General features: G+C 43.5%; 6 protein-coding genes across 6 annotated transcripts; all 6 read left to right on the top strand.

The window, feature by feature from the left end:
* Positions 1-1,288: 1,288 nt before the first annotated feature.
* Positions 1,289-2,104, top strand: LOC133132433 (odorant receptor 131-2-like). Its single transcript, XM_061247878.1, has one exon. The coding sequence runs from the start codon at positions 1,289-1,291 to the stop codon at positions 2,102-2,104; it is 816 nt and encodes a 271-aa protein (XP_061103862.1).
* Positions 2,105-23,159: 21,055 nt separating this feature from the next.
* Positions 23,160-24,038, top strand: LOC133132432 (odorant receptor 131-2-like). The gene has a single exon (XM_061247877.1). The coding sequence runs from the start codon at positions 23,160-23,162 to the stop codon at positions 24,036-24,038; it is 879 nt and encodes a 292-aa protein (XP_061103861.1).
* Positions 24,039-30,037: 5,999 nt separating this feature from the next.
* LOC133132430 (odorant receptor 131-2-like) lies at positions 30,038-30,982 on the top strand. Its single transcript, XM_061247876.1, has one exon. The coding sequence runs from the start codon at positions 30,038-30,040 to the stop codon at positions 30,980-30,982; it is 945 nt and encodes a 314-aa protein (XP_061103860.1).
* Positions 30,983-37,053: 6,071 nt separating this feature from the next.
* On the top strand, positions 37,054-37,920 carry LOC133132429 (odorant receptor 131-2-like). The gene has a single exon (XM_061247875.1). It carries the CDS (start codon positions 37,054-37,056, stop codon positions 37,918-37,920), a length of 867 nt encoding a protein of 288 aa, XP_061103859.1.
* A 6,071-nt stretch (positions 37,921-43,991) lies between these two features.
* On the top strand, positions 43,992-44,936 carry LOC133132427 (odorant receptor 131-2-like). Its single transcript, XM_061247870.1, has one exon. It carries the CDS (start codon positions 43,992-43,994, stop codon positions 44,934-44,936), a length of 945 nt encoding a protein of 314 aa, XP_061103854.1.
* Positions 44,937-52,782: 7,846 nt separating this feature from the next.
* On the top strand, positions 52,783-53,661 carry LOC133132426 (odorant receptor 131-2-like). Its single transcript, XM_061247869.1, has one exon. It carries the CDS (start codon positions 52,783-52,785, stop codon positions 53,659-53,661), a length of 879 nt encoding a protein of 292 aa, XP_061103853.1.
* Positions 53,662-72,089: the final 18,428 nt, after the last annotated feature.

The following is a 72,089-nucleotide window of genomic DNA, read 5'->3' as shown; positions in this document are numbered from 1 at the left end:
TGGCAGAGCACCACCAGAAAACATACTTAGCTCCCTTGATGTCTATGGGTCACAGACTTGTATGCAAAGGATATTCAACAAAATGCTGAACATGACTACTTTAATTTACATCAAATTAAAATGTCCCAAACGTGATGGTGTCTTGAAATGGGGCGAGGTATAAAATGTGCTATAATTTCTACATTGTGAAACCGAAGTGTATTCTTCAAATGGTTCAGAAATATTTCAACTGACAGCTGTTACTTCCCCACTTAATTTAAATACTTGCACTTTTCACTCATATGATACAATAGAAATTAAAAACACAACTCTTCACTCCTGTGCATGATAAATTGTCCCATTTTAATTGTTGCCTGACTCAAAACATAATGTCTTTCCATGTTGCCCTGACCAATATTACAGGGAATTTATGGACCCGCTATAGGCCTAATATTGCCTGGAGACATGCTAAGTCTTGGAACCTTTAACTGCATTCCATGTAAATTAATTGCAATTACTCTTTAGCCATGTGTGCTTTAGAAACATGGAATATTTCAGATTCACTCCAGGCAACTTATGGGTCATCTTAACTGATTAATTGCCTGCCACATAACACTCATACACCTTTTGTTGTGTTATTGTGTTATTGCATATACTCTAGTGAGGATGGCATGACAACAGTGCATCACCCTTGTATATAAATAAATGTCACCAGCACACAGATTGTCAGATGCTGCACAGCAGCAAAAGGAGCTCAAGGATTCTTCCAATTGCACTTTTGAAAAAGATCAGTTACTTATTTATATTTGGGATATTATTCAAATATGAAATGAGGCCAGCTGTTCAGTGTGCATTATTTTTGTCTGAATTCTGGGATGAAGACACTCCTGCGTACTGTACAATACCTGTAAATAGGCATTTATTATAGTGTGGTCACAGGTCAAATATTCTTTTTCCAGGCCTGATGAAGGACACAAAGAAGCATCGTGTCTTTTTTCTAGGATTGCAAAGACCCTTGGATGATGTCTCTTTGTGTCTGTGACAGAATGTTATGTCAGGTGTGCAAACAAATGTCTTCCAATTTTATTGAATTGTACCATTTCATTGAGGCAAAAGAAATCAATTATATTTTTTGCAAACATTCAGGGTAATTTTTTCTTAGGTTAAGAAGAAGTGATCTATGGAGGAGGGCAATGTTTCATCTGGAGAGCTCACATTCATACAACAGCAAGCTGCTGTAATACAGATGACTGCAGTTGTGGTGACAGAGGTAATTGTGATATTGGCTACAGCATTGTTTTTTACCTTCATGAGTGGCCTTATGTTCTTCATTCTGTGGAGCAAACCAAAATTCAGGGAGGACTCACGTTACATCCTCTTTGCCCACATGCTCATCAATGATTCTGTTCATCTGATGGGCAGTATAGTGTTGTTCTTATGTGTCTTGGCATTCTTCCATATGTCTAAAGCCATCTGCTCTATCCTGGTACTGATTAGTGTAATCACTTATAACAACACCCCACTCAACCTGGCAGTGATTTCACTGGAGCGCTATGTGGCCATTCGCTTCCCTTTGCGTCACACAGAGATCGCCACCCAGAGAAGGACAGCGATCGCTATTGGACTAATGTGGCTCATTAGCTCTGTTAACATCCTCATTGAGATATTTTACAGCATTGCACTTGATCCCCACTTTTTCACTGCACCCGTATTTTGTATACGGGAGCAGATGTTAATTGAGGAATGGCAGCTCGCCTTGAGCAGTGGGTTGAATTTTTTTTTTCTTGTGGTTGTGGCTCTGACAATCCTCTATATTTACGTTAGTTTAACATTAGTAGCTAAATCAGCTTCCACAAACAAGGATTCAGCCAATAAGGCTCGCAAAACTGTGCTGCTCCACATGTTTCAGCTGGGACTATGTATCACCTCTTTGCTGTATACAGTGTTTGAGGCTCTGATTGTTGAGACTGCCACTGCCTTGTATGTGCCTCTGCGATTCTTGAACTTTTTTTGCCTCCTTGTTCTTCCCCGATGTCTGAGTCCCCTCATTTATGGCCTGAGAGACAGTGCCATCCGGCCACTTTTCCTCAGGTACTTCAGGTGCAACCCCACCACACTCAAGTAACACACTATGAGGGTTTAAATGTAAAATGATATTTGTCAAATCATTTATACCTTTAGATATTTACTGGAATAACTGAGGTGAAATGCATATTTCCAGAAGAGCATTTTTCTAGTGTCCCATGCAGGCTGTAAACTTACAGTATAGTAATACTACAGCTCAAGTCCAAATGTTCAGAGTTATGTTTTTTTCAAATATGTGTATTGTGTAATTCCTACATGGTTCACCCATTAGATTGCATGGCATACATCTGCATTACACATCTACAGATGAACACAGGAACAAACAAGGGCCCTAACAGCTCAGGAATGGACATTAATAATAAATTAGTGTTAATGATGGGGCAGGGGACCTACAGTCTGCAGAGGCAAAACATTGTAATGGCACCCTGGAGCTTTCTCTGTGGGGGCACCTTACTCCTCACATGACATCAGGCCATGCACAGAGCAGGGACCAGTTTACTCTGCCACCATCTTCCTGCTCCTGTTACATCACCTGGTCAAACACAACACTGAACTGACAGTGCTTTGCCTATAGGCCTTTTAACACAATAATTGTATGTACACTCAATGAGCACTTTATTAGGTATTCATGAGAGGTTTTTTTTTTACATATTAAGCTGCTCTAGCCTATCCACTTTTGACATCCAGACATGTTATGTGTTCAGAGATGCTCTTGTGAATACCACTGTTGTAATGTGTGGCTATTTGCATTACTGTCACCTTCCTGTCAGCTTCGACCAGTCTGACCTTCTCCGCTGACCTCAACTGCAACAGAACTACTGCTCACTGGATGTTTTTTAGTTTTTCCACACAATTCTCTGCAAACTCTAGAGACGGTTGTGTGTGAAAATCGCAGAGATCAGTAGTTTAACCTTTTTTCTTTTTCTTTTTTTTTTGTGGACCCATTTCCAGACTTGTTATGGTCAATGATCTTCTGAATTGGCAGTTCATATGCTGTGTTCCTCAGACAACTTTTCCCATGCTGATAGAAGACAAAGGGATTTTTCATGCTTGTTATCTATTGTGTATGCTCTAGTGAAACAAGAAGTAGTGGAATGAAACAATAGTTCCTTTCGACTGAGATTCATTGAGCCAATTTAACTTTATTTGATTTTTTTACAATAGGGGTGCCAATCATTTTGACAGCTATGCATTTTAGAAATAATTATTACTGAATAAAAAAATGTTTGTAAATTTAAGGAAACAGTTTTTCTGTCTCTTTGATTATAACATATAGATCATTATTTTTTATCATATGCAGCCTTTTTTCTTAATTTATATCAAGTGTGCCAATAACTCTGGAGCCCACTGTATATAATTGTTCTTTTGGCTCTGTACTCCAACGCATTTCATTTGAAATGAAACACTGAATAAGAGGTCAAAGTGCAGCCTTTTAGTACTTTTTCTGTTCGAAGAGCTTCACCAATGCTCCTAATTTCAGGAAACAGTCCAAAAGAATCCACGTAAACAGTATGAATCCCCACCTCTTCATGAATTAGCAAAATTGACACCCCAAAATGCCATATCAGGCGAGGCGTATCCAGAAAATTAATTCAAGAAAATTGCATTGAATCCCGAGGCGGCACGGATGGTGTCTGCGTGGGTTTCCTCCGGGTACTCCGGTTTCCTCCCACAGTCCAAAGACATGCACGTTAGGCTGATTGGAGAGTCTAAATTGCCCGTAGGTATGAGTGTGTGAGTGAATGGTGTGTGTGCCCTGCGATAGACTCGCGACCTGTCCAGGGTGTATTCCTGCCTTTCGCCCAATGTATGCTGGGATAGGCTCCAGCCCCCCTGCGACCCTGATCAGGATAAGCGGGTTCAGATAATGGATGGATGGATGGATGCATTGAATCCCCAAGCTGCCCATTTTATGGGCTGCACTGTAGGTGGGCTCCATCAGATAGATGGTCAATGGGATGAACAAGAACAAGGGATGGAGTCTAGCACATAGTCAGCACCTGATTGGGTGGCCTGTGCTCATTGGTTTTACAATACAGCGTACTGTTAATAAACTTTTATTCCTCCTAAATAGTGCACTATTGCACCTTAATATGTTTATGAAAATATTTGAGGCAAGAAATAAGCAATGCAGTTGCTGAATCTTGATTCATATTTGATCTGCAATGGCGAGTTTGAAAGTTTCATCCAAGTTTTGTGAGCCCGTTGAAAGTAGCACAGCACTGCAGTCCTTTCCATAGAAAATAATGGAATGTGTTGCTCACATGATTCATACAACAGGTCAGATCCACTTGTTAGTTTTGTTCCAACCTAAGAAGAAATTGTTAATACAAGAAAATTGTTTAATGTGCCAAGTTCTCTTAAATCCTTTGTACCAGCGATTTAAGAAGAAATGTGTATGTACGAGTTCTTCTTGCAGGAGGCCCATTGATCCCAAGCCTATTGCTAAAGCAACAGTTTTTCAAAGCCAAAAACTGAAAAATTCCTGATTAGTGAAGTCATTCACCCAGTCTGAATACAACTGAATGTGCATTTCATATGCTAGAAAGGGGCAACTAGCCCCTGGAACAAGTAGCAGCTAAAGATGGCTACAGTACAGGCCTGACAGAGCACCACCAGAAAACATACTAAGCTCCCATGATGTCTATGGGTCACAGACTTCAAGCACACATTCTATGCAAAGGATATTCAACAAAGTGCTGAACATGACTACTTTAAATTACATCAAATGAACAAGTCCCAAACATGATGGTGTCCTGAAATGGGGTGAGGCATAAAATTTGCTATAATTTCTACGTTGTGAAACCAAAGTGTATTCTTCAAATAGTTCAGAAATGTTTCAACTGACAGCTGTTACTTCTCCACTTAATTTAAATACTTGCACATTTCACTAATATGATACAATAGAAATTAAAAACAGAACTCTACACTGATGTCAGTTGTAGCCTTTGACTAAATTGTCCCATTTTAAGAGTTGCCTGACTCAAAACACAATGTCTTTCCATGGTGCCCTGATCAACATTACAGGGAAAGCCTTGCAACTTTTAACTACATTTCATGTAAATTAATTGCAATTACTCTTTAGCCATGTGTGCTTCAGAAATATGGAATATTTCAGATTCACTCCGGGCAACTTGTGGGTCATCTTAACTGATTAATTGCCTGCCACATAACACTCACACACCTTTTGTTATATTATTGTGTTATTGCATATACTCTAGTGACGATGGCATGACAACAGTGTATCACCCTTGTATATAAATAAATGTCACCAGCACACAGATTGTCAGATGCTGCACAGCAGCAAAAGGAGCTCAAGGATTCTTCCAATTGCACTTTTGAAAAAGATCAGTTACTTATTTATATTTGGGATATTATTCAAATTGCATCCCCGTCTGGCCCCTGTGCCATGTCTGGCCCAGTCCCAGGCTCGGGCCCCGGCCCATGCGTTGATTTGCGCTCCAGACCCCTCCAGGTCAAGAAGAAAGAGACCCCGGGCCCATGCCCGCCGGAGACCCTGGGCCTGTGTCCGTCTGAGACCCCTTGTTCCCTCCGAGAACCCTCTGAGACCCCTTGTTCCCTCCGAGAACCCTCTGAGACCCCTTGTTCCCCTCCGAGAGCCCCTGAGCTCCCTTCCTTCCCCTCCGAGAAGCCCCCCGAGCTCCCTTCCTTCCCCTCTGAGAAGCCCCCGAGCTCCCCCCTTCCTTCCGAGAAGCCCCCCAAGCTCCCTTCCTTCCCTCCGAGAACCCCGTTGCCTTCCGAGATCCCTGTTTTCCCGTCCGAGACCCAAGCTCCCTTCCGAGACCCCCCATTTCCGTCCGAGACCCAAGCTCCCTTCCGAGAACCCCGTTGCCTTCCGAGACCCCCGTTTCCGTCCGAGACCCCCGTTGCAGTCCGAGACCCCCGTTGCAGTCCGAGACCCCTGTTTTTCCGTCCGAGACCCAAGCTCCCTTCCGAGCCCCCCGTTTCCGTCCGAGACCCCCGTTTCCGTCCGAGACCCCCGTTGCTGTCCGCGACTCGCGCTCCCTTCCGAGAACCCCGTTTTTCCGTCCAAGACCCTCGTTTCCGTCCGAGGAGCCCCCCAAGCTCCTTTCCGAGACCCCCATTCCTGTCCGAGACCCTACCCAGTTCCCCTCAGTGCTGCCCTCATTCCCATTCCTTTGTGCTCTCTGTTTCTCTCTTGTTCCTCCCACCCTCCCTGCTCCTCCTCCCCATGGGGAGTCTTTGCACTCGTCCTCCCCTGTTATGTCTGCGTCTGAATGTTTTCCAGTCGAGTCACTCTCCTGTCTGCGTGCCCCACTATTCAGGTTTTTACGGTATTTTCAGGTTTCCAATTAATTCCTCACTTGCGTTTCTTACTTCCTGCTTTGTCTTGGTAGTTAAATGTTGTAAAGCACTATTCTTACTAACCACTACTAATCTAGGTTTTGTACAGTACTAATCCGATTAATACACTTACTGTCTAACTAACTAACTAAGAATCACTTTCATTGGGTAGTTTAGAAATATTCACGTTACTAACTCACGAACGCATCTCTTAGCATTTCTGCGCTGTTCTATAACTCCGCCTTCCTATGCTATCCCTTATTATTCATTTGTTTCAGCGAAGTGTTCGCACCTGTCTCTTAACTATCACTACGTCTTCAATCTATGCATTGTCTACTCTCTAGTCCAGAGCCGTTTGTTTTACAAGTGTGTCTTTGTGAATCCAGTCCGCATTTTCGTTTCCCCCCTCGTTATTGTCCTATTACCCTTTCATGTGTTTCACCTGATGTTCATTTGTTAGACCGCCCTCACTCCCATGCCCTGCCTAGTTTGTCTCATTTCCCTGTGTATTTATACCTGTCCTTTTCAGTCGCACGGTGCTAGTTTGTCTTGTCCTGTTTCTGTTCCCGAGCCCTTGATTCCGTCCCCCGGTTCTAGCCTCCTTGTTGCCTTGCCCTTGCCCTTGTTCCTGAGTCCTTGCCCTAGTTTATTTGGTTTTCTGGTTTTGACCCCTGCCTGCTTCCCTGGACTCTTCTTTGCTTTTTGGATTTTTGTACCTCTGCCTTTTTGGACGGACCCCCTGGTTTTGACCCTGGCATGTTTTTCGACTCTGCTCTGTCTGCCCCTTTTGATATTAAAACCTGCCATTTTTCTGCACCCCTGTCTGCTACTGGTTCCTCTGTTCCCCCCGGCATAACACAAATATGAAATAAGGCCAGCTGTTCAGTGTGCATTATATTTGGCTGAATTCTGGAATGAACACACTTCTGCGTACTGTACAATACCTGTAAATAGGCATTTATTATAGTGTGGTCACAGGTCAAATATTTTCTTTCCAGGCCTGATGAAGGACAGAAAGAAGCATACTGTCTTTTTTCTAGGATTGCAAAGAGACCCTTTGATCTACTGTAGTTTCTATGTCTCTTTGTGTCTGTGACAGAACGTTATGTCAGGTGTGCAAACGAATGTCTTCCAATTTTATTGAATTGTACCATTTCATTTAAGCAAAAGAAATCAATTATATTTTTTGCAAACATTCAGGGTAATTTCTTCTTAGGTTAAGAAGGAAGTGATTACATTACATTACATTATTGGCATTTGGCAGACGCTCTCATCCAGAGCGACGTACTACAAAGTGCATCCCCATAACCAGGGGTAAGTGCGCTGAAAGACCCTAGAGGGAAGTACAATTTCAATTGCTACCCGTACAACAAAGATAAGGACAAGGGCCTATTTTATTTTTATTTTTTATTTATTATTTTTTTTAAATCAACAAATAAACAAACAAACAACAAAGCAAAAGTGACCAAACTTAACTATCCAAATACTGCTTACCTAGCCAACTAAAAATACCGAAACACTACGCAAATCACAAAGACAACAATTAAGGTTCACAGGGAGGTAGGGAGGGATGGGGAGAGGTGCTGCTTGAAGAGGTGCGTCTTCAGTTTGCGCTTGAAGGTGGGGAGAGATTCTACAGTTCTGACCTCAACGGGGAGTTCGTTCCACCACCGTGGAGCCAGAACAGACAGTAGTCGTGAGCGTGAGGTGGTGGTTCGGAGAGGGGGAGGTGCCAAGCGGCCTGTGTAGGCTGAACGAAGAGGTCTGGCAGGGGTGTAGGGTCTGATGATTTTTTGTAGGTAAGCTGGGGAAGACCCCTTAACTGCTTGGGGGGGGCGGGTGCAGGGGGGTGACGTGTGAGTATTTGGGAAGGTTGAAGACCAGACGAGCTGCTGCATTCTGGATAAGTTGGAGGGGTCTGATGGCGGCCAAGAGGGAATTGCAGTAGTCCAGGCGGGACAGAACCATCGCATGGACCAGGAGCTGGGTCGAGTATGGGGTGAGAAAGGGGCGGATTCTCCGTATGTTGTATAGGAAGAACCTGGATGACCGGGTCACCGCTGCAATGTTCTCAGAAAGGGACAGTCTGCTGTCCATCACCACGCTGAGGTTCCTTGCACTGGGTGATGGCGTGAGTGTGGTATCCCCGAGGGAAATGGAGAGATCCAGGTGGGGAGAGGTATTAGCAGGGATGAATATCATTTCAGTCTTGCCTGGGTTGAGCTTTAGATAGTGGTTGTCCATCCAGCTCTGGATGTCACTCAGGCAAGCAGAGATACAGGCAGAAACCTGTGTATCAAATGGTGGGAACGAGATGAAGAGTTGGGTATCATCCGCATAGCAGTGGTAGGATAGCCCATGTGCAGTGATCACAGGGCCAAGGGAACGAGTGTAAAGAGAAAAAAGAAGTGGGCCTAGGACTGAGCCCTGGGGAACTCCTGTGGCAAGGGGCCGAGGTGTCGATACTGTACCAGTCCAGGCAACCTGGAAGGAGCGACCAAAGAGGTAGGACTCAATCCAGTCCAGGGCTGTGCCACAGATGCCCGTTGCTGACAGGGCGGACAGGAGGATTGAGTGATCCACAGTGTCGAAGGCAGCAGAGAGATCTAGAAGAATGAGGACAGAGGAGAGGGAGGCTGATCGTGCGGCATGGAGCGACTCACTGAGGGATTGACATCTATATTTGCAAAATGGATTTTGTTTTCAAATCATGTTAGAAAGAAGCCATTTATGTGTGTCTGATTTAAAGGTATAGTAGGTCCATTTTGGACTTCTAATGCTCAAGAGAGGAATTGCAGCAACAATCACTCTCAAACCACAACATTGTTTATCCCACCTCTTCTCTGTGAACGTGCGGATGTTGAACCCCCCCCCACCCCCCACCATTGGCTGTGGCAATTACAACCTATTTTCAACCAACAAGCTTGAATTATTGTGCCGTCAACTATATTTTGAACCCGGAATTTATGTACTATAAACACAGGCAGTCAACATGTCAGTGAGCTTTTTCATGTTATACATGTTGGAGCATGTTACATTTGTCCCTGGTCTCCCCTACAAAAGAAAACAAAAATACAAAGCCTAAAACCATTTCAATTTCACATTGCTATTTCAGGGTGCTATTGTTATTGCATGGTGGCATGGATGGTGCAGTGGGTAACACTGCTGCCTCACACCAAGGAGGTCCTGGGTTCGAATCCTGGTCTGCCGGGGCCTCTCTGTGTGGAGTTTGCATGTTCTCCCCGTGTTCGCGTGGGTTTTCTCCGGGTACTCCCACAGTCCAAAGACATACAGTTTAGACTGATTTGAGTGGGTATGAGTGTGTGAGTGAGTGAGTTAATGGTGTGTGTGCCCTGCGATAGACTGGCGGGTGTATTCCTGCCTTTCGCCCAATGTATACCTGCAACCCTGTTCAGGATAAGTGGGTTAAGATAATGGATGAATGAATGGATGGATTGTTATTGCTATTGTAGGGGGTTTATGGTATACCACTGAACTGGTGAGGTCAATGTGTGTGACTGATGGTGTGTGTGTGTGTCACAGTTGACTGTGTTGGTACCATTGCTATTCCCAGCCTGAAATTAACGGTTGGGAATAGCAATTGCTACCAATATAGTCAACACACACACAAACACCATTTTAAACACCCTGGTGGCCATTGCATGATGTCACAGTCATCTCTTATATATACAGTAAATACTCATCAGCACATGCAGTTACTGATGCTGACACAACAGCTGCAAGATTAAAAGGTATTTACAGTTTTATTGCTTATCAGTGTCTAACTTGCTTCAGACTCTCATTCTTCTCTCTTTGTGTTATTTTAATTTCAAATGTACCCAGCTTTTCATTGTATGTCATTATGTATTACTTGCATTGCAGCATTTAAGCTTACATCATTCAATGATTAATCGATGGACAAATCGGGGATGTGACAAATCATCAGTTTTGTAACTGGTTACCATCCCATTTTTTAAACGGTTAACCGGTAAACCAATACTGCTTATGATCGCTCGGGGTCCTATGTTTTTTCTTCTTTAAAAAAAAGTCAGCCTAATTGCCAAATTAAATATTTACATTTACATTGACATTGTGCAGTGTAACCTCACACTTGCAGAAATCCCCGTAGTTTGTGTTCACTGGTCGATCATTTTTTTTAATGCATCAGTTAAAATGATAATTCTTCCTGTTTTCATCTCTCGTCCCTATGGCTTCTGCCTGATAGACTTGATTGGCATGTAATCTGTAAGTATGCTGCTGTGAACAACTTTGTTACCGACCGGGTTGTGCACTCAAAATTCCGTGGTCACGCATTGTTTGGCTGATAGAATATAACACTGGGTCCCATCAGGGAATGTCCAGTGAGCGTAGTCGAAAAACAAGCAATTCTTCATACACGTAAAATCCAGCTAAAACCAAAGTACAGTACCGAGGGAGAAAGCAGTCTCGTAATCGGTACACCATGCAAAAAGTCCAGTAGCCGTCAGCGGGGCAGAAGTACAAGCGGATGGTAGGCAGGCTCAGGGTTGATGACAGCGCAAGAGTCAAGACCGAAGTCTGCAAAAGCACAAAGACAGCAGGCAAAGTCGTGGTACAGGCAGGCAATGGTCAACAAAACAGAAGTCAATAATCTTTGGTCAATAAACAGGCTTGGATTATAACGGGTAAACAATGGCTTGATAAACTGCTCAACCATGCACTGACAAACAGGAGGCAACAATTTCACAAAGACATGACATGAAACTGAGCTTTATATGCAGGTGTAGACAGGTGTAGACAATTAGCATGAGAGCAGCATGAGAATGGAAATCAGGTGTGGAGGATTGACAAGTTAACAAGATAATTAGTTATTGTGAGTAATAAACCTATCCTGCCCTAGCGTTAGTAAATTAGTAAATGACATGCACAAGAAACGTAAGGTAACATGAACACATGGTTAGAATGTTAGTATTACCCAATCCTGATCTAGCGTTAGTAGATTAGAAAGTAGACAAGGGAAATTGAAACAATTAGGGAAGCGTGAGTGACAGAAAGGGAGAGAGAGAAAAAGCATGAATGCAAGGTTTGCAGAAAGACACAAAAAAGTTTATGCTAAAAAATGAACGGAACAACATAACATGAAACAACATAAATCCTGACATCACAAGTTTGCGAAATTATGACAATAAACTATATAATATGAAATAAATGGTAACAAGAACTGAACATGAAACATAACATGACAAAAAAAAACATAAAAACATGGTGAGACTAGACTAACATAATACGTGACATGAAAATAACATAACCAAGACAATAACTAAACATGAAACATGACGTGACAAACATGAAACGTGACAGGTAAACCTGCATTTTATATTTGTTGAAAGTGGGAAATTTTCGCTTTCAATATCCTTTGCATAAATCCTATGCTTTATTTATTTTCATGTAGATACCGCATAGTGGAAAGCTACGTTCAGTTTGCTTTTAGTTTGAATTCTCTTGTGAACGAATAAACACGGATGAGGAAACGCCATAGAATAAGCCATAAGTGAATTAAGATCTACAGATTTAAAACACACCAAAAATATTTGACGACTATAGTAGTGTAGCATTCAATTCCATGCGTTGTTTGCATTCTTAACCCTGTGAAATGGCCGCCAATTGCATGTTGACAGCATATTTTAATATTTGGTGCAACATTTGTACAATGATGTATTGCTTTGTTTATTTGTAGATACAGCATAGTGGAAAGCTACGTTCAATTTGTGGGTAGTTTGAATTTGCGTGTCAACGAATAAACACAGATCTTGTATGAACCTTAAGAAATGACATAACATAACAATAAGCTATAAGTCAACCAACAGCTACAGAAAATATTTGATAACTCTAATACTGTAGCATTCAATTCCCTGTGGTGTTTGCATTTTAAACCCCCTGAAATGGCCAGATTGCCTGCTCAAACTACTGAAGCTTGTCAATTGGCAGTTTAGAATATCCTAGAACCGCAATAATAGGCTATGCCTTGCGATGAACGTGCATTTATTTTAAACTGAGCTTACCATTTCACGGTTAGCTCAGTAAAAAAAAAAACGGTTATCGGTTATCAATTTTTTGTAACCGTTACAAGTCAGTTTCCATAAACCATTATAAAATGAAACACATTGATTCACGTAAAAGGGAACTCTTTAGAGCTGCTTTAATGCTCAAATGTCAAATCGGCAGCTTGGAGTTGGGGGGCAGTAAAGCATGATATCTTAAAGCAATCACTTTATTACGTTTCTATTCGATCCTCTAGTTACAAAGTTGCTTTTGTTCATATTATAATGTACTGACTGACACAAAATAATATCCTTGCTGCGGTGGGTTATGTCTTCACATTTGTTACATAGCTATGTTACTTTCAACTGAGGTGCAATTGATTTGACCAAATGAGCTGACTTGGATATGATGTTGGCAGTCCAGTATGATTTGTGAACTTTGCCAGCAGAAGGCTACAGTGTTCCTGTAGCTTCAGTCCGATTGTGTTCTTTCTTAAAACTCACTGAACTGATGAGTGGAGTCCAATAACCAATAGCGCTAATATGTTCAATCTGTATTTTTATGTTAATATTGCTGTTGTGCCATGTCTTGTGCCATTTCTTCTGAGTTGGTCTTAAAGGAGCTAGTGATGTACAGTATGCATGTATTTCCATATTATATTATCATGGCCTTCCTTATAGCCGACTGGTAATGTTTGTTTTTTGCTAATATTTCACACTCCAGAAATTCTACCCTATTATTATAATTGTTGTTGTTGTTTACAGGTCAGTAATTTTGAAAAATAGTTTGTAAAATAACATTTGATTGATTGATTTATTGATATGACCATTCAGGCAGATTTTCATTTCATTTCAGTGTGAAGTGAACCATGGAGAAGACCAATGTATCCTATGAAGATTTTATAAGTGTACAGGGGCAAGCTGTTCATGTAAAACCGGATCCTGTATCTCCAGCGAGAGTTGTTGTGGTGATGTGTTCTTCCCTTTTCTTCATCTATGTGAACAGTGTCATGTTCTTTACTGTGAGGAGCAAGCAGACCTTCAGCGAGTCTTCACGTTACATACTCTTTTCTAATATTCTCATCGGTGATTCTTTCCATCTGCTGGGCTTGGCGGTGCTAGTTTCTGTGGGAAATCTACACCTGATCAGTGCACTCTGCAACCTATTCATAATGATACCTTCTGTCACATTTTCAATCTCCCACGTTATGTCAATGGAACGTTATGTGGCCATTTGCTTTCCTTTACAGCACACAGAGTTTGTCACCAAAAAAAGGGCATATATATCCATCGCTGTAGTCTGGTTGCTTAGTTTGATCAACTTCATTATTGACATATTGTACAAAACTGTGGTGGATTCAAATTCTCTGACGACACACATAATTTGCAGACGACGGATGCTGTACATTGCTAAGTGGCAGGTAAAATTGTCCCAAATATTTAATGGTCTTTACTTTGCAATTATATCTCTAATTCTTGTGTATACCTACATTGGTATTATAGTAGCAGCTAGATCTGTTTCCACAGACAAGAAGTCAGCCACAAAGGCTCAAAGAACTGTGCTGCTCCATCTGATTCAGCTGGGACTGTGTCTCTTGTCTTTTTTGTTTAGCACCTTAGAAAGAATGATAGAGCTGCTTATGGCTGACCGTGCATTGTTATTGCACCTGCAATTCCTCAACTTTTACTCCCTCATCATTCTTCCCCGATGTTTGAGTCCCCTCATTTATGGCCTGAGAGACAGTGCCTTCCGGCCGCTGTTCCTCGGATACTTCAAGTGCAACCTAAGCACAGTCAACCCTGTTGTCATAACTGACAAAAAAAGATGTATTGCAATGAAATAAATGTTTTAAAGAGCATCATGACAGTATGAGAAAATAAAGGCTTAAATTATAATTTAGCATAACATCTGACCTTCTTCAGAGATAGGAGCAAGGGCTCTATTTTCCAGAATCAATGGTGAATGGGCAGAGTCCACATTGATGCACTGGGCGCGGCTACAGATTTTTGGTATTTTTGTGACTCGAGCCAAGGAGCGCACTGCTCAAAGTGTATGGCCCAGGTGGAAAATGGATTCGGCTGAATATACAGTGGGCTCCAGAATTATTGGTAGCCCTGACTGGCAATGCACAAAAAATACTTTAAAAAAAATAAACAAAATCATTACTGAGATAAACTCAAAATGCTTAACATAGGTGTACAGGTGTTCCTAATAAAGTGAGTGTATGAACTGAAGAACCTTGGTAGACAAAATGGGAATCCAACTCATTACCGACATACTACACCGCTGCCAGTAACTGCATTTATTTCTTCTGTGTGTTTTTAAAGTGGCTCTCACTCAAAAACCTGTTCTGAAATCTGTGCTGCCTGTGTCACTGAATGCTGGCTGAGGCCTGATGCATCCAGCCAAACACCTTGCATTACACATCTACAGATGAACACAGGAACAAAAAAGGGGCCTAACTGCACCCACAGCTCAGGCATGTACATTAATAATAAATTAGTGTTAATGATGGAGCAGGGGACCTACAGTCTGCAGGGGCAAAACATTTTAATGGCACCCTGGAGCTTTCTCTGTGGGGGCACCTTACTCCTCACATGACATAAGGCCATGCACAGAGCAGGGAGCAGTTTACTCTGCCACGATCTTCCTGCTCCTGTTACATCACTTGGTCAAACACCTCATCTGTTAGCACAATAATTAGAATATTAGTATATACACTCAGTGAGTATTTGGTATTTATTAGATTTTTATCAAGGGTGCGGCCTGTAGTGTAGTGGTTAAGTTGCATGACTGGGACACACAAAGTCAGTGGTTCGATCCCCGGTGTAGCCACGATAAGATCCGCACAGCCGTTGGGCCCTTGAGCAAGGCCCTTAACCTTGCATTGCTCCAGGAGAGGATTGATTGAAAAATGCCATATTGGGCTAGGCGTGTCTGGAAAATTCATTCATACAAATTGCATTGAATCCACAAGCTGCCCATTTTATGGGCTGCACTGTAGGTGGGCTCCATCAGATAGACGGTCAATGGGATGAACAAGAACAAGGGATGTAGTCTACCACATAGTCAGCACCTGATTGGGTAGATTGCGCTCAATGGTTTTGGCAAATCATAACAATATGTTGGACCGTTAATAAACTTTTATTCCTCCTAAATAGTGCACTAGTGCACCTTAATATGTTTATGAAACATTTGAGGCAAGAAATAAGCAATGCAGTTGCTGAATCTTGATTCATATTTGATCTGCAATGCTTAGTTTGAAAGTTTGATCCAGGTTTTGTGAGCCCGTTGAAAGTAGCACAGCACTCACTGGACCCATCATGCACTGCAATCCTCTCCATAGAAAATAATGGAATGTGTTGCTCACATGATTCTTACAGCAGGTCAGATCCACTCGTTAGTTTTGTTCCAATCGAAGAAGAAATTGTAAATACGAGAAAATAGTTTAATGCGTTGTCAATTGTTGATATTCTCTTAAATCCTTTGTACCAGCGATTTAAGAAGAAATCTGTTTGTACGAGTTCTTCTTACATGAGGCCCATTGATCCCAAGCATATTGCTAAAGCAACAGTTTTTCTTAGCCAAAAACTGGAAAATTCTTGATTGGTGAATTCATTCACCCAGTCTGAATACAACTGAACGTGCATTTGTACACTAGCCCCTGGAACAAGTGGCAGCTAAAGATGGCTACAGTACAGGCCTGGCAGAGCACCACCAGAAAACATACTTAGCATCCCATGATATCTATGGGTCACAGACTTCAAGCACACATTGTATGCAAAGGATATTCAACAAAGTACAGAAAATGATATTGTGTTGTGTTATAAAGTAATAAGTTGCTTTATGAGGAATATTATTTTTTTATCACACCTGGTTTAATGGTTATGGTTACTCAGCAGTTAATTTTGTTAATTTAGGTGTTGCTTACTTGTTATTATTGCAGGAAGCTTTGACCTCACTGGTGTTTAATTTTACGAGATACAGAAGTAATTCCTTCAAGAAAAGGGGAAATGCTGTGTCATGCTGTTGCAGTTGGAGGCTGCCTGGGGGCGCTACAGGACAGTGGTGTTGGTACAGGCATGTTGTGATGGAGAAGAAGAAAATGAAAAATAAAGTGAAGCTGAAGTACAGAGTATGTCTCTGGTGAATTACTTTCATACTCTACAAGTGCCGCACATGACTACTTTAATTTACATCAAATTAAAATGTCCCAAACATGATGGTGCCTGACTAAAAACTTCCGGGTACAGTGGTACCCATTGTTCTATGAGTTATTAGCGAGCTTTAAGCTCTATGGGAATTGGATTTTATCCAATCTCGAGACTGAAAACGATCTACGCAACGCCATCTTGATGGCCAATCAGGGCAAAGATGCGCTTTAGCGACCGAATTTGCATACGGTGGCTATATAAGCGACATCGCAGGCCGTCATTCTTTCTTCGAGACAAATTTTCAGCGAAGGAAAGAGACAGGGCCTGTGAAGCTTAAAGCTCGCTAATAACTCATAGAACAATGGGTACCACTGTACCCGGAAGTTCTATTTCTTTATTAGCTTCACTTTAAGCTCTATGGGAACCCTATAGCCCACGCCCTGTCGTCAACATCAGCCCCCTGATGCAGAACAACAGGCGATGGCAGTGATAGCCAATCAAGAGGGGCTCCCCTCAATAGCCAGCCCTTTTTTATGCATGAAAAAAAGGGGGACTGTATAAACCGAGGAGCCACAACCATCCCCAGCGCTCGGTTCATGTAAACCAGCTACCGAATACCCAAGCCGGGAGATGGCCAATATAAACATGCACGCCTCTAGCCACCGCGTAGAGGCGTTGCACATAATGTGTTTGAGCAGCAGCTACGTCCGATTGGACGCTGAGCTCAGGACTGCATGCGCCACCGACGGTGTCGATGCATCCAGCAGATAGAAACGCACAAAGGCGCATGGCGAACTCCATGACGCCGCTGTACAAATGTCCTGCACACTGACCCCTTTAAAAAGTGCCCGAGAAGCTGCCATGCTTCGAGTAGAGTGGGCGCGAACCTCCGACAGAGGGGGCAAGCCCATACACTCATACGCCCAGTTGATTGCGTCAGTAAGCCAATGGGAAAATCTCTGTGCCGTAACAGGTTTTCCCTTAGCAGCAGCACCATAACAGACAAACAGCTGATCTGCTTGTCGAATAGGCTGCGAACGTCGTACGTATATCGACAGAGCACGCACTGGGCAAAGTTTATGCAGCATAGCATCCTTCTCATCGTAATGAGGAGGGGGCTTGAAAGCCACCAGGTCCAATACCCGTGAGCGGAAGGACGTGGTGATAACCTTCGGGGTAAACGCAGGGTTCGGTCTCAGCACGACTCTGTCGGATCCTGAAAAGGAGAGACAGTCCGGGTGCACAGACAAGGCGCATAAATCGCTTACTCGCTTAGCAGAAACTAGCGCAGTAAGCAACGCTACCTTAAGGGACAAAGCTCTCCACTCAACGCTCTCCAGCGGTTCGAAAGGAGGGCTGCACAAGGCTTTTAGTACCACCGTTAAGTCCCACTGCGGAACACGGGGTGGGGGGGCCACGGGTTTCAGACGCCGGACGCCCTGGATAAAACGCTTTACCAGGGGGTGGGCAGCCACCGTAGAGCCACTATAGCCAGTATGGCACGCAGAAATTGCGAAGACATACCCCCTTAACGTGGACAAAGATAACCCCTTATCAAGTAGGCTCTGCACAAAGTTGAGCACTACGGATACAGGGCACACCAGGGGGTCCTGAGAGCGTTCGAGACACCAAGTCTCGAAGGCCTCCCATCTGCCTTTATAAGCCATTGTAGTTGAGATAGCGCGAGCATGCTGTATAGTATTTACAGCTGCCTCGCTCAATCCCATGTTCACGAGCCTGCTCCTAACAGGGGCCAAGCCGTGAGGCGCAGCCTGCTTGGGTGGGGATGAAAAATGGTCCCCGCCCCCTGAGACAGGAGGTCCCGGCGCTGGGGAAGTCGCCACGGGACGTCGGTCAGCAGCAGGGCTACATCGGCCATCCACTGTTTGTGCGGCCAATCTGGCGCGATCAAAATCAGGGGTTTCCTCTCCTCTCTCGCTTTGGCTAGTACCTGCGGTACCAGACCAAAGGGAGGGAAGGCATAAAGGAGGCCCTTGGGCCAGCAATGGGCTAGCGCGTCCACTCCCAGTGGGGGCGAGCCGGTTGCTGTCATCGCAAACCATAATGGGCAATGCGCATTCTGTCGGGAGGCGAATAAATCCACTCTCGCTTTCCCAAAGCGTGACCACACCTCCGCTACCACGAGTGGGTGAAGACACCACTCTAGGGGGGAGGGACCGCCCCGAGACAAGAGGTCTGCGCCGCAGTTCAGCTGCCCCGGGACGTAGAGCGCCCGTAAGGAGCGAACTCGCGGGTATGCCCAAGTCCAGATCCTCACCGCCAGCCGGTGTAGATGTGGACATTTGGTGCCGCCCTGTCGGTTTACGTAAGCGACTGTCGCTTTGTTGTCGCTTCTGATTAGAACGTGTCTGCCCCGAAGAAGGGGTTCGAAACGTTGTAATGCAAGCCATACTGCTGTGATCTCCAGCACATTGATATGAGGCAGAGGAGGGTTCCACAACCCGCTCGCCATCATTCCATTGCAGATCGCCCCCCACCCCTTGGTGGAGGCGTCTGTGTATACAGGGACATGAGTGGAGACCGACACTCAGCATTCGCCCATTTCGCCAGTGCGAGAGTGCTCTCACAACCGACTGCGGAATGCGAAACAGCTTTGCGCGGTCTCTCATTGGATCGAAATGCATTCGCTTGAGCCAGAGTTGCACCGGTCTCATGCGTAGCAATCCCAACGGAACCACGGCGATTGCTGCCGCCATTAAACCCAACAGGCGCATAATCGTGATTCCACTGATGCAGCGACCTGGGAGAAATCGGCAAGCGTGGCCTCTCAGGGAAGCAATTCTCTCCTGAGAGAGACGCGCCGTCATTGACAATGAGTTCAGCCGGAGCCCTAGGTACTGAACACACTGGCTCGGGGTGAAAACACTCTTGTCGCGGTTGATGGTGAAACCCAATCCTTCGATGTGGGTTATCAGCATCTCTGTGTGTTTCGCAGCCAACTCCCTGGAAGGGGCTAACACAAGCCAGTCGTCCAGATACGTTAAAACACGTATGCCCTGTTGTCGCAACGGGGCGATAGCAGCCCGCGCCACCATTTCGAAGGTGCGGGGTGCCAGGGACAGACCGAATGGGAGTTTGGTAAATTCGTACGCTCTTCCCAGAAAAGCGAAACGAAGGTACTGCCAATGGCGCTGTACAATGTTCACATGGAAGTAAGCGTCTTTTAAATATACGAGCGTGAACCAGTCCCCTTGGCTGATTGAGCTCATTACGCGCTTGTGCGTTAGCATCTGAAAACGTCGTTTCACCAAATGACGGTTCAGAGCTCGCAGGTCCAGTATTGGTCTCACACCGCCGTCTTTCTTTGGAACGAGGAAATAAAGGGAATAAAACCCTCGCATTTTGTCGTGTTTGGGGACTAGGCGGATCGCGCTTTTTGCCAAGAGAGTCTCTATCTCTTGGGAAAGTGCGCTGTTTAGATGCAGGGGCATATTCGTTTCCCTTACTCCTACAAAAGGAGGAGGGGGGACAGCGAACTGTAACGCGTAGCCCGCTCTGATTACAGTACTGAGCCATGGCGTCAGCTTGCACTTCCGAGTCCAAGCACAAAGGTTGAACGCGGACCTGGTTGAAAGCAGTGCAGACTGTACCACGGGCTTCTGAATCTGCAGAAGCCCGGCTCTTAAGTGGGGACGGGGTGCTTATCTGTGATAGGCCGACGTAGAGTCCTGGCCGGCTTCGATTCTGAGCGGGCGAGGACTCCAATACTGCCTGAATGTCGGGGAAAAAGGCCCCTTTTGACTGAGAAATCACCAAGCGCTGATGCCAGCTTTGAGGCAGAGGGCAAGGGAAATGTTTGTGTAACAATAGGGGGAGTGTGCTTTGTGACTGTAAGGGCGAAACTCGCTCCCGAGTAGGCGCTAGTAAAGTCAGTGATACAGGAGGGGTGTCCGGTCCACTCGACCGGATCGCCTCTATGACACTCTCCCGCGGAGATTCAGGAACGCTTCTGGGCTTTCGATTGAGGCGGGTGAGCCCTGGGTGCAGCAGGGTTGAACGGCTTCGTCCAAGCCTTGCCGCTAGCAATAGTGGTAGCGTCTCTACGGCCACCGGGCTGCTCCTCAATTGAGCGCCGGGCTGACGACACAGGAGTGCGGCGAGTCTTAGACCACGAACGGCGATCCTGGCGTCTTGCATCTGAAGCAAGAGGCAGGTGCTTCTGCAGAGTGGGTCTCTCCTCATCCAGTCGCTTAAACCTCGCTATCGCTTCGGTCACCGCTGGACCGAAGAGACCGTCGAGAGAGACTGGGGCATCGAGGAGGGGGACCTTGTCCGCTTCAGGGAGTGCCGAGTTCGCTAGCCATAAGTGCCGGAGAGAGGCTACACTCCAGCCCATAATCCGTCCAAAATCCTGTGCCAACCCCTGGGTGAGGTGCAGGATTGCGCCCGCGTTCTTCCTCAGCTCGGCAGAAACATCATCTGCGAGGGAGGAAGTAAGGGACTCGATCAAGTTCGTCTGTGCTATCGCTAGGATAGCAAGATTGTTCGTTGCATCGGCGCCTTGGGAACCGCAGATAAACGAACGTTCAGACAAGGCAGCTGATATCTGCCCAGACCGAGTGGGAAGGTTAGGCTTCCTTGCGCTCCACCTTGCTGTGGGGGCGAGGAGATGAGTAGCCAAGGAATCTTCGAGTCGCGGAACCCCCTCCGTCTGAAGCTTTTGTCGGCCTGACACCACCGTGAAAGGCGAAAAAGACACTACCGGGGCTTTCGTAGAGAAAGGCTTATCCCAGGTTAGCTGCACGTAGTGCTGCACAGACGGGCAGACGGGGGTCGGTTGCACACCGTGCCTCGGTGTGTCGCGCCTGTACACTGGAGCCACCAGCTGGTTTACAGGCGCTGCAGGAGGAGGGGGCCAGGGGAGCTCCGCTCTGGTCGCCGCCGCTTTCATCACGACCGGAAAGTCTTTCAACAGGGAGAGGCGGTGCTCCAACTCACCCGTCGCCGTTGGGATAGCGACAGAGCCGGAAGGCTCCAAACTGTCGTCTGGAAGCATCTCCTGGTCACTAGAGTGGAGAAGGAGGTCATCGTCCTCGTCCCCAGAGCTGTTAGCGAGGGTTAGGAGCGCCTCTTCCAGATGGGCCGTGTCAGACGGAACCCTGCCATCGCGCAGGTTCGGTCTGTCCTCCTGAGAGTGCATGGCAAAAGGCTCCGGGAAGTTAGCCCAACTGGCGTCTTCGCGGTGCATGCTTGCCCGGCGCAGTAGCTCCTGCGCCCCGAGTGCAGCGCAGGCGGTGCAGGTCACCTTAGTTAAGGCCGCGAGAGCATGGGTCTCGCCGAGACACGTAACGCAAGCAGTGTGAGGGTCCATACCCTCCACGGCTGCGTCGCACCCTTGGCACCGCTTCATGGCGAATCTTCGAGCTCGACGTCGTCCAGCGAGGGCCTTTGAGTCGGGAAAAAAAGCTCCTTCCTCACAGCGGCGCGTTTCTGCTCGCAGACGAAGAACTTCGGCGTGGTAGAAACGTAAGTCTCCAGCTAGGTTGCTAACCTTGCGCTGAAAATTTGAGAAGAAAGAATGACGGCCTGCGATGTCGCTTATATAGCCACCGTATGCAAATTCGGTCGCTAAAGCGCATCTTTGCCCTGATTGGCCATCAAGATGGCGTTGCGTAGATCGTTTTCAGTCTCGAGATTGGATAAAATCCAATTCCCATAGAGCTTAAAGTGAAGCTAATAAAGAAATAGAACATAATGTCTTTCCATGTTGCCCTGACCAACATTACAGGGAATATATGGACCCGCTATAGGCCTAATATTACTTGCAGTTTTAGTCTTGCAACCCTTAACGACATTTCATGTAAAATAATTGCAATTACTCTTTACCCATGTGTGCTTTAGAAGGAATATTTCAGATTCACTCCAGGTAACTTGTGGGTCATCTTAACTGATTAATTGCCTGCCACACTCACACACCTTTTGTGGTCACAATCATTCTAAGGAGAGTTGTGTTATTGCGTATACTCTAGTGACGATGGCATGACAACAGTGCATCACCCTTGTATATAAATAAATGTCACCAGCACACAGATTGTCAGATGCTGCACAGCAGCAAAAGGAGCTCAAGGATTCTTCCAATTCCACTTTAAAAAATTACTTTTGTTACTTATTTATATTTGGGATATTATTCAAATATGAAATGATGCCAGTTGTTCACTGTGCATTATATTTGGCTGAATTCTGGAATGAAGGCACTCTTGCGTACAGTACGATACCTGTAAATAGGGATTCATCATAGTGTCACACTGTGGTCAAATAGATCTTTTTCAGGCCTCATGAAGGACACAAAGAAGCATAGTGTCTTTTTTCTAGGATTGCAAAGAGACCCTTTGATCTACTGTAGTTTCTATGTCTATTTGTGTCCCTGACAGAACATTATGTCAGGTGTGCAAAGGAATGTCTTAAAATTTTACTGAATTGTACCATCTAATTTAAGCAAAAGAAATCAATTATATTTGTTGCAAACATTCAGGGTAATTTTTTATTTAGTTAAGAAAGAAGTGATCTATGGAAGAGGGCAATGTTTCGTCTGGACAGCTCTCATTCATACACCAGCAAGCTGTTGTAATACAAATGACTGCAGTTGTGGTGACAGAGGTAATTGTGATATTGGCTACAGCAATTTCTTTTACCTTCTTGAGTGGCGTCATGTTCTTCATTCTGAGGAGCAAACCAAAATTCAGGGAGGACTCACGTTACATCCTCTTTGCCCACATGCTCATCAATGATTCTGTTCATCTAATGGGGACTATAGTGCTGTACTTATTTGCCTTGGCATTCCTCCATGTGTCTAAGGCCATCTGCTCTATCCTGGTACTGATTACTGGAGTCACTTACAACAACACCCCACTCAACCTGGCAGTGATTTCACTGGAGCGCTATGTGGCCATTCGCTTCCCTTTGCGTCACACAGAGATCGCCACCCAGAGAAGGACAGCTGTCGCTATTGGACTAATGTGGCTCATTAGCTCTGTTAACATCCTCATTGAGATATTTTACATCATTGCACTTGATCCCCACTTTTTCACTGCACCCGTATTTTGTATACGGGAGCAGATGTTAATTGATGAATGGCAGCTCGCCTTGAGCAGTGGGTTGAATTTCTTTTTCCTTGTGGTTGTGGCTCTGACAATCCTCTATATTTACATTAGTTTAACTTTAGTAGCTAAATCAGCTTCCACAAACAAGGATTCAGCCAATAAGGCTCGCAAAACTGTGCTGCTCCACATGTTTCAGCTGGGACTATGTATCACCTCTTTGCTGTTTGTATTGTTTGAGGCTCTGATTGCCAAGACTGCCACTGGCCTGTTTGTGCCTCTGCAATTCTTGAACTTTTTTTGCCTACTTGTTTTTCCCCGATGTCTGAGTCCCCTCATTTATGGCCTGAGAGACAGTGCCATCCGGCCACTTTTCCTCAGGTACTTCAGGTGCAACCCCAACAGATTCAAGTAACACACTATGAAGGTGTAAATGTAAAATGACATTTGTGAATCCATTTATACCTTTTGATATTTACTGGAATAACTGAGGTGAGATTCATATTCCGAAAGAGCAAAATAGTGTCCCATGCAGGCTGTGAACTTACAGCATAGTAATACTCCAGCTCAGGTCCAAATGTTAAGTTATGTTTTTTTCAAATATGTGTATTGTGCAATTCCTACATGGTTCACCCAATCCAGATGTAACATTATTCAATTAAAGCTGAAAGTCTGCACTTAACCACATAGTGATTGCTTTATTTCAACTGTTTGTTTGCTGGAGTACAGTGCAAAAATGACAGAAAATGTGTCACTGTGCAAATAATTACTGTCGGCACTGCATCCTGTATTTGCCTGCACACAGAGGCGGGCATTGATTATACAAGGCAATTGCTTTTCTGGCAGTGGCCAGAGAACCTCGTAGCTAGATTGATTATGTTCTAGAAAGTCTATACAAAATATAGATAATAGCATTCCTATGTACAAATACACAACTGCGAAATGGACAATTATAATTATAATTACACCAGAGAAATTCTAAGTATACAGTCAACATTATATGGATGTTTAATTTGAGGTGATGAACACTGACCTCATCACACAGCCAGCTATAGGCAGCCCATTACACAGGTTTTAATTTACAACCTATTACGATGCTCATGATGACATTTAAATTGATCTGCACAAAACAGAATACAAGCACAAGTAGTCATGTACTCATGAAATTTATTAAGTCAGGTAATCTCACTAACCATTACCTATGTATATTCAATAAATAGACTAAATAATGTAACATTGTTATCAATAGTTTTATTGTAAAAGGCAAACACAACACATTGCACAACTGTGGCATTGTTAGTGAAACTAACTCAGATCCTCTGTACCATTAAAGCAACAAGAACTGCAACTGCGCAACAATATCATTTGGAGAGTCGCAAAATTACTTGATCGAGGATTCTATGAGGAGCAGCAGATGACAGACATGAGAGATAATGAGTACGACTTTCAGTGATATATTTTTGCCCTTGTGTTTTCTTTTCTCTTTTTTTAGGTATGGAATTATATTTAGATTATGAGGTTATGAGGATCGACTTTGAGAATTCAGTGTATGCAGCCTAAAAAATGCCACTGAGACTGAGCTCTGTTAACAGAACAATGGACCACAGGCTGAAATTAGCCAAGAGGAAATTCTCAACAAATACTCAGAAATGTATACTCAGAGAGGTGCACTTTTGCGATTCATTTGTTTGATTGTTCATACATTTTTACAGCTATTTGGTTTTTTTTTCTCGCTTTGTTCGTTTTGTTAAATATTGCTTGATGTTTTATATATTGTTTGATTGATCTTTCTTTTCTTTGATTTTGTCTTAGTCTTCACTTCACGACTTGATTTTGACACTTCATGAAACTTATCCTAACAACACTTCTATATTGTCTCAAGACTTGGTGCATTCTTTGGGTGACCAATCCTTTCCTCACACATGCACACAGTTACACACCAACGGTGATTGGCTGCCATGAAAGGCACCGACCAGCTTGTAATGAGCGATTGGGGGTTAGGTGTCTTGCTCAGGGACACTTTGACACACCTGACACACCAGACGGTAGCTCTTACCTCCTGAGCTAATGTGTCCCGTACTCAACTAAATGAGGGAATGAGGGAGTACAAAAAATAATTTTATGTTGTTATTAAGGAAATAAATTCAAGACTAATCTAAGGAATGTTTGTATGGCAATTGATACACATTCACCAATGGTAACAGACAAATTTCTTACGCAGGGTCTGACATAAGTTAGAGCAGGTGCTGTATGGTTAAAAATAAACAAAACAAAGTAGGGGAGACCGGGGATGGTTTAAACACCATCAGTTTGACCAACAAGGGATAGATTCCCCTTTGAGCTCACAGGTGAAGTATGATGACTCTATATTAAATATTGGGTGTTTTAAGCCTAATTAAAAAATTTTGAGGTACAAAAGTAATAGTTTTCATCTCATCAATTTTTTTGATTAACAGTTACAATATTGTATTATCCTTACTCAGTGGGCCAAACACACTACGCAAAGTTGCACAATATGTTCTGAATTTGAACTATTGCAAATTTGCAATCAAAATACTGCATTTCGACATGATTTTCAATCATCTGTAAAAACATTAGGCATGGAGTTGATTACACTGTATTGTATATTACTTAGATGCCACTTTCCATGGTAGTTTTCAAATTCTTAAATATCGAGTCCATTTATAGCACTTCATTAGGTATTTATTTGACTTTTTAGACTTATAAAGCCTTTGAAGTGATGCAGCCTATTCACTTCGAGGTTTAACGCGTTGTGTGTTCAGAGATGCTGTTATGCACACTACTGCTGTAATGTATGGTTATTTGCATTACTGTCCTTCCTGTCAGCTTTGACCAGTCTGACAACAGAACTGCTGCTCACTGGATGTTTTTTTGTTTTATTATTTATAATATTTTATCCCCATTCTGATGGTTGATGCGAACATGAAGTGAAGCTACCGTATCTGCATCAGTTTATGCATTGCAGTGCTGCCACACGATTGGCTGGTTACATAATCACACAAATAAGTAGGTGTACAGGTGTTCCTAATGAAGTGAGTGTATGAACTGAAGAAACTTGCTACACAAAATGGGAATCCAACTCATTAGGTTACAATATATGGACATTGCCCTAACCAACATACTTCACCTCTGCCAGTAACTGCATTTATTTCTTCTGTGTGTTTTTAATGCGGCTCTCACTCAAAAACCTGTTCTGAAATCTGTGCTGCCTTTGTCACTGAATGCTGGCTGAGGCCTGATGCATCCAGCCAAACACCCTGCATTACACATCTACAGATGAACATAGGAACAAACAAGGGGCCTAACTGCACCCACAGCTCAGGCATGGACATTAATAATAAATTAGTGCTAATGATGGGGCAGGGGACCTACAGTCTGCAGAGGCAAAACATTGTAATGGCACCCTGGAGCTTTCTCTGTGGGGGCACCTTACTCCTCACATGACATCAGGCCATGCACAGAGCAGGGACCAGTTTACTCTGCCACCATCTTCCTGCTCATTTACATTACATTACATTAATGGCATTTGGCAGACGCTCTTATCCAGAGCGACGTACAGTTGAATAGACTCAGCAGGAGACAATCCTCCCCAGGAGCAATGCAGGGCTAAGGGCCTTGCTCAAGGGCCCAACGCTGTGCGGATCTTATTGTGGTTACACCAGGATTAGAAACACCGACCTTGCGGGTCCCAGTCATTTACCTTAACCACTACGCTACAGGCCACCCCTGTTACATCACCTGGTCAAACACAAGACTGAACTGACAGGGCTTTGCCTTTAGGCCTGTTAGCACAACAAGTACAATATTAGTATGTACACTCTGTGAGCACATTATTAGGTATTTATTTGACTTTTTTGACTTAATAAGCTGCTGTAGCCTATCCAATTTTGACATGCAAGGGGTTTGTTCATACATTTGCGTGTTGCGGTATTACGATTTATAAAAAAAGAAAAAAAAGAAAAAATTGATAAAATAGGCCCTGGTCCTTTTCTTTGTAGTGCAGATAGCAGTTGAAATTGTACTTCCCTCTAGGGTCTTTCAGCGCACTTATCCCTGGTTATGGGTATGCACTTTGCACTTTGTTATCCGTCGCTATGGATAAGAGCGTCTGCCAAATGCCATTAATGTAATGTAAATGTGTTCAGAGATGCTCTTCTGCATACTGTTGTAATGCATGGTTATTTGCTTTACTGTCACCTTCCTGTCACCTTTGACCAGTCTGGCCCTTCTCCTCTGACCTCTCTCATTAACAATGCTTTCTGCCCACAGAAGATACTCAAACCACCCAGTCTGGCACCAACAATCATTCCACGTCCAAAGTCGCTTAGATCACATTTCTTCCCCATTCTGATATTTGGTCTGAAAAGCAGCTGAACCTCTTGACCACATCTGCATGCTTTGATGCATTTAGTTATTGCCATATGATTGGCAGATACAATATTATATTTGCATTAACAAGCTGGTGTACAGGTTTACCTAATAAAGTGATAACTGAGTGTATAAACAGTGGGCTCAAGAATTCTTGGTACCCTTGATAAAAATGAAGAAAAACAGCTTAATTTAGTAAACAACACAGGTAATAATCTATATGCTATGCATATATATATATTTTTTTTTTTTTGAAGTAATCACATTTTTTTCTGAAAAGCTTAGGTGCCAAATTTATAGGCACCCCTGGTCTAATACTTTGTGCAGAAAGCCCTTACAAATATGACAATCATGACTCTTCTCCTATTATTTGTGATAAGGTTGGAGAACGCATTTGCAGAAATATTTGACCACCCTTCCACGCAGAACTTTGCAGAATCATTGATAAACTTATGGACTTATGGGTTTTGCGCTTATGGACCCCCCTCTTCAATTCAGACCACAGATTCTGATGGGATATAAATCTGGAGACTAAATGGTCATGGCAGAATATGGATGTTGTTTTCACTCAACCCTTTCTGTATGGATTTTGATGTATGTTTGGAGTCATTGTCCTGTTGGGCAATCTACCTATGAACAAGTCTCTGTCACGTTTCATGCTTGTCATGTCATGGATGCGCCAAGTTCTCTTAAATCTTTTGTATGAGCGATTTAAGAAGATATCTGTTTGTAGTTCTTCTGGCATGAGGCCCATTGATCCCAAGCATATTGCAAAAGGAACAGTGTTTCAAAGCCAAAAACTGAAAAAATTCCTGATTGTTGAAGTCACTCACCCGATCTGAATCCAAATAAATGTGCATTTCATTTGCTAAAGAGAAACTGTGAGGCAACAAGCCCCTGGAACAAGTAGCAGCTAAAGATGGCTACAGTATAGGCCTGGCAGAGCACCACCAGAAAACATACCAAGCTTATGTCTATGGGTCACAGACTTCAAGCACACATTGTATGCAAAGGATATTCAACAAAGTGCTGAACATGACTACTTTAAATTACATCACATTAACTTGATGGTGCCCTGAAATGAGGGGTTAGGTATAAGATGTGCTGTAATTTCTACATTGTGAAACCAAAGTGTATTCTTCAAATGGACAGCTGTTACTTCTCCAGTTAATTTTAATACTTGCACATTTCAGTCCTAATATGATACAATAAAAATGACAAACACAACTCTACACTCCTGTGCTTGATATCAATTGTGGCCTATTCAGTCTTTGACTAAAATATCCCATTTTAAGAGTCGCCTGACCAACATTACAGGGAATTTATGGACCCACTATAGGCCTAATATTGCCTGGAGTTTTAGACATGCTAAGTCTTGCAACCTTTAACTGCATTTCATGTCAATAATTGCAATTACTCTTTAGCTATGTGTGCTTTAGAAACATGGAATATTTCAGATTCACTCCAGGCAACTTGTGGGTCATCTTAACTGATTAATTGCCTGCCACATAACACTCACAAACCTTTTGTGGTCACAAACATTCTAAGGAGAGTTGTGTTATTGCATATACTCTAGTGACGATGGCATGACAACAGTTCATCAGCACCCTTGTATATAAATAAATGTCACCAGCACACAGATTGTCAGATGCTGCACAGCAGCAAAAGGAGCTCAAGCTTTCTTCCAATGTCACTTTTGCAAAAATCCTGAAGGCACTCCTGCTTACTGTACAATACCTGTAAATAGGCATTTATTATAGTGTAACACTGTGGTCAAATAGATCTTTTCCAAGCCTGATGAAGGACACAAAGAAGCATAGTGTTTTTTTTCTTGGATTGCAAAGAGACCCTTTGATCTACTGTAGGTTCTATGTCTCTTTGTACCTGTGATGGAACATTATGCCTGGTGTGCATAGGAATGTCTTCTAATTTTACTGAATTGTACCATTTAATTTAAGCAAAAGAAATCAATTATATTTGTTGCAAAAATTCAGGGTAATTTTTTTCACAAGAAGGAAGTGATCTATGGAGGAGGGCAATGTTTCATCTGGACAGCTCACATTCTTACACCAGCAAGTCTTTGTAATACAGATGAATGCTGCAATGGTGATAGTGGTAATTGTGATATTGGCTACTGCATTTTTCTTTTGTTTCTTGAATGGCCTCATGTTCTTCATTCTTTGGAGCAAATCAAAATTCAGGGAGGACTCGCGTTACATCCTCTTTGCCCACATGCTCTTCAATGATTCTGTTCATCTGATGGGCGCTATAGTGTTGTTCTTATTTGGCTTGGCATTTTTCCATATGTCTAAGGCCGTCTGCTCTATCCTGGTACTGATTACTGTAGTCACTTTTAACAACACCCCACTCAACCTGGCAGTGATTTCACTGGAGCGCTATGTGGCCATTCGCTTCCCTTTGCGTCACACAGAGATCGCCACCCAGAGAAGGACAGCGATCGCTATTGGACTAATATGGTTCATTAGCTCTGTTAACATCCTCATTGAGATATTTTACATCATTGCAATTGATCCCCACTTTTTCACTACACCTGTATTATGTATACGGGAGCAGCTGTTAATTGAGGAATGGCAGCTCGCCTTGACCAGTGGGTTGAATTTCTTTTTTCTTGTGGTTGTGGCTCTGACAATCCTCTATATTTACGTTAGTATAACATTAGTAGCTAAATCAGCTTCCACAAACAAGGATTCAGCCAATAAGGCTCGCAAAACTGTTCTGCTCCACATGTTTCAGCTGGGACTATGTATCACCTCTTTCCTGTATTCAGTGTTTGAGGCTCTGATTGCCAAGACTGCCACTGCCCTGTTTGTGCCTCTGCGATTCGTGAACTTTTTTTGCCTCCTTGTTCTTCCCCGATGTCTGAGTCCCCTCATTTATGGCCTGAGAGACAGTGCCATCCAGCCACTTTTCCTCAGGTACTTCAGGTGCAACCCCACCACACTCAAGTAACACACTATGAGGGTTTAAATGTAAAATGACATTTGTCAAACCATTTATACCTTTTGATATTTACTGGAATAACTGAGGTGAGATTCATATTTCCAGAAGAGCAAAATAGTGTCCCATGCAGGCTGTACACTTACAGTATAGTAATACTACAGCTCAGGTCCAAATGTTCAGAGTTATGTTTTTTTTAAATATGTGTATTGTTTCATTCCTAAAAGGTTCACCCTATCTGGATGTAACATTATTCAATTAAAGCTGAAAGTCTGCACTTCAACCACATTGTGATTGCTTAATTTCAACTGTTTGTTTGCCGGAGTACAGAGCAAAATAACAGAAAATGTGTCACTGGGCAAATACTTACTGTCTACACTGCATACTGTAGTGGTCTGCACACAGAGCCAGGGACTGAATATACAAGACAATTGCTTTTCTGGCAGTGGCCAGAGAACCTCGTAGCTAGATTGATTATGTTCTAGAAAGTCTATACAAAATACAGATAATAGCATTCCGATGTACAAATACACAACAGGAAAATGGACAATTATAATTATAATTACACCGGATAAATTTTAAGTATACAATCAACATTATCTGGTTCTTTCATTTGAGGTGATGAACACTGACCAGATCACACAGCCAGCTATAGGCAGCCCATTACACAGGTTTTAATTGATAACCTATTATGATGCTCATGATGACATTTAAATTGAACTGCACAAAACAGAATACAAGCACAAGTAGTCATGTACTCATGAAATGTATTAAGTCAGGTTGTGTCATCTCACTATCCATCACCTATGTATATTCAATAAATAGACTAAATAATGTGACAGTGTTATCAATAGTTATATTGTAAAAGGCAAACACAACACATTGCACAACTTTGGCATTGTTAGTGAAACTAACTCAGATCCTCTGTACCGTTAAAGCAACAAGAACTGCAACTGCGCAACAATATCATTTGGAGAGTCGCAAAATTACTTGATCGAGGATTCTATGAGGAGCAGCAGATGACAGACATGAGAGATAATGAGTACGACTTTCAGTGATATATTTTTGCCCTTGTGTTTTCTTTTCTCTTTTTTTAGGTATGGAATTATATTTAGATTATGAGGTTATGAGGATCGACTTTGAGAATTCAGTGTATGCAGCCTAAAAAATGCCACTGAGACCGAGCTCTGTTAACAGAACAATGGACCACAGGCTGAAATTAGCCAAGAGGAAATTCTCAACAAATACTCAGAAATGTATACTCAGAGAGTTGCACTTTTGCGATTCATTTGTTTGATTGTTCATATATTTTTACAGCTATTTGGTTTTTTTTTCTCGCTTTGTTCGTTTTGTTAAATATTGCTTGACGTTTTATATATTGTTTGATTGATCTTTCTTTTCTTTGATTTTGTCTTAGTCTAATGGACTAAGACAAACACTTCACAACTTGATTTTGACACTTCATGAAACTTATCCTAACAACACTTCTATATTGTCTCAAGACTTGGTGCATTCTTTGGGTGACCAATCCTTTCCTCACACATGCACACAGTTACACACCAACGGTGATTGGCTGCCATGAAAGGCACCGACCAGCTTGTAATGAGTGATTGGGGGTTAGGTGTCTTCCTCATGGACACTTTGACACACCTGACACACCAGACGGTAGCTCTTACCTCCTGAGCTAATGTGTCCCGTACTCAACTAAATGAGGGAATGAGGGAGAACAAAAAATAATTTTATGTTGTTATTAAGGAAATAAATTCAAGACTAATCTAAGGAATGTTTGTATGGCAATTGATACACATTCACCAATGGTACCAGACAAATTTCTTACGCAGGGTCTAACATAAGTTAGAGCAGGTGCTGTATGGTTAAAAATAAACAAAACAAAGTAGGGGAGACCGGGGATGGTTTAAACACCATCAGTTTGACCAACAAGGGATAGATTCCCCTTTGAGCTCACAGGTGAAGTATGATGACTCTATATTAAATATTGGGTGTTTTAAGCCTAATTAAAAAATTTTGAGGTACAAAAGTAATAGTTTTCATCTCATCTATTTTTTTGATTAGCAGTTACAATATTGTATTATCCTTACTCAGTGGGCCAAACACACTACACAAAGTTGCACAATATGTTCTGAATTTGAACTATTGCAAATTTGCAATCAAAATACTGCATTTCGACATGATTTTCAATCATCTGTAAAAACATTAGGCATGGAGTTGATTACACTGTAATGTATATTACTTAGATGCCACTTTCCATAGTAGTTTTCAAATTCTTAAATATCGAGTCCATTTATAGCACTTTATTAGGTATTTATTTGACTTTTTAGACTTATAAAGCCTTTGAAGTGATGCAGCCTATTCACTTCGAGGTTTAACGCGTTGTGTGTTCAGAGATGCTGTTATGCACACTACTGCTGTAATGTATGGTTATTTGCATTACTGTCCTTCCTGTCAGCTTTGACCAGTCTGACAACAGAACTGCTGCTCACTGGATGTTTTTTTGTTTTATTATTTATAATATTTTATCCCCATTCTGATGGTTGATGCGAACATGAAGTGAAGCTACCGTATCTGCATCAGTTTATGCATTGCAGTGCTGCCACACGATTGGCTGGTTACATAATCACACAAATAAGTAGGTGTACAGGTGTTCCTAATGAAGTGAGTGTATGAACTGAAGAAACTTGCTACACAAAATGGGAATCCAACTCATTAGGTTACAATATATGGACATTGCCCTAACCAACATACTTCACCTCTGCCAGTAACTGCATTTATTTCTTCTGTGTGTTTTTAATGCGGCTCTCACTCAAAAACCTGTTCTGAAATCTGTGCTGCCTTTGTCACTGAATGCTGGCTGAGGCCTGATGCATCCAGCCAAACACCCTGCATTACACATCTACAGATGAACATAGGAACAAACAAGGGGCCTAACTGCACCCACAGCTCAGGCATGGACATTAATAATAAATTAGTGCTAATGATGGGGCAGGGGACCTACAGTCTGCAGAGGCAAAACATTGTAATGGCACCCTGGAGCTTTCTCTGTGGGGGCACCTTACTCCTCACATGACATCAGGCCATGCACAGAGCAGGGACCAGTTTACTCTGCCACCATCTTCCTGCTCATTTACATTACATTACATTAATGGCATTTGGCAGACGCTCTTATCCAGAGCGACATACAGTTGAATAGACTCAGCAGGAGACAATCCTCCCCAGGAGCAATGCAGGGCTAAGGGCCTTGCTCAAGGGCCCAACGGCTGTGCGGATCTCATTGTGGCTACACCAGGATTAGACCTTGCGGGTCCCAGTCATTTACCTTAACCACTACGCTACAGGCCACCCCTGTTACATCACCTGGTCAAACACAAGACTGAACTGACAGGGCTTTGCCTTTAGGCCTGTTAGCACAACAAGTACAATATTAGTATGTACACTCTGTGAGCACTTTATTAGGTATTTATTAGACTTTTTTTTACTTAATAAGCTGCAGTAGCCTATCCAATTTTGAAATGCAAAGGGTTTGTTCATACATTTGCGTGTTGCGGTATTACGATTTATAAAAAAATATAAAAACTTTGCACTTTGTTATCCGTCGCTATGGATAAGAGCGTCTGCCAAATGCCATTAATGTAATGTAAATGTGTTCAGAGATGCTCTTCTGCATACTGTTGTAATGCATGGTTATTTGCTTTACTGTCACCTTCCTGTCACCCCTGTCTGGCCCTTCTCCTCTGACCTCTCTCATTAACAATGCTTTCTGCCCACAGAACTGCTGCTCATTGGATGTGTGTGAAAATCCCAGGAGATATGCAGGTTCTGAGATACTCAAACCACCCAGTCTGGCACCAACAATCATTCCACGTCCAAAGTCGCTTAGATCATATTTCTTCCCCATTCTGATATTTGGTCTGAAAAGCAGCTGAACCTCTTGACCACATCTGCATGCTTTAATGCATTTAGTTGCTGCCACATGATTGGCAGATACAATATTATATTTGCATTAACAAGCTGGTGTACAGGTTTACCTAATAAAGTGATCACTGAGTGTATAAACAGTGGGCTCAAGAATTCTTGGTACCCTTGATAAAAATGAAGAAAAACAGCTTAATTTAGTAAACAACACAGGTAATAATCTATATGCTATGCATATATATATATATTTTTTTTTTAAAGTAATCACATTTTTTTCTGAAAAGCTTAGGTGCCAAATTTATAGGCACCCCTGGTCTAATACTTTGTGCAGAAAGCCCTGGCAAATATGACAATCATGACTCTTCTCCTATTATTTGTGATAAGGTTGGAGAACGCATTTGCAGAAATATTTGACCACCCTTCCACGCAGAACTTTGCAGAATCATTGATAAACTTATGGACTTATGGGTTTTGCGCTTATGGACCCCCCAGTTCAATTCAGACCACAGATTCTGATGGGATATAAATCTGGAGACTAAATGGTCATGGCAGAATATGGATGTTGTTTTCACTCAACCCTTTCTGTATGGATTTTGATGTATGTTTGCAGTCATTGTCCTGTTGGGCAATCTACCTATGAACAAGTCTCTGTCACGTTTCATGCTTGTCATGTCATGGATGCGCCAAGTTCTCTTAAATCTTTTGTATGAGCGATTTAAGAAGATATCTGTTCTTCTGGCATGAGGCCCATTGATCCCAAGCATATTGCAAAAGGAACAGTGTTTCAAAGCCAAAAACTGAAAAAATTCCTGATTGTTGAAGTCACTCACCCGATCTGAATCCAAATAAATGTGCATTTCATTTGCTAAAGAGAAACTGTGAGGCAACAAGCCCCTGGAACAAGTAGCAGCTAAAGATGGCTACAGTATAGGCCTGGCAGAGCACCACCAGAAAACATACCAAGCTTATGTCTATGGGTCACAGACTTGAAGCACACATTGTATGCAAAGGATATTCAACAAAGTGCTGAACATGACTACTTTAAATTACATCACATTAACTTGATGGTGCCCTGAAATGAGGGGTTAGGTATAAGATGTGCTGTAATTTCTACATTGTGAAACCAAAGTGTATTCTTCAAATGGTTCAGAAATATTTCAACTGACAGCTGTTACTTCTCCAGTTAATTTGAAAACTTGCACATTTCAGTCCTAATATGATACAATAAAAATGACAAACACAACTCTACACTCCTGTGCATGATATCAATTGTGGCCTATTCAGTCTTTGACTAAAATATCCCATTTTAAGAGTCGCCTGACTAAAAAAATAATGTCTTTCCATGTTGCCCTGACCAACATTACAGGGAATTTATGGACCCACTATAGGCCTAATATTGCCTGGAGTTTTAGACATGCTAAGTCTTGCAACCTTTAACTGCATTTCATGTCAAATAATTGCAATTACTCTTTAGCCATGTGTGCTTTAGAAACATGGAATATTTCAGATTCACTCCAGGTAACTTGTGGGTCATCTTAACTGATAAATTGCCTGCCACATAACACTCACAAACCTTTTGTGGTCACAAACATTCTAAGGAGAGTTGTGTTATTGCATATACTCTAGTGACGATGGCATGACAACAGTTCATCAGCACCCTTGTATATAAATAAATGTCACCAGCACACAGATTGTCAGATGCTGCACAGCAGCAAAAGGAGCTCAAGGATTCTTCCAATTGCACTTTTGCAAAAATCCTGAAGGCACTCCTGCTTACTGTACAATACCTGTAAATAGGCATTTATTATAGTGTAACACTGTGGTCAAATAGATCTTTTCCAAGCCTGATGAAGGACACAAAGAAGCATAGTGTTTTTTTTCTTGGATTGCAAAGAGACCCTTTGATCTACTGTAGATTCTATGTCTCTTTGTACCTGTGATGGAACATTATGCCTGGTGTGCATAGGAATGTCTTCTAATTTTACTGAATTGTACCATTTAATTTAACCAAAAGAAATCAATTATATTTGTTGCAAAAATTCAGGGTAATTTTTTTCTTAAGAAGGAAGTGGTCTATGGAGGAGGGCAATGTTTCATCTGGACAGCTCACATTCTTACACCAGCAAGTCTTTGTAATACAGATGAATGCTGCAATGGTGATAGTGGTAATTGTGATATTGGCTACTGCATTTTTCTTTTGTTTCTTGAATGGCCTCATGTTCTTCATTCTTTGGAGCAAATCAAAATTCAGGGAGGACTCACGTTACATCCTCTTTGCCCACATGCTCATCAATGATTCTGTTCATCTGATGGGCACTATAGTGTTGTTCTTATTTGGCTTGGCATTCTTCCATATGTCTAAGGCCGTCTGCTCTATCCTGATACTGATTACTGGAGTCACTTTTAACAACACCCCACTCAACCTGGCAGTGATTTCACTGGAGCGCTATGTGGCCATTCGCTTCCCTTTGCGTCACACAGAGATCGCCACCCAGAGAAGGACAGCGATAGCTATTGGACTAATGTGGCTCATTAGCTCTGTTAACATCCTCATTGAGATATTTTACATCATTGCAATTGATCCCCACTTTTTCACTACACCCGTATTATGTATACGGGAGCAGCTGTTAATTGAGGAATGGCAGCTCGCCTTGACCAGTGGGTTGAATTTTTTTTTTCTTGTGGTTGTGGCTCTGACAATCCTCTATATTTACGTTAGTATAACATTAGTAGCTAAATCAGCTTCCACAAACAAGGATTCAGCCAATAAGGCTCGCAAAACTGTGCTGCTCCACATGTTTCAGCTGGGACTATGTATCACCTCTTTCCTGTATACAGTGTTTGAGGCTCTAATTGCCAAGACTGCCACAGCCCTGTTTGTGCCTCTGCGATTCGTGAACTTTTTTTGCCTCCTTGTTCTTCCCCGTTGTCTGAGTCCCCTCATTTATGGCCTGAGAGACAGTGCCATCCGGCCACTTTTCCTCAGGTACTTCAGGTGCAACCCCACCACACTCAAGTAACACACTATGAGGGTTTAAATGTAAAATGACATTTGTCAAACCATTTATACCTTTTGATATTTACTGGAATAACTGAGGTGAGATTCATATTTCCAGAAGAGCAAAATAGTGTCCCATGCAGGCTGTACACTTACAGTATAGTAATACTACAGCTCAGGTCCAAATGTTCAGAGTTATGTTTTTTTTAAATATGTGTATTGTTTCATTCCTAAAAGGTTCACCCTATCTGGATGTAACATTATTCAATTAAAGCTGAAAGTCTGCACTTCAACCACATTGTGATTGCTTTATTTCAACTGTTTGTTTGCCGGAGTACAGAGCAAAATAACAGAAAATGTGTCACTGGGCAAATACTTACTGTCTACACTGCATACTGTAGTGGTCTGCACACAGAGCCAGGGACTGAATATACAAGACAATTGCTTTTCTGGCAGTGGCCAGAGAACCTCGTAGCTAGATTGATTATGTTCTAGAAAGTCTATACAAAATACAGATAATAGCATTCCGATGTACAAATACACAACAGGAAAATGGACAATTATAATTATAATTACACCGGATAAATTTTAAGTATACAATCAACATTATCTGGTTCTTTCATTTGAGGTGATGAACACTGACCAGATCACACAGCCAGCTATAGGCAGCCCATTACACAGGTTTTAATTGACAACCTATTACGATGCTCATGATGACATTTAAATTGAACTGCACAAAACAGAATACAAGCACAAGTAGTCATGTACTCATCAAATTTATTAAGTCAGGTTATCTCACTATCCATTACCTATGTATATTCAATAGATAGACAAAATAATGTGACAGTGTTATCAATAGTTATAGTGTAAAAGGCGAACACAACACATTGCACAACTGTGGCATTGTTAGTGAAACTAACTCAGATCCTCTGTACCGTTAAAGCAACAAGAACTGCAACTGCGCAACAAAATCATTTGGAGAGTCGCAAAATTACTTGATCGAGGATTCTATGAGGAGCAGCAGATGACAGACATGAGAGATAATGAGTACGACTTTCAGTGATATATTTTTGCCCTTGTGTTTTCTTTTCTCTTTTTTTAGGTATGGAATTATATTTAGATTATGAGGTTATGAGGATCGACTTTGAGAATTCAGTGTATGCAGCCTAAAAAATGCCACTGAGACTGAGCTCTGTTAACAGAACAATGGACCACAGGCTGAAATTAGCCAAGAGGAAATTCTCAACAAATACTCAGAAATGTATACTCAGAGAGTTGCACTTTTGCGATTCATTTGTTTGATTGTTCATACATTTTTACAGCTATTTGTTTTTTTTCTTCTCGCTTTGTTCGTTTTGTTAAATATTGCTTGATGTTTTATATATTGTTTGATTGATCTTTCTTTTCTTTGATTTTGTCTTAGTCTAATGGACTAAGACAAACACTTCACGACTTGATTTTGACACTTCATGAAACTTATCCTAACAACACTTCTATATTGTCTCAAGACTTGGTGCATTCTTTGGGTGACCAATCCTTTCCTCACACATGCACACAGTTACACACCAACGGTGATTGGCTGCCATGAAAGGCACCGACCAGCTTGTAATGAGCGATTGGGGGTTAGGTGTCTTGCTCAGGGACACTTTGACACACCTGACACACCAGACGGTAGCTCTTACCTCCTGAGCTAATGTGTCCCGTACTCAACTAAATGAGGGAATGAGGGAGTACAAAAAATAATTTTATGTTGTTATTAAGGAAATAAATTCAAGACTAATCTAAGGAATGTTTGTATGGCAATTGATACACATTCACCAATGGTAACAGACAAATTTCTTACGCAGGGTCTGACATAAGTTAGAGCAGGTGCTGTATGGTTAAAAATAAACAAAACAAAGTAGGGGAGACCGGGGATGGTTTAAACACCATCAGTTTGACCAACAAGGGATAGATTCCCCTTTGAGCTCACAGGTGAAGTATGATGACTCTATATTAAATATTGGGTGTTTTAAGCCTAATTAAAAAATTTTGAGGTACAAAAGTAATAGTTTTCATCTCATCAATTTTTTTGATTAACAGTTACAATATTGTATTATCCTTACTCAGTGGGCCAAACACACTACGCAAAGTTGCACAATATGTTCTGAATTTGAACTATTGCAAATTTGCAATCAAAATACTGCATTTCGACATGATTTTCAATCATCTGTAAAAACATTAGGCATGGAGTTGATTACACTGTATTGTATATTACTTAGATGCCACTTTCCATGGTAGTTTTCAAATTCTTAAATATCGAGTCCATTTATAGCACTTCATTAGGTATTTATTTGACTTTTTAGACTTATAAAGCCTTTGAAGTGATGCAGCCTATTCACTTCGAGGTTTAACGCGTTGTGTGTTCAGAGATGCTGTTATGCACACTACTGCTGTAATGTATGGTTATTTGCATTACTGTCCTTCCTGTCAGCTTTGACCAGTCTGACAACAGAACTGCTGCTCACTGGATGTTTTTTTGTTTTATTATTTATAATATTTTATCCCCATTCTGATGGTTGATGCGAACATGAAGTGAAGCTACCGTATCTGCATCAGTTTATGCATTGCAGTGCTGCCACACGATTGGCTGGTTACATAATCACACAAATAAGTAGGTGTACAGGTGTTCCTAATGAAGTGAGTGTATGAACTGAAGAAACTTGCTACACAAAATGGGAATCCAACTCATTAGGTTACAATATATGGACATTGCCCTAACCAACATACTTCACCTCTGCCAGTAACTGCATTTATTTCTTCTGTGTGTTTTTAATGCGGCTCTCACTCAAAAACCTGTTCTGAAATCTGTGCTGCCTTTGTCACTGAATGCTGGCTGAGGCCTGATGCATCCAGCCAAACACCCTGCATTACACATCTACAGATGAACATAGGAACAAACAAGGGGCCTAACTGCACCCACAGCTCAGGCATGGACATTAATAATAAATTAGTGCTAATGATGGGGCAGGGGACCTACAGTCTGCAGAGGCAAAACATTGTAATGGCACCCTGGAGCTTTCTCTGTGGGGGCACCTTACTCCTCACATGACATCAGGCCATGCACAGAGCAGGGACCAGTTTACTCTGCCACCATCTTCCTGCTCATTTACATTACATTACATTAATGGCATTTGGCAGACGCTCTTATCCAGAGCGACGTACAGTTGAATAGACTCAGCAGGAGACAATCCTCCCCAGGAGCAATGCAGGGCTAAGGGCCTTGCTCAAGGGCCCAACGCTGTGCGGATCTTATTGTGGTTACACCAGGATTAGAAACACCGACCTTGCGGGTCCCAGTCATTTACCTTAACCACTACGCTACAGGCCACCCCTGTTACATCACCTGGTCAAACACAAGACTGAACTGACAGGGCTTTGCCTTTAGGCCTGTTAGCACAACAAGTACAATATTAGTATGTACACTCTGTGAGCACATTATTAGGTATTTATTTGACTTTTTTGACTTAATAAGCTGCTGTAGCCTATCCAATTTTGACATGCAAGGGGTTTGTTCATACATTTGCGTGTTGCGGTATTACGATTTATAAAAAAAGAAAAAAAAGAAAAAATTGATAAAATAGGCCCTGGTCCTTTTCTTTGTAGTGCAGATAGCAGTTGAAATTGTACTTCCCTCTAGGGTCTTTCAGCGCACTTATCCCTGGTTATGGGTATGCACTTTGCACTTTGTTATCCGTCGCTATGGATAAGAGCGTCTGCCAAATGCCATTAATGTAATGTAAATGTGTTCAGAGATGCTCTTCTGCATACTGTTGTAATGCATGGTTATTTGCTTTACTGTCACCTTCCTGTCACCTTTGACCAGTCTGGCCCTTCTCCTCTGACCTCTCTCATTAACAATGCTTTCTGCCCACAGAACTGCTGCTCATTGGATGTGTGTGGAAATCCCAGGAGATATGCAGTTTCTGAGATACTCAAACCACCCAGTCTGGCACCAACAATCATTCCACGTCCAAAGTCGCTTAGATCACATTTCTTCCCCATTCTGATATTTGGTCTGAAAAGCAGCTGAACCTCTTGACCACATCTGCATGCTTTGATGCATTTAGTTATTGCCATATGATTGGCAGATACAATATTATATTTGCATTAACAAGCTGGTGTACAGGTTTACCTAATAAAGTGATAACTGAGTGTATAAACAGTGGGCTCAAGAATTCTTGGTACCCTTGATAAAAATGAAGAAAAACAGCTTAATTTAGTAAACAACACAGGTAATAATCTATATGCTATGCATATATATATATATATTTTTTTTTTTGAAGTAATCACATTTTTTTCTGAAAAGCTTAGGTGCCAAATTTATAGGCACCCCTGGTCTAATACTTTGTGCAGAAAGCCCTTACAAATATGACAATCATGACTCTTCTCCTATTATTTGTGATAAGGTTGGAGAACGCATTTGCAGAAATATTTGACCACCCTTCCACGCAGAACTTTGCAGAATCATTGATAAACTTATGGACTTATGGGTTTTGCGCTTATGGACCCCCCTCTTCAATTCAGACCACAGATTCTGATGGGATATAAATCTGGAGACTAAATGGTCATGGCAGAATATGGATGTTGTTTTCACTCAACCCTTTCTGTATGGATTTTGATGTATGTTTGGAGTCATTGTCCTGTTGGGCAATCTACCTATGAACAAGTCTCTGTCACGTTTCATGCTTGTCATGTCATGGATGCGCCAAGTTCTCTTAAATCTTTTGTATGAGCGATTTAAGAAGATATCTGTTTGTAGTTCTTCTGGCATGAGGCTCATTGATCCCAAGCATATTGCAAAAGGAACAGTGTTTCAAAGCCAAAAACTGAAAAAATTCCTGATTGTTGAAGTCACTCACCCGATCTGAATCCAAATAAATGTGCATTTCATTTGCTAAAGAGAAACTGTGAGGCAACAAGCCCCTGGAACAAGTAGCAGCTAAAGATGGCTACAGTATAGGCCTGGCAGAGCACCACCAGAAAACATACCAAGCTTATGTCTATGGGTCACAGACTTCAAGCACACATTGTATGCAAAGGATATTCAACAAAGTGCTGAACATGACTACTTTAAATTACATCACATTAACTTGATGGTGCCCTGAAATGAGGGGTTAGGTATAAGATGTGCTGTAATTTCTACATTGTGAAACCAAAGTGTATTCTTCAAATGGACAGCTGTTACTTCTCCAGTTAATTTTAATACTTGCACATTTCAGTCCTAATATGATACAATAAAAATGACAAACACAACTCTACACTCCTGTGCTTGATATCAATTGTGGCCTATTCAGTCTTTGACTAAAATATCCCATTTTAAGAGTCGCCTGACCAACATTACAGGGAATTTATGGACCCACTATAGGCCTAATATTGCCTGGAGTTTTAGACATGCTAAGTCTTGCAACCTTTAACTGCATTTCATGTCAATAATTGCAATTACTCTTTAGCTATGTGTGCTTTAGAAACATGGAATATTTCAGATTCACTCCAGGCAACTTGTGGGTCATCTTAACTGATTAATTGCCTGCCACATAACACTCACAAACCTTTTGTGGTCACAAACATTCTAAGGAGAGTTGTGTTATTGCATATACTCTAGTGACGATGGCATGACAACAGTTCATCAGCACCCTTGTATATAAATAAATGTCACCAGCACACAGATTGTCAGATGCTGCACAGCAGCAAAAGGAGCTCAAGCTTTCTTCCAATGTCACTTTTGCAAAAATCCTGAAGGCACTCCTGCTTACTGTACAATACCTGTAAATAGGCATTTATTATAGTGTAACACTGTGGTCAAATAGATCTTTTCCAAGCCTGATGAAGGACACAAAGAAGCATAGTGTTTTTTTTCTTGGATTGCAAAGAGACCCTTTGATCTACTGTAGGTTCTATGTCTCTTTGTACCTGTGATGGAACATTATGCCTGGTGTGCATAGGAATGTCTTCTAATTTTACTGAATTGTACCATTTAATTTAAGCAAAAGAAATCAATTATATTTGTTGCAAAAATTCAGGGTAATTTTTTTCACAAGAAGGAAGTGATCTATGGAGGAGGGCAATGTTTCATCTGGACAGCTCACATTCTTACACCAGCAAGTCTTTGTAATACAGATGAATGCTGCAATGGTGATAGTGGTAATTGTGATATTGGCTACTGCATTTTTCTTTTGTTTCTTGAATGGCCTCATGTTCTTCATTCTTTGGAGCAAATCAAAATTCAGGGAGGACTCGCGTTACATCCTCTTTGCCCACATGCTCTTCAATGATTCTGTTCATCTGATGGGCGCTATAGTGTTGTTCTTATTTGGCTTGGCATTTTTCCATATGTCTAAGGCCGTCTGCTCTATCCTGGTACTGATTACTGTAGTCACTTTTAACAACACCCCACTCAACCTGGCAGTGATTTCACTGGAGCGCTATGTGGCCATTCGCTTCCCTTTGCGTCACACAGAGATCGCCACCCAGAGAAGGACAGCGATCGCTATTGGACTAATATGGTTCATTAGCTCTGTTAACATCCTCATTGAGATATTTTACATCATTGCAATTGATCCCCACTTTTTCACTACACCTGTATTATGTATACGGGAGCAGCTGTTAATTGAGGAATGGCAGCTCGCCTTGACCAGTGGGTTGAATTTCTTTTTTCTTGTGGTTGTGGCTCTGACAATCCTCTATATTTACGTTAGTATAACATTAGTAGCTAAATCAGCTTCCACAAACAAGGATTCAGCCAATAAGGCTCGCAAAACTGTTCTGCTCCACATGTTTCAGCTGGGACTATGTATCACCTCTTTCCTGTATTCAGTGTTTGAGGCTCTGATTGCCAAGACTGCCACTGCCCTGTTTGTGCCTCTGCGATTCGTGAACTTTTTTTGCCTCCTTGTTCTTCCCCGATGTCTGAGTCCCCTCATTTATGGCCTGAGAGACAGTGCCATCCAGCCACTTTTCCTCAGGTACTTCAGGTGCAACCCCACCACACTCAAGTAACACACTATGAGGGTTTAAATGTAAAATGACATTTGTCAAACCATTTATACCTTTTGATATTTACTGGAATAACTGAGGTGAGATTCATATTTCCAGAAGAGCAAAATAGTGTCCCATGCAGGCTGTACACTTACAGTATAGTAATACTACAGCTCAGGTCCAAATGTTCAGAGTTATGTTTTTTTTAAATATGTGTATTGTTTCATTCCTAAAAGGTTCACCCTATCTGGATGTAACATTATTCAATTAAAGCTGAAAGTCTGCACTTCAACCACATTGTGATTGCTTAATTTCAACTGTTTGTTTGCCGGAGTACAGAGCAAAATAACAGAAAATGTGTCACTGGGCAAATACTTACTGTCTACACTGCATACTGTAGTGGTCTGCACACAGAGCCAGGGACTGAATATACAAGACAATTGCTTTTCTGGCAGTGGCCAGAGAACCTCGTAGCTAGATTGATTATGTTCTAGAAAGTCTATACAAAATACAGATAATAGCATTCCGATGTACAAATACACAACAGGAAAATGGACAATTATAATTATAATTACACCGGATAAATTTTAAGTATACAATCAACATTATCTGGTTCTTTCATTTGAGGTGATGAACACTGACCAGATCACACAGCCAGCTATAGGCAGCCCATTACACAGGTTTTAATTGATAACCTATTATGATGCTCATGATGACATTTAAATTGAACTGCACAAAACAGAATACAAGCACAAGTAGTCATGTACTCATGAAATTTATTAAGTCAGGTTGTGTCATCTCACTATCCATCACCTATGTATATTCAATAAATAGACTAAATAATGTGACAGTGTTATCAATAGTTATATTGTAAAAGGCAAACACAACACATTGCACAACTTTGGCATTGTTAGTGAAACTAACTCAGATCTTCTGTACCGTTAAAGCAACAAGAACTGCAACTGCGCAACAATATCATTTGGAGAGTCGCAAAATTACTTGATCGAGGATTCTATGAGGAGCAGCAGATGACAGACATGAGAGATAATGAGTACGACTTTCAGTGATATATTTTTGCCCTTGTGTTTTCTTTTCTCTTTTTTTAGGTATGGAATTATATTTAGATTATGAGGTTATGAGGATCGACTTTGAGAATTCAGTGTATGCAGCCTAAAAAATGCCACTGAGACTGAGCTCTGTTAACAGAACAATGGACCACAGGCTGAAATTAGCCAAGAGGAAATTCTCAACAAATACTCAGAAATGTATACTCAGAGAGTTGCACTTTTGCGATTCATTTGTTTGATTGTTCATACATTTTTACAGCTATTTGTTTTTTTTCTTCTCGCTTTGTTCGTTTTGTTAAATATTGCTTGATGTTTTATATATTGTTTGATTGATCTTTCTTTTCTTTGATTTTGTCTTAGTCTAATGGACTAAGACAAACACTTCACGACTTGATTTTGACACTTCATGAAACTTATCCTAACAACACTTCTATATTGTCTCAAGACTTGGTGCATTCTTTGGGTGACCAATCCTTTCCTCACACATGCACACAGTTACACACCAACGGTGATTGGCTGCCATGAAAGGCACCGACCAGCTTGTAATGAGCGATTGGGGGTTAGGTGTCTTGCTCAGGGACACTTTGACACACCTGACACACCAGACGGTAGCTCTTACCTCCTGAGCTAATGTGTCCCGTATTCAACTAAATGAGGGAATGAGGGAGTACAAAAAATAATTTTATGTTGTTATTAAGGAAATAAATTCAAGACTAATCTAAGGAATGTTTGTATGGCAATTGATACACATTCACCAATGGTAACAGACAAATTTCTTACGCAGGGTCTGACATAAGTTAGAGCAGGTGCTGTATGGTTAAAAATAAACAAAACAAAGTAGGGGAGACCGGGGATGGTTTAAACACCATCAGTTTGACCAACAAGGGATAGATTCCCCTTTGAGCTCACAGGTGAAGTATGATGACTCTATATTAAATATTGGGTGTTTTAAGCCTAATTAAAAAATTTTGAGGTACAAAAGTAATAGTTTTCATCTCATCAATTTTTTTGATTAACAGTTACAATATTGTATTATCCTTACTCAGTGGGCCAAACACACTACACAAAGTTGCACAATATGTTCTGAATTTGAACTATTGCAAATTTGCAATCAAAATACTGCATTTCGACATGATTTTCAATCATCTGTAAAAACATTAGGCATGGAGTTGATTACACTGTAATGTATATTACTTAGATGCCACTTTCCATAGTAGTTTTCAAATTCTTAAATATCGAGTCCATTTATAGCACTTTATTAGGTATTTATTTGACTTTTTAGACTTATAAAGCCTTTGAAGTGATGCAGCCTATTCACTTCGAGGTTTAACGCGTTGTGTGTTCAGAGATGCTGTTATGCACACTACTGCTGTAATGTATGGTTATTTGCATTACTGTCCTTCCTGTCAGCTTTGACCAGTCTGACAACAGAACTGCTGCTCACTGGATGTTTTTTTGTTTTATTATTTATAATATTTTATCCCCATTCTGATGGTTGATGCGAACATGAAGTGAAGCTACCGTATCTGCATCAGTTTATGCATTGCAGTGCTGCCACACGATTGGCTGGTTACATAATCACATGAATAAGTAGGTGTACAGGTGTTCCTAATGAAGTGGGTGTATGAACTGAAGAAACTTGCTACACAAAATGGGAATCCAACTCATTAGGTTACAATATATGGACATTGCCCTAACCAACATACTTCACCTCTGCCAGTAACTGCATTTATTTCTTCTGTGTGTTTTTAATGCGGCTCTCACTCAAAAACCTGTTCTGAAATCTGTGCTGCCTTTGTCACTGAATGCTGGCTGAGGCCTGATGCATCCAGCCAAACACCCTGCATTACACATCTACAGATGAACATAGGAACAAACAAGGGGCCTAACTGCACCCACAGCTCAGGAGTGGACATTAATAATAAATTAGTGCTAATGATGGGGCAGGGGACCTACAGTCTGCAGGGGCAAAACATTTTAATGGCACCCTGGAGCTTTCTCTGTGGGGGCACCTTACTCCTCACATGACATCAGGCCATGCACAGAGCAGGGACCAGTCTACTCTGCCACCATCTTCCTGCTCATTTACATTACATTACATTAATGGCATTTGGCAGACGCTCTTATCCAGAGCGACGTACAGTTGAATAGACTCAGCAGGAGACAATCCTCCCCTGGAGCAATGCAGGGCTGAGGGCCTTGCTCAAGGGCCCAACGGCTGTGCGGATCTCATTGTGGCTACACCAGGATTAGAAACACCGACCTTGCGGGTCCCAGTCATTTACCTTAACCACTACGCTACAGGCCACCCCTGTTACATCACCTGGTCAAACACAAGACTGAACTGACAGGGCTTTGCCTTTAGGCCTGTTAGCACAACAAGTACAATATTAGTATGTACACTCTGTGAGCACTTTATTAGGTATTTATTAGACTTTTTTTTACTTAATAAGCTGCAGTAGCCTATCCAATTTTGAAATGCAAAGGGTTTGTTCATACATTTGCGTGTTGCGGTATTACGATTTATAAAAAAATATAAAAACTTTGCACTTTGTTATCCGTCGCTATGGATAAGAGCGTCTGCCAAATGCCATTAATGTAATGTAAATGTGTTCAGAGATGCTCTTCTGCATACTGTTGTAATGCATGGTTATTTGCTTTACTGTCACCTTCCTGTCACCCCTGTCTGGCCCTTCTCCTCTGACCTCTCTCATTAACAATGCTTTCTGCCCACAGAACTGCTGCTCATTGGATGTGTGTGAAAATCCCAGGAGATATGCAGGTTCTGAGATACTCAAACCACCCAGTCTGGCACCAACAATCATTCCACGTCCAAAGTCGCTTAGATCACATTTCTTCCCCATTCTGATATTTGGTCTGAAAAGCAGCTGAACCTCTTGACCACATCTGCATGCTTTAATGCATTTAGTTGCTGCCACATGATTGGCAGATACAATATTATATTTGCATTAACAAGCTGGTGTACAGGTTTACCTAATAAAGTGATCACTGAGTGTATAAACAGTGGGCTCAAGAATTCTTGGTACCCTTGATAAAAATGAAGAAAAACAGCTTAATTTAGTAAACAACACAGGTAATAATCTATATGCTATGCATATATATATATATATTTTTTTTTTTAAGTAATCACATTTTTTTCTGAAAAGCTTAGGTGCCAAATTTATAGGCACCCCTGGTCTAATACTTTGTGCAGAAAGCCCTGGCAAATATGACAATCATGACTCTTCTCCTATTATTTGTGATAAGGTTGGAGAACGCATTTGCAGAAATATTTGACCACCCTTCCACGCAGAACTTTGCAGAATCATTGATAAACTTATGGACTTATGGGTTTTGCGCTTATGGACCCCCCTCTTCAATTCAGACCACAGATTCTGATGGGATATAAATCTGGAGACTAAATGGTGATGGCAGAATATGGATGTTGTTTTCACTCAACCCTTTCTGTATGGATTTTGATGTATGTTTGGAGTTCTATGACCAAGTCTCTGTCACGTTTCATGCTTGTCATGTCATGTTTCATGTTTAGTTATTGTCTCAATTATTTTATTGTCATGTCATGTATTATGTTAGTCTAGTCTCACCATGTTTTTTTGTTTTATTTCTTGTTACATTTCATTTTCATGTCTTGTTACGTTTCATGTTCATGAAACGTTCATGTTCTTGTTACGATGTATTTTCTAGTCTTGTCATATCAAGTTATATAGTTTATTCATGTCAAAGTTTGTAAACTTGTTATGTCACGATTTAGGTTTGTTTCATGATATGTTTTCCCGTTCATTGATTAGCATACACTTTTTCATGTCTTTCCGCAAACCTTGCATTCATGCTTTCTCTCTCTCCCTTTCTGTCGCTCACACTTCCCTAATTGTTTCATTTTCCTTCTACTTACTAATCTTCTAACTTTAGATCAGGATTGGGTAATACTAACATTCTAACCATGTGTTCATGTTTACCTTTTGTTTCTTGTGCATGTAATTTACTAATTTACTAACGCTAGGGCAGGATAGGTTTATTACGAACAATTACTAATTATCTCGTGAACTTTTCAATCCTCCACACCTGATGTCCATTCGCATGCTGCTCTCAAGCTAATTGTCTGCACCTGTCTACACCTGCATATAAGCTCAGTGTTCATGGCATGTCTGTGAAATTATTGCCTCCTGTTTGTCAGTGCACGTTTGAGCTGTTTGTCAAGCCATTGTTTACCCGTTACGATCCAAGCCTGTTTACCAACCAAAGTAATTGACTTCTGTTTTGTTGACCAGTGCCTGCCTGTACCGCAAACTCTTGCCTGCTGTCTTTGTGCTTTTGCCCCGCGGAGCGGACTTAGGTCTTGACCCTTTCACCGCCTTTGACTCCGAACCTGCCTACCGTCTGTCTGCACTTCTACCCCGCTGACAGCTTTCATAGTTACTGGATTTTTTGCATGGTTTACTGATTTCGAGACTGCCTTCTCCCTCGGTACTGTACTTTGGTTTTGGCTGGATTTAAGATGTATGAACTTTGCTTGTTTTTCGACTACCCTCATTGGACATTCCCTTAATAAAGCCCTGACGGGACTTTATCACATCTTCTTTGTCTGCGTCATGCATTTTGGGTCCAGCCCCAACGCACCCATCTCAATCTCAGCTTCCTATCAGAAAAGGAAGCTGAGATTTGTTGGACCCATTTCCAGACTTGTCTTGGTGAATGATCTTCTGGATTGGCAGTTCATATGGTGTGTTCCTCAGGCAACTTTTCCTATGCTGATGGAAGACAAAGGGATTTTGCATGCTTGTTACTGATTGTGCATGCTCTAGTGAAACAGGAAGTGATGGAATGACACAATATTTCCTTTTGACTGAGATTAATTGAGCCACATTAACTTAATTTGATTTATTTTCACAATAGGGGTGCCAATCATTTTGACATGATTTTCAGAAATAATAATTATTGAATAAAAAATACTGAAACATGTAAATGTGTTTAAATTTAAGTAAATCTCTTTTATTATAACATATAGATTATTATGTGTTTATCATATGCAGCCTTTTTTCTTAAGGGTGCCAATAACTCTGTATATAATTGGTCTTTTGGGTCTGTACTCCAACACATTTGATTTTAAATGAAACACTGAATATGAGGTTTAAAGTGCAGCCTGTTCGTCCTTTTTTTTGTTTAGAGAGCAATGCTCCTAATTTCAGGAAACAATCCTAACCAGTCCACATGAACATGATCAATCCCCACCTCTTCATAAATGAGCGTGCATGCATGAGAATTTTAGAAATAAAATTGCATTGAATCCCCAAGCTGCCCATTTTATGGGCTGCACTGTAGGTGGGCTCCATCAGATAGATGGTCAATGGGATGAACGAGAACAAGGGATGTAGTCTACCACATAGTCAGCACCTGACTGGGTAGACTGCGCTCAATGGTTTTGGCAAATTATAACAATATGTTGGACCGTTAATAAACTTTTATTCCTCCTAAATAGTGCACTAGTGCACCTTAATATGTTTATGAAAACATTTGAGGCAAGAAATACACAATGCAGTTGCTGAATCTTGATTCATATTTGATCTGCAATGCCTAGTTTGAAAATTTGATCCAGGTTTTGTGAGCCCTTTGAAAGTAGCACAGCACTCGATGGCCTGCGCCGTCATGCACTGCAATCCTCTCCATAGAAAATAATGGAATGTGTTGCTCACATGATTCATATGACTGAAATGGGGCGAGGTGTAAAATGTGCTGTAATTTCTACATTGTGAAACCAAAGTGTATTCTTCAAATGGTCCAAAAATATTTCAACTGACAGTTACTTCTGCAGTTAATTTTAATACTTGCACATTTCAGTATTAATATGATACAATAAAAATGAAAAACACAACTCTACACTCCGGTGCATAATATCAATTGTGGCCTTATTCAGTCTTTGACTAAAATGTCGCATTTTAAGAGTTGCCTGACTAAAGACATAATGTCTTTCCATGTTGCCCTGACCAACATTACAGGGACTTTATGGACCTGCTATTGGTCTAATATTGCCTGAAGTTTTAGACATGCTTGACATGCTAACCTTTAACTGCATTTCATGTAAAATAATTGCGATTACTCTTTAGCCATGTGTGCTTTAGAAACATGGAACATTTCAGATTCACTCCAGGCAACTTGTGGGTCATCTTAACTGATTAATTGCCTGCCACATAAGACTCACACACCTTTTGTGGTCACAGACATTCGAAGGAGAGTTGTGGTATTGCATATACTCTAGTGACGATGGCATGACAACAGTGCATCACCCTTGTATATAAATAAATGTCACCAGCACACAGATTGTCAGATGCTACACAGCAGCAAAAGGAGCTCAAGGATTCTAACAATTGCACTTTTACAAAAATCCTGAAGGCTCCTGCGTACAGCACAATACCTGTAAATAGGCATTTATTACAGTGTAACACTGTGGTCAAATAGGTCTTTTTCAGGCCTGATGAAGGAGACAAAGAAGCATCGTGTCTTTTTTCGAGGATTGCAAAGAGACCCTTTGATCTACTGTAGTTTCTATGTCTCTTTGTACCTGTGACGGAACATTATGTCAGGTGTGCAAAGGAATGTCTTCCAATTTTACTGAATTGTACCATTTAATTTAAGCAAAGGAAATCAATTATATTTGTTGCAAACATTCAGGGTAATTTTTTCATTGGTTAAGAAGGAAGTGATCTATGGTCCATAGTATGGAGGAGGGCAATGTTTCATCTGGACAGCTCTCATTCTTACACCAGCAAGTCTATGTAATACAAATGAGTGCAGTTGTGGTGACAGAGGTAATTGTGACATTGGCTACAGCATTTTTTTTTACCTTCATGAGTAGCGTCATGTTCTTCATTCTGTGGAGCAAACCAAAATTCAGGGAGGACTCACGTTACATCCTCTTTGCCCACATGCTCATCAATGATTCTGTTCATCTAATGGGCATTATAGTGTTGTACTTATTCACCTTGGTATACCTCCATGTGTCTAAGCCCGTCTGCTCTATCCTGATACTGATTTCTGCAGTCACTTATAACAACACCCCACTCAACCTGGCAGTGATTTCACTGGAGCGCTATGTGGCCATTCGCTTCCCTTTGCGTCACACAGAGATCGCCACCCAGAGAAGGACAGCGATCGCTATTGGACTAATGTGGCTCATTAGCTCTGTTAACATTCTCATTGAGACATTTTACATCATTGCAATTGATCCCCACTTTTTCACTACACCCGTATTTTGTATACGGGAGCAGATGTTAATTGAGGAATGGCAGCTCACCTTGACCAGTGGGGTGAATTTCTTTTTTCTTGTGGTTGTGGCTCTGACAATCCTCTATATTTACATTAGTATAACATTAGTAGCTAAATCAGCTTCCACAAACAAGGATTCAGCCAATAAGGCTTGCAGAACTGTGCTGCTCCACATGTTTCAGCTGGGACTATGTATCACCTCTTTGCTGTATACATTGTTTGAGGCTCTGATTGCCAAGACTGCCACGGCCTTGTTTGTGCCTCTGCAATTCTTGAACTTTTTTTGCCTCCTCGTTCTTCCCCGATGTCTGAGTCCCCTCATTTATGGCCTGAGAGACAGTGCCATCTGGCCACTTTTCCTCAGGTACTTCAGATGCAACCCCACCACACTCAAGTAACACACTATGAGGGTTTAAATGTAAAATGACATTTGTCAAACCATTTATACCTTTTGATATTCACTGGAATAACTGAGGTGAGATGCATATTTCCGGAAGAGCAATGCAGGCTATAAACTTACAGTATAGTAATACTACAGCTCAGGTCCAAATGTTCAGAGTTATGTTTTTTTCATATATGTGTATTGTTCCTACATGGTTCACCCAAGCCAGATGTAACTTTATTCAATTAAAGCTGAAAGTCTGCACTTCAATGACATAGTGATTGGTTTATTTCACCTGTTTGCTGGAGTGAGCAAAAATAATAAAATAATTTGAGGTGATAAACACTGACCTCACCTACTCCGTAGCTTTCTCCCATCCTTGCGACACAACTCTATCTCTCAAACCATGACAGTGGTTTGTCAGTCATTTTTACAGTGAGGTAAGTATTTGGACAGTGGCACAATTTATGTTATTTTGTCTCTGTACTCCAGGACATTGGACTTAAAACTAAACAATGACGATTAAAATGTAGACTTTAACCTTTAATTTGAGGGTTTGTACATCCATATCAGGTGATCCGTGTAGGTATTGCATCCCTTTTTATACATTATATCATATAGTCCCCCCATTTTAGGGGACCAAAAGTAATTGGACAGTTGTCTTCTCAGCTGTTTCCTATTTAGACAGGTGTATTCAATCACTTTATTTGCTAGCCATCATAGCTAGCCAACATAATAATCATGAATAACAAGTGCAACCTGCCTAGCTAGCGTTATTGGAAACCCTATTATTGTAACGTTACCACCACAACTAGTTAGCTAGCTAACCAGTTTTATAGCAGGTAAGGTCAGATTAAACGTTTCATAGTTTCATATTTGTAAATTATCATCCCAGTGTATCTGTATATATAGACTGCTTTGGTGCTACCTCTGTTAAGAGTTTTAGATAAGCGTACTCAGTATTGGGACAAAAAGGAAAACTGTAATAAAGTTCAGCATTTTGATTATCTCAGAAATCATATTGTTTCTTTTTCTAAGTATTTTTTGTGCATTGCCAGTCAGGGATGCCAATAATTCTGGAGCCCACTTTATATTCAGCCTAACCCATTCACACCCATTGCTCCAATGTGGACTGTGTCCATTCTCCATTGATTCTGGACCAAAGAGCCCTTGGTTCAACCTCTGAAGAAGGTCAGATGTTAAGCCTTGATTTTCTCATTCTGTCATAACGCTCTTTAAAAAAAGTTATTTCATTGCAATACATCTTTTATGACAACAGGGTTGACTGTGTTTAAGTTGCACTTGAAGTATCCGAGGAACAGCAGCTGGAAGGCTCTGTCTCTCAGGCCATAAATGAGAGGACTCAAACATTGGGGAAGAATGATGAGGGAGTAAAAGTTGAGGAATTGCAGGTGCAAGAACAATGCACGGTCAGCCTTAAGCAGCGCTATCATTCTGTCTAAGGTGCTAAACAAAAAAGACAAGAGACACAGTCCCAGCTGAGTCAGATGGAGCAGCACAGTTCTGTGAGCCTTTGGGGCTGACTTCTGGTCTGTGGAAACAGATTTTGCTGCTACCATAATACCAATGTAGGTATAGATGAGGATTAGAGATATAATTGCAAAGTAAAGACCATTAAATATTTGGGACAATATTAATGCCACTTAGCACTGTACAGTATCCTTCGTCTGCAAGTTGTGTGTGTCGTCAGAAGATTTGAATCCACCACAGTTTTATACAATATGTCAATAATGAAGTTGATCGAACTAAGCAACCAGACTACAGCGATGGATAAATGCGCCCTTTTTTTGGTGACAAACTCTGTGTGCTGTAAAGGAAAGCAAATGGCCACATAACTGTCACGTTTCAGGTCTGTCTCGCCATGTTTTATGTTTATTCATGTTGTCTTAGTCACTTAGTGTCTTATCATGTATTATGTTAGTCTAGGTTCTAGTTATGTTTCGTACTATTATATTACCTTGTTATGTTGAGTGATTATCGTCTTAGTTTCGCTTTGTGTTATGTTTTGATGCATGTTTATTGTTACGTTAACTGGTCGTTGTTATGCATACACTTTTACATGTTTTTCCGCAAACCTTGCGTTCCGCCTTTTCTCTCTCTATCTCTCTCTTTCTGTCATTCACTCCCTAATTGTTTCCATTTGTCTATTTACTAAAACTACTAACGCTAGATCAGGATTGGGTAGAAACTAACAAACTAATCATGTGTTCATGTTACCTTACGTTTCTCGTGCATGTCATTTACTAATTTACTAATGCTAGGGCAGGATAGGTTTATTACTAACGATTACTAATCTCCTTGTTAAACTTGTCATCCATCGCACCTGTTTTCCATTTCCTTGCTACGCTCTAACTAATTGTCTACACCTGTCTACACCCGCATTTATAGCCCAGTCGCGCTACTGTTCACTGCGAAATTGTCTGCCTCTGTTTACCACGCAACTCTTGAGCATTTACTACTATTGATTACACGTTACGATCCAAGCCTGTTTACCGACCATTGATTATTGATTTCTGTTTTGTGACCATCGTTTGTTTTTTGACCACGTCCTCACCTACCGTTTTTGTACTTTTGCTTCGCTGATTGTTTCATGGTTTCGACTCCCGCTTCGCCCACGACTACGCCTCTGCCTGCCGTCCGTCTGTTCATCTGCCCCACTGACAGCTCTCCTGCTACCGGACCTCCCTGCACGTCTACCGACTACGAGTTTGCCTCTTCCCTCGGCACCGTGCTTTTTGTTTGTTTTCTATTTGTTTGGCTGGATCTACGTGTATGGACTTTGCTTGTTTTGACTACTGTGGTGGCCCGATCGGAAATCGGTACACCACTGGTGTGGAACGGCCCGTGCGCCGGCGGCGTCTGCTAGGAAAAGTTATTAACCACGTGTATTTCCCCAGGTCGTATCTAACAGAGCCGCACCGGAGCGAGAGCCGGCGAGGAGAGTCAGAACCATGGCCAGCGACACGGGGAAAGACGCGTGGGGAATGTGAGGAAGAGACAATTAACCCTTCTCATTGGACAGGCGCAGCCGGACCGACTCCGAGAGAGAGCGGAGCCGTACAAAAGGCGAGGCGCAACCACAGAGCGGGGCTGAGTACGGAGGGAAACGGAGGCGAAGCCCAGTGAGGAGGAAACAGCCACGGGAAAGCAACTAACGACACCACGGTGGAAGCGGGTCTTCGGAGGCCCTACCAAAAGGCGCGGCCGGCACGGACCACCCCGAACCGCCGACGGACCGGGAAACCTAATTTTTTGGCCGGTGATTTTTTTTTCGTTTTTGTGAGAAAGGAAGTTTTTTGTTTGGGACGTTGTAAAAGTGCCCTGAAGGCACACCAGAACCTCATTAAAACTACCCGTTGAGGAACTACTCTTGCTCTCTCTGCCTCTCTCTCCCCACGGGGCGCCACATATGGTGGAGAATGCGGGCATAGAGACCCCAGCTATAGAGAGAGAGAGCAATTAAAAAAAAAAAAAAAAAAAAAAATGGAGGACGCCATCAACGCTCTACTGCGGTCACAAGGCGCCCTGCAGAAAGCCGTGGCGGAACTGTGCCAAAAGTCCAGCCCGGCGACAAGCCACCGGACACCCAAAGACGTACTGCTGAAGCAGACCCCGGACGATGAAATTGAGGCCTACCTCGAGACCTTCGAACGGGCGGCTTACCTGGAGAAGTGGCCTCAAGGCGCCTGGGGCTCCCTCCTGGCCCCATTCCTCAGCGGGGAGGCCCAGAAGGCGTACCGGGGACTGCCTCCGGCCGAAGCCCACGACTACCCCACCCTCAAAGCCACCATCTTAGCCCAGTATGGCTACAGCCTCCCCGCCAGGGCACAGCGGTTCCACCAATGGGCCTATGACCCCGCCCTCCCGGCGCGAGGACAGGTGATGAGCCTGGGGAGGCTGACCAAAAGTTGGCTAGTCGAGGGCGACGGGCCGCCCCTGCTCGACCGGGTGGTGTTGGATCGCTGTGTCCGAGCCCTGGCCCCGGACGTCAAGAAATATGTGGCCCAGCAGGGGCCCCGCTCCATTGATGCCCTGGTCAACCTCCTGGAGAACCACCAGGTGGCCCAAGAGATGGTCAGGGGAACCAAAACGGAAAGCCCCCGAAGAACCCCAAGCGCGGTCCGACTGGAGCCACAAACCAGGCCACGGTGGAGAGCGGACGACAGGGACGAGGGACTCCGCCGGAGAGAGACCAGACGGTGCTTCGCCTGTGGCCGGGAGGGCCACCTGAGCCGGGATTGCCCAGGGAGGGAGGAGTCCATGGCCACTGCACCTGAGACGGGCCGACCCTGCCACTACCTCACCACGTGCTGGGCCCACAAGGGCACTGCCGCCCCTAGGCTACCCGTCCGGATCGGGGGTCAAGACGCGGAGGCCTTGCTGGACTCGGGGAGTGCTATTTCCCTGGTGAGACCAACCCTAGCAGGGGGGAGACGGGGAGAGGACATCGCCGTCACCTGCATCCACGGCGACGTACGAAGCTACCCCACCGCCGAGGTAACCATCATCACCCCTAGAGGTCAATTCACGGGAAGGGTGGGGGTAGTCGAGAGCCTCCCAGTGGAGGTGCTGCTGGGAAGAGACTGCCCCCTCTTTCTCAGCTACTGGAGTGAGAGGGCGACCTCGGAGAGGCCAAGTCACACACCCCGACCCCGCCGGAAGGGCCACCGGGAACCACACCCGGTTTGGGTGGTCCCTGCCGGGGATAGTGAGGAGGAGGAGATCTCGCCCCAAGGGGGGAGGGGACCGACCACGCAACCCCCTACCGAGAGCACGGATACAGCCCCGGAGCGACCGGACCCACCACCACCCCTGGAGGCGGAAGGGGGTAGCGCGGGGGGGTTTTCGGAGTTTCAACCCGAACTAGAGAGGGCCCCAACGGACTTCGGCTCCGCCCAGCTGCAAGATCCCCTCCTCGCCCAGGCCTGGAGGGCCGCTGCTTACATTGAGGGCGTCCCACAAGGCGGGGTGAGTAGACCGGCCTACCCGTATTTTAAAGTCCAGAATAACCTGCTGTATCGGACCTGCAACAGGGACCCGGGAGAGCTGGACCAACTTCTGGTACCCCGGAGCCACACCTCCAAGGTGCTCTACCTCGCCCACACCCACCTGTTGGGGGCCCACCTGGGAAGGGAGAAGACGTATGAGCGGATCCTATCTCGCTTTTACTGGCCTGGCATCAAACAGGCAGTGGAGGACTACTGCCGACAGTGTGCGGAGTGTCAACTGCACAGCCCCCGGGTGACGTATCGCAATCCATTAATCCCTCTCCCCATTATAGATGTGCCCTTCCGCCGAATTGCTATGGACATAGTGGGACCCCTGCCCAAGTCCAGCCGGGGTCACCGCTACATCCTGGTAATCGTTGATTACGCCACCCGTTACCCGGAGGCCGTACCCTTACGGGCCGCGACGGGGAAGAGCATCGCGAGGGAGCTGTTCCTCCTCTTCAGCCGGGTGGGGATCGCGGAAGAGGTCCTGACAGACCAGGGGACCTGTTTCATGTCGGGCGTGATGAGGGAGATGTGCCGCCTACTCCGGGTCCAACAAGTGAGGACGTCCGTCTACCACCCCCAGACCGACGGGCTGGTGGAGCGGTTTAACAAAACCCTCAAGTCAATGCTGAGGAAAATGATCACAACGGACGGTAAGGACTGGGACCACTTATTACCGTACCTATTATTTTCGATACGTGAGGTCCCACAGGCATCCACGGGGTACGCGCCCTTCGAGTTGCTGTATGGGAGACGTCCCCGAGGGCTACTGGACCTCGCGAAGGAGGCCTGGGAGCAGCAGCCGTCCCGACAACGCACCCTCCTGGAACATGTGGAAGCTATGGACCAGCGGATGGCAAAAATCTGGCCCATGGTCCGGGAGCACATGCAACAGGCCCAGAAGGAGCAGGCTAGACTGTACAACCGAACAGCCCAGGTGAGAGAATTTCAGCCGGGGGATAAAGTCATGGTGCTGATCCCCACCAATGAGTGCAAATTTCTGGCCAAATGGCATGGGCCCTACGAAGTAGTAGCCAAGGTTGGGCCAGTGAACTACGTGGTAAGACAGGTGGGCCGGAGACACCAGCTCCAAAAGTACCACATTAACCTGCTAAAGAGGTGGCACGAACCCGTGCACGACCCTGCTCCCCTCTGCTTAACCACAGGCGGCGCCACCGGAACACCAGAAGTGGCCACTGGAGACCTGCTGACCGACCGGCAGCGCCAAGACCTCCGCGAGCTGGTGAGTCAACACCGGGATGTGCTCTCCCACCTCCCGGGCCGGACTACCAAGGTCCACCACGACATCGTCACGGAGCCAGGAAGGAGGGTTCGACTGCGGCCCTACCGGATCCCGGAGGCGAGAAGGCAGACCATCCGGGAGGAGGTGGCGAGGATGCTGGACCTGGGGGTCATAGAAGAATCCCAAAGCGCCTGGTCCAGCCCGATAGTGTTGGTCCCAAAACCGGACGGCAGTTGGAGGTTCTGCAACGACTTCCGGAGGTTGAACGAAATCTCCCGGTACGACGCCTACCCCATGCCCCGGGTGGACGAGCTGATCGAGCGGCTGGGACCCGCTCGCTACCTCAGCACCCTGGACCTCACCCGGGGGTACTGGCAGGTACCGCTGACCCCCCAGGCGAGGGAGAAGACGGCTTTCGCCACCCCGGATGGCCTGTTCCAGTACCGCGTCTTACCCTTCGGAGTGCATGGAGCCCCCGCCACCTTCCAGAGGCTCATGGACAACCTGCTGAGGCCCCACAGGGAGTATGCTGCTGCCTACCTCGACGATATCATCATTCACAGCGCTGATTGGGAAAGCCACCTCAGGAGGCTGGAGGCGGTGCTCGGGGCGCTCCGGGAAGCCGGCCTGACAGCTAACCCGGCTAAGTGTCGCCTGGGCCTGGAGGAGGCCGACTACCTGGGCCACACCGTGGGACGAGGGTGCGTCCGACCCCAGAGTCAAAAGGTGGACGGGATCACCAACTGGCCACGACCCACCACCAAAAGGCAAGTGCGCACATTCCTGGGCCTAGTGGGGTACTATAGGCAGTTTATACCGGACTTTGCCACCAGAGCGGCCCCCTTGCACGAGCTGACCAAGAAAGACCACCGGCACACGGTGATATGGACCGAAGCCGCCGACCGCGCCTTCCTAGACCTGAGGGCCGCCCTGGGGAATGAACCAGTACTGACCACCCCTAACTTCTCCCAAAAGTTTGTTTTGCAGACCGACGCCTCTGAAACCGGACTTGGTGCGGTCCTATCCCAGATCCAGGACGCCACCGAGCACCCGATCACCTATATCAGCCGGAAATTGCTGAAGCATGAGAGGAATTATAGCACGGTGGAGAAGGAGTGCCTGGCCATAAGGTGGGCAGTCGGGAAGCTCAAATACTATCTGGTAGGAAGGGAATTTATCCTTATAACTGACCATGCCCCATTGCAATGGATGTATCGGTGTAAGGACACTAACGCCCGGGTGACCCGATGGTTTTTAGAACTACAAAGTTTTAAATTCACGGTGGAACACCGAGCCGGGAGACTCCAAGGGAACGCGGATGCCCTGTCCCGGATGAACGAGGGCCTCTTTGGTGACGCTCCCGCCGAGGGCGTGGAGCTGAGGGGGAGGAAATGTGGTGGCCCGATCGGAAATCGGTACACCACTGGTGTGGAACGGCCCGTGCGCCGGCGGCGTCTGCTAGGAAAAGTTATTAACCACGTGTATTTCCCCAGGTCGTATCTAACAGAGCCGCACCGGAGCGAGAGCCGGCGAGGAGAGTCAGAACCATGGCCAGCGACACGGGGAAAGACGCGTGGGGAATGTGAGGAAGAGACAATTAACCCTTCTCATTGGACAGGCGCAGCCGGACCGACTCCGAGAGAGAGCGGAGCCGTACAAAAGGCGAGGCGCAACCACAGAGCGGGGCTGAGTACGGAGGGAAACGGAGGCGAAGCCCAGTGAGGAGGAAACAGCCACGGGAAAGCAACTAACGACACCACGGTGGAAGCGGGTCTTCGGAGGCCCTACCAAAAGGCGCGGCCGGCACGGACCACCCCGAACCGCCGACGGACCGGGAAACCTAATTTTTTGGCCGGTGATTTTTTTTTCGTTTTTGTGAGAAAGGAAGTTTTTTGTTTGGGACGTTGTAAAAGTGCCCTGAAGGCACACCAGAACCTCATTAAAACTACCCGTTGAGGAACTACTCTTGCTCTCTCTGCCTCTCTCTCCCCACGGGGCGCCACACTACGCTCCTGGGATTCGTCCCGAAGCCCTAAGGGGTCTTTATATTACTATTGTTTCTGAGTCGTGCATTTTGGGTCCAACTCCCACGCACCCGTCTCAGAACAATTTCGCCACTATGGACCCTGCTGACTCAACTGCCATGTTCCACGCCCTCCAGGAACAAGGAGCCATCGTCCGGCAGCATTCACAAGGAATCTCCGAGCTTCACCTGGAGATTCGTGAACTGTGTGCAGAGATGAGGAGGCTCGCCTTCGCGGTCCTGCCACAACCACGGGAGGAGCCCACCCACCCACCCACCCACTTCCCCGGCGGTCAACCCCTCGGGAGCCTGGCAATTCCGGGAGCCCCAACAACCCCCTCCGGAGAGGTTCGGTGGAGAACCTGAGAGGTGCAAGGCGTTCCTACTCCAATGCGAGTTTGTTTTCAAGCAACAGCCCCAGACCTACAACAGCGACGACCGTCGGATTGGCTACGTGATGGGGCTACTCAAGGGGAGGGCGTTGGACTGGGCTACGGCGGTGTGGTCCGGGGATTCATTCCCTCCTCTTTACCCAGTCTTCGCCGATGAGATTCGGAAGGTCTTCCAACACGCATCCAGCGACCAGGAGCCATCCCAGAGACTGATTGCTCTGCGCCAGGGACGGAAGACCGTGGCAGACCACTCCATTGACTTCCGCACCCTCGCGGCGGCTACTAGCTGGAACGATGCGGCGTTGGCGAATCTCTTCCTGGCCAGCCTGAGGGAGACGCTCCAGGATGAGTTGGCGCGACTGGACCCCATCACCCAGTTCGACCAGCTCGTACGCACCACGATCCGCCTGGACAACCGTGCCAGACAATGTCGGTCGGAGAGACCGATCCTTCCTGGCAACCATTACCCCAGGCAGGGGCCAAGTCCTCGACTGGAGGAGCAGCAGTCTGAGGGATCCGAACCCATGGACCTGTCCCGGGCCGGTACGAGGATCTCTACCGAGGAATGAGCACGCCGCAGAACCACCGGTTCATGCTTCTACTGTGGGAGGCCGAGTCACACCCAGGCTCGGTGCTCCTTCAAGACCAGGAGACCTGTGGAAGTAAGAGCTGTCGACAGACATGAGGGGTCTGACAGAGACAACCATCGTCCCACGCTCACGACTCTGTTAATTCTGCCCGACAGAACAACCCAGATTAACGCGTTGGTGGATTCTGGAGCAGTGTGAGTGTTGGTGTCTGAACTGAACATCCCCACCCTCCCTCTACCCCACCCTGAGAACGCGCCGTCGCTGGATGGAAGGACTTTCTGCTGCATGACGCACATCACTATTCCCTTACAACTGATCATTTCTGGGAACCATCGGGAGATGATCCAGTTCCGCGTCATCCAGTCCCCTAATGACCAACTCATCTTGGGATTACCCTGGCTCCAGAAACACAACCCCACGATCAACTGGAGTTCTAACCAACGCCGCATCGTTCCAGCTAGTAGCCGCCGCGAGGGTGCGGAAGTCAATGGAGTGGTCTGCCACGGTCTTCCGTCCCTGGCGCAGAGCAATCAGTCTCTGGGATGGCTCCTGGTCGCTGGATGCGTGTTGGATGCTTTCTTCTCCAAGAAGCTGTCCCCGGCGGAGAGGAATTATGATGTCGGAAATCGCGAACTGCTGGCAGTCAAACTGGCGTTGGAGGAGTGAGGCCATTGGCTGGAGGGGTCCGAGAAGCCGTTCATCGTTTGGACCGACCACAAGAACCTGGCATACCTCCAGACAGCCAAGAGGCTGAACTCCCGGCAGGCCAGATGGGCACTGTTCTTCGGGAGGTTCAACTTCTCACTCATCTACCGCCCGGGTTCTAAGAACGTTAAGCCTGACGCCCTTTCTCGCCAATTTAACACCTGTCCTGAGCGTGAGGTTCCTGAGAACATCCTTCCGGCCTCCTGCACCGTGGGGTCCGTCACCTGGAAGATCGAGTCGGTGATCCAGAGGGCTCTACGGGAGGAACCCGATCCTAGGCCCAACCCCGGATTACGCCTATACATTCCCGCAGCCACTCGGACACAGGTGCTGCAATGGGCCCATTCATCCCTCCTTTCCTGCCACCCTGGCTTTACCCGCACCTTGGCGGTGCTGAAGAGGAGATTCTGGTGGAGCTCCATGATCCCTGACACCAGGCGCTTCATCAAGGCATGTACCACCTGTGCCAGAAGCAAGGCCTCCCACCAAGCCCCTGCTGGTCTACTCCAACCTCTGCCTGTGCCCAGCCGACCCTGGAGCCACATCGGCGTGGACTTCGTTACCGGACTTCCCCCTTCCGAAGGTAACACCACCATCCTCAATGTGGTGGACCGATTCAGTAAGGCGGCCCACTTCATCTCCCTGCCAGGGTTACCCACTGCCCAAGAGACTGCGGACGTACTTATCAAGGAAGTGTTCCGCATCCATGGAATCCCCTCAGACATTGTATCTGACCGGGGCCCACAATTCATTTCTCAAGTGTGGAAAGCTTTCTGCCTGGCCCTCGGTGCCACAGCCAGCCTCTCATCCGGCTACCACCCTCAATCCAATGGGCAAACCGAGAGGGCCAACCAGGATTTGGGAGCCGCGCTACGTTGTGTCTCTGCCCAGAATCTGGCTTCATGGAGCAAGATGCTCACCTGGGTTGAGTATGCGCACAACACCCTTCCATGCGCCGCCACCGGAAAGTCTCCGTTTGAGATATCTCTAGGCTACCAACCTCCATTGTTTCCCGACCAAGAAGCTGAGATCGCTGTTCCCTCCCTCGCCACCCACATGAAACGATGTGCCAAGATTTGGAGGGACACCAAGGCCGCGCTCTTACGCACGGCAGATCGTAATCGGCATTTTGCTGATCGCCACCGCACTCCAACTCCGGCCTACAAACCAGGTGACTCCGTCTGGCTGTCCACTAAGGACATTCTCCTCCAAGCCACTTCCCACAAACTGCAACCCCGCTTTATTGGTCCCTTTAAAATCCACAGAATCATCAATCCTTCCTCTGTAAAATTGTCACTCCCTGCTTCCCTTAAGATTCACCCCACATTCCATGTCTCCTGTTTTAAGCCTGTATCCTCTCACCTCATATGTCCCCCGGATCCCCCACCACCTCCCCCCCGCATTATTGACAACCACCCTGCATTTACTGTTAACAAACTCTTGAACATTCGTAAGAGGGGCCGTGGGGTTCAATACTTGGTTGACTGGGAGGGCTATGGCCCTGAGGAGCATTCCTGGGTCGCTCCCAGTCTCATTCTGGACAAATCGCTCATCAGAGACTTCCATCGTGGCCACCCTGATAAATTCCAAGGACCGCCAGGAGTCGGTCGTTAAGGGGAGGGTCCTGTCACGTTTCAGGTCTGTCTCGCCATGTTTTATGTTTATTCATGTTGTCTTAGTCACTTAGTGTCTTATCATGTATTATGTTAGTCTAGGTTCGTCATGTTGTTTAGTTAGGTTTCGTTACGATTTCTTTTCTTGTCATGTTTAGTTATGTCTCGTTACGATTTATTTTCTTGTCATGTCTAGTTATGTTTCGTACTATTATATTACCTTGTTATGTTGAGTGATTATCGTCTTAGTTTCACTTTGTGTTATGTTTTGATGCATGTTTATTGTTACGTTAACTGGTCGTTGTTATGCATACACTTTTACATGTTTTTCCGCAAACCTCTCTCTCTCGCTCTCTCTCTTTCTGTCATTCACTCCCTAATTGTTTCCATTTGTCTATTTACTAAAACTACTAACGCTAGATCAGGATTGGGTAGAAACTAACAAACTAATCATGTGTTCATGTTACCTTACGTTTCTCGTGCATGTCATTTACTAATTTACTAATGCTAGGGCAGGATAGGTTTATTACTAACGATTACTAATCTCCTTGTTAAACTTGTCATCCATCGCACCTGTTTTCCATTTCCTTGCTACGCTCTAACTAATTGTCTACACCTGTCTACACCCGCATTTATAGCCCAGTCGCGCAACTGTTCACTGCGAAATTGTCTGCCTCTGTTTACCACGCAACTCTTGAGCATTTACTACTATTGATTACACGTTACGATCCAAGCCTGTTTACCGACCATTGATTATTGATTTCTGTTTTGTGACCATCGTTTGTTTTTTGACCACGTCCTCGCCTACCGTTTTTGTACTTTTGCTTCGCTGATTGTTTCATGGTTTCGACTCCCGCTTCGCCCACGACTACGCCTCTGCCTGCCGTCCGTCTGTTCATCTGCCCCGCTGACAGCTCTCCTGCTACCGGACCTCCCTGCACGTCTACCGACTACGAGTTTGCCTCTTCCCTCGGCACCGTGCTTTTTGTTTGTTTTCTATTTGTTTGGCTGGATCTACGTGTATGGACTTTGCTTGTTTTGACTACGCTCCTGGGATTCGTCCCGAATAAAGCCCTGAGGGGTCTTTATATTACTATTGTTTCTGAGTCGTGCATTTTGGGTCCAACCCCCACGCACCCGTCTCAATAACACTTCATTGACATCACTGCCAGGTTCAGGGGGTGATTGAAAATGTGACGGTAGGTATCATTACCGCAAGGTTGCCGAGTGCACTGATCAGGTGTAGATTTCCCACAGAAAACAAATACAGCACTGCCAAGCCCAGCAGATGGAAAGAATCACTGATGAGAATGTGAGGAAAGAGTACGTAATGTGAAGACTCGCTGAAGGTCTGCTTGCTCTTCACAGTAAAGAACATGACACTGTTCACATAGATGAAGAAAAAGGAAGAACACATCACCACAACAACTCTCACTGGAGATACAGGATCTGGTTTTACATGGACAGCTTGCCCCTGTACACTTATAAAATCTTTATAGGATACATTGGTCTTCTCCATGGTTCAATGAAATGAGTGAAGTGTTCATATCAATAAATCAATCAATCAAATTTTATTTTACAAAGAATTTTACAAAATTACTTACAGTCGTGTTCAAATAAATAGCAGTGCATTAAGAAAAGTGAATAAAGTGCAAATATTTAGTTCCATATTTCAAATGTTGTGGACACATTGCACATTCAATTCCAAATGAAAGCATTAGCAAATTTTATCAAGTCTGCATTATTCTTTTCCAGGAAGCAAAGAAAATGAATATTAATCTGTTGGCAGTGTCAACATTTTTCTCATTTCAAACTCTCTCCAAACTGTATAAACTGAAGAAATGTTTCAAGATTTAACGTCACTTTAAATGACTAAATAACTAATATTTAGTTTCATAATCATCTGCCTTGCATCGAGTTAGCCAACTTCTGGCACCTAGAAACAGGTATTTCAGCCAAGGATGAACAATCTACATTCCACAGTTCCTGTGAATTTTTGGGTTTTGCTTTGGAATTTTTTATGTCAGCCCACAAGTTTTCAATGGGGTTGAGGTCAGGGGATTGAGCTGGCCACTCCATTACCATAATCCTTTTTGTCTAGAACCAAGATGTTGCTCACTTACTCGTGTTTGCGGTCATTGTCTTGTTGAAACACCCATTACAGGGGCATTTTCTCTTTGGCATACAGCAACATAATCTCTTCAAGTATTTTGATGTATTCAAACTGATCCCTGGAATACAACCATAACACCATAGTATGAAAAACATCCCGATACCACTATTTATTGCGCCACCCTGCTTCACTGTCTTCACAGTGTACTGTGGCTTGAATTCAGTACCCAGGGGGGGGGTTGTCTGATGTACTGTCAACAACCCACGAGACCCAAAAACTATTTTACTCTCATCAAGTCCAAAGAATGTTATGCCATTCTTCTTTGGGCCAATCAATGTGTTCCTTGGTAAATTTTAACTGATTCTGCACCTGCCCTTTTTTCAACAATGGTGCTTTACATGGACTTCTTGCTGATAGCTTAGCTTCGATCAAAGTCTTTGACTGTAACAGCACTTACAGGTAATTGTACATCATCTTTGATCTTTCTGGAGCTGATGAATGGCTGAATCTTTGCCATTCGGACTATTCTGTGATCCATTTTAACAGTAGTTGCTCATTTTCTGCTTGTTTTTACTTAGCAATTCAAAAGGAAATATTTTATTATAATGTGTGAAACATTTGCTTCCCGACTGAGACGGGTGCGTGGAGGATGGACCAAAAATTGTACGACTCAGACAACAGATGTGATAGTCTCGTCAGGGGTTTATTAAAGGAATGTTCAATGAGCGTAGTCGAAAACAAGCAAAGTTCATACACGTGAAAAAGCAAAGTACAGTACCGAGGGAGAAGGCAGTCTCGTAGTCGGTACACCATGCAAATAGTCGTAACAGGTAAACAATGGCTTGACAAAATCCATTCAAAAGTGCACTGACTTATATGCAGGTGTAGACAGGTGCAGACAATTAGCTTGAGAGCAGCATGCAAATGGAAATCAGGTGTGGAGGATTGACAAGTTAACAAGATAATTAGTAATCATTCGTAATAAACCTATCCTGCCCTAGCGTTAGTAAATTAGTAAATGACATGCACAAGAAATGTAAGGTAAACATGAACACATGATTAGAATGTTAGTATTACCTAATCCTGATCTAGCGTTAGTAGATTAGTAAGTAGACAAGGGAAAATGAAACAATTAGGGAAGCGTGAGCGACAGAAAGGGAGAGAGAGAAAGCATGAATGCAAGGTGTGCGGAAAGACACAAATAAGTGTACATTATTGGCATATGCTCTGATCCAGAGTAACATACAGTTGATTAGACTAAGCAGGAGACAACCCTCCCCTGGAGCAATGCAGGGTTAATGGCCATGCTCAAGGGCTCAACAGCTGTGTGGATCTTATTGTGGCTACAACAGGATTGGAACCACTGACGTTGTGTGTCCCAGTCCTTTACCTTAACCACTACACTACAGGCCACCCTGTTATGCTAATCAATGAACGGGACAATATAACACGAAACAAACATAAATCCATCCATCCATTCATTATCTTAACCCGCTTATCCTGAACAGGGTCGCAGGGGGGCTGGAGCCTATCCCGGCATACATTGGGCGAAAGGCAGGAATACACCCTGGACAGGTCGCCAGTCCATCACAGGGCACACACACCATTCACTCACACACTCATACCTACGGGCAATTTAGACTCTCCAGTCAGCCTAACCTGCATGTCTTTGGACTGTGGGAGGAAACCAGAGTACCCGGAGGAAACCCACGCAGACACGGGGAGAACATGCAAACTCCGCACAGAGAGGCCCCGGCCGACGGGGATTCGAACCCAGGACCTCCTTGCTGTGAGGCGACAAACATAAATCGTGACATAAAAAGTTTGCAAACTGTGACATGAATAAATTATATAACGTGACATGACAAGACTAAAAAATAAATTGTAACAAGAACTAAACATGAAACATAACATAACATGAAAATGAAACGTAACAAGAAATGAAACATAAAGACGTGGCGAGACTAACATAATACGTGACATGACGATAAAATAACTAAGACAATAACTAAACATGAAACATGGCATGACAAGCATAAAACGTGACACCTACTTCCTTAATAAAGGACAATTAATGACATCTGTGTCACATTTCAGGTCTGTCTCGCCATGTTTTATGTTTATTTATGTTTATTTATGTTGTCTTAGTCACGTAGTGTCTTATCATGTATTATGTTGTCTAGGTTCGTCATGTTGTTTAGTTATGTTTCGTTACGATTTATTTTCTTGTCATGTTTAGTTATGTCTCGTTACGATTTATTTTCTTGTCATGTCTAGTTACGTTTTCGTACGATTATATTACCTGGTTATGTTGAGTGTTTATCGTCTTAGTTTCGCTTTGTGTTATGTTTTGATGCATGTTTATTGTTACGTTAACTGGTCGTTGTTATGCATACACTTTTACATGTTTTTCCGCAAACCTTGCGTTCCGCCTTTTCTCTCTCTCTCTCTCTCTTTCTGTCATTCACTCCCTAAGTGTTTCCATTTGTCTATTTACTAAAACTACTAACGCTAGATCAGGATTGGGTAGAGACTAACAAACTAATCATGTGTTCATGTTACCTTACGTTTCTCGTGCATGTCATTTACTAATCTACTAATGCTAGGGCAGGATAGGTTTATTACTAACGATTACTAATCTCCTTGTTAAACTTGTCATCCTTCGCACCCGTTTTCCATTTCCTTGCTACGCTCTAACTAATTGTCTGCACCTGTCTACACCCGCATTTATAGCCCAGTCGCGCTACTGTTCACTGCGAAATTGTCTGCCTCTGTTTTCCACGCAACTCTTGAGCATTTACTGTTTTGATTACACGTTACGATCCAAGCCTGTTTACCGACCATAGTTTATTGATTTCTGTTTTGTGACCATCGTTTGTTTTTTGACTACGTCCTCGCCTACCGTTTTTGTACTTTTGCCCCGCTGATTGTTTCATGGTTTCGACTCCCGCTTCGCCAACGACTACGCCTCTGCCTGCCGTCCGCCTGTTCATCTGCCCCGCTGACAGCTCTCCTGCTACCGGACCTCCCTGCACGTCTACCGACGACGAGATTTCCTCTTCCCTCGGCACCGTGCTTTTTGTTTGTTTTATATTTGTTTGGCTGGATCTTCGTGTATGGACTTTGCTTGTGTTTACTACGCTCCTGGGACTCGTCCCGAATAAAGCCCTAACGGGACTTTATTTAACTATTGTTTCTGAGTCGTGCATTTTGGGTCCAACCCCCACGCACCCGTCTCAATCTGTTTTTTCACAAAATAAATGAATTATCTTATTAAACTCCACACTGCTATTATTTTGAACATGCCCCTATCAATGAATGAGTCAATTACTCAGAGCAAGCAGCGTGCATGTCATGACAGTTGGGTCTGTTGTTTTTCTATTACACTACTACATCTGCAAGTAAAGTATTTGCCATGCAGAAATATCACTACTTCTAATTACAGTGGTTCATCAGGTTACTGATGTTGTACTGCTATTTTCTTGAACATGCTAACGCTATTGGTTATTGGACTCCACTCATCAGTTCAGTGAGTTTTAAGAAAGAACACAATTGGACTGAAGCTACAGGGACACTGTAGCCCACTGCTGGCAAAGTTCACAAATCATACTGGACTTCCAACAGACACAGCTGCCGATGGCCTCTTAATCATATCCAAGTCAGCTCATCTGGTCAAATCAATTAGACCTCGGTTGAAATTTAACATAGCTATGTAACAAATGTGAAGAGACAACACACCACAACAGGGATATTCTTTTGTGTCAGTCATTTTATCATAATATCAAGATGAGCAGCTTTGTAGCTAGAGGATAAAAAAAACTTTAAAACTTTATTAAATAAAGTGACCGTGCTTTAAGATATTATGCTTTACTAGAGGGCTACAACCCCGCCTCCCAACTCCTGCCGATTTGACATATGAGCATTAAAGCAGCTGAAAAGCGTTTCCTTTTACAAGTGAATCAGTGTGTTTAATTTTATAATGGTTTACATGAAGAAGGTTGTCAGCTTTTTAAATTTTGGTTAAAAAAGGGAGTGCCCTGCATTCAATGACAATTACAACACTTTTTCTAATGGAATTTTGTTCAAATTATATATTTTCACTCTATATATAATTTATTAAAGATTTGGGTCCTGTCAAAAACATTGCTGGCTATACCCACTGGTGACACCTGAGAAGTATCATGAAATATTTGTTCCGCTATATGGTATACCGATTAATCATTGAATGATGTAAGCTTAAATGCTGCAATGTGTAACTGTGTGCATGTGTGTGGAAAGGATTGGTCACCCAAAAAGTCTTTAAACAATATAGAAGTGTTCTTAGGATAAGTTTTATGTAGTGTCAAAATCAAGTCGTGAAGCGTTTGTCTTAGTCCATTAGACTAAGACAAAATCAAAGAAAAGAAAGAGACATTTGGCCAAAAACTGCCCATATAAAAGTAAACAAACAATAAAGAACAATAAAACAATATATAAAACAGCAAGCAATATATAAAAAACACAGAAAGGTTTTTAAATCATAACCATTGTTCTGTTAACAGAGCTCAGTCTCAGTGGCCTTTCGTCGATCCTCACAACCTCATAATCTAAATATAATTCCGTACCTAAAAACAGAGAAAGGAAAACACAAGGGCAAAAATACATGTCTAAAAGTTGTACTCATTATGTCTCATGTCTCATCTGCTGCTCCTCATAAAATCCTCTATCAAGTAATGTTGCGACTCTCCAAATGATATTGTTGCGCAGTTGC

The sequence above is a fragment of the Conger conger genome, chromosome 7 (genome assembly GCF_963514075.1).
Source record: "Conger conger chromosome 7, fConCon1.1, whole genome shotgun sequence".
Taxonomy (NCBI): Eukaryota; Metazoa; Chordata; class Actinopteri; order Anguilliformes; family Congridae; genus Conger; species Conger conger.
The sequence above is the reverse complement of the archived record's forward strand: the minus strand, read 5'-3'. Positions and strand labels throughout refer to the sequence as shown.

Bases quoted from the DNA above. Each gene is read 5' to 3' on its own strand.
- LOC133132426 (XM_061247869.1), top strand. From the start codon at position 52,783: ATGAGTGCAGTTGTGGTGACAGAGGTAATTGTGACATTGGCTACAGCA.
- LOC133132430 (XM_061247876.1), top strand. From the start codon at position 30,038: ATGGAGGAGGGCAATGTTTCATCTGGACAGCTCACATTCTTACACCAG.
- LOC133132429 (XM_061247875.1), top strand. From the start codon at position 37,054: ATGGTGATAGTGGTAATTGTGATATTGGCTACTGCATTTTTCTTTTGT.
- LOC133132433 (XM_061247878.1), top strand. From the start codon at position 1,289: ATGAGTGGCCTTATGTTCTTCATTCTGTGGAGCAAACCAAAATTCAGG.
- LOC133132432 (XM_061247877.1), top strand. From the start codon at position 23,160: ATGACTGCAGTTGTGGTGACAGAGGTAATTGTGATATTGGCTACAGCA.
- LOC133132427 (XM_061247870.1), top strand. From the start codon at position 43,992: ATGGAGGAGGGCAATGTTTCATCTGGACAGCTCACATTCTTACACCAG.